The 72,089-nt window shown below is 39.9% G+C and overlaps 1 protein-coding gene across 1 annotated transcript; it reads left to right on the forward strand.

The window, feature by feature from the left end:
- The first annotated feature begins 29,705 nt into the window (after positions 1-29,705).
- Positions 29,706-48,603, forward strand: RGS21 (regulator of G protein signaling 21). The gene is made up of 5 exons (XM_054037996.1): positions 29,706-29,716; positions 35,281-35,357; positions 41,520-41,686; positions 47,415-47,623; positions 48,168-48,603. The coding sequence occupies exons 1-4, from the start codon at positions 29,706-29,708 to the stop codon at positions 47,616-47,618; spliced, it is 459 nt and encodes a 152-aa protein (XP_053893971.1). The 3' UTR covers positions 47,619-47,623; positions 48,168-48,603.
- The last annotated feature ends 23,486 nt before the right edge of the window (positions 48,604-72,089 follow it).

A 72,089-nucleotide genomic window follows, 5' to 3' on the forward strand; every position in this document is an offset into this window, starting at 1 on the left:
AGTTACACTGCTTAAGTATTTTTAATTCAAACCATGATCTAAATGCAGCATCTTAAACTGACTCACTGGAAAGACAGGCTCTGAAAACTTATATAAACTGTAGAGACCCTAGAAGTAACTATCTCCCTTCCAAAAGCTTATCATAGTCATATTAATGAACAGAAAACAGGCAATTTAGGACTCTGGTATGCAAGTGGACAGATTAAATAGGAGCACAGGATTCTAGATATTGACTCAGACTATTTCTCTATTAGTTTGTTATATTCCCAGCTTCTCACTATTGCTGGCATATCCAGCTATCTGATGCTTCCGGGGAAGATGACAAAAATCTGCATTTATACCCCCAGAATGTTGTATGCTGCTGTACATACTGGACGGAAAAAAATGTTTAGTCCTGACCCCTATGACGTCAACAACCTTATGCTTTGAAACATGAGTTTTGATTACCCAGTTATTTTCTTTTCCACAGATTTGGGAAATGTTTTCCATTTGCAACCCTCCTCCACTATTTTGCATCTGCATTACTTTGCATGTGATCCTACATTTTTATGTATACCTTATTTTTTGCCCATTGAGTGTTGAACTCTTTTACAGAGAATATACTGTATTACTGGATTTGTTTCTCTGATCCCAATCTCTGATGATAGCTAACAGCCACAAATTAAAATGTTATAAAAGGTGTAAAGCTATTACTTTCCCACATCAGCTGAGATTTTCCTATCAAAAGAGTTTCCACAGTTTTGAGTATCTAGGGCCATGCTGTCTTCTCTACTGTCTATGAAACATTTTAAGCCTTTCTTCCGCCCTGTGAAAGGACCTCCATAAGGGTTTCGCAGAGGAGGAGGAGGAGGCAGGGACAGCCACTCTCCATGGCACATCCTACCACCAAACCATAAACACTTCAGTGGGTAGGTTAATAATGTCCCTATCAGAATAATTCACCAGTACGACCTCTCTGCCCTGTGAATCCAACCCCTAGAGTTGTTTGAAATAAGTGACTGGTGGGAAAGCTCCTGGCCATATGACTTTGTAAGATCTGTATTCCCAAAGGGTCAGATGGGGATGGAGGAACTGGGCATTAGTTCAAGACATAGAGACTTCTGCACAGATAGCTCTGAGATCTGTGTAGACATCGAGGGGTGGCGTCAACAGGTCTTGGAGGAACAAAGCACACCCTTCAGTGGAAGAATGAAAAGAGAACTGAACACATGCAAACATACTGAATTTCTTGCTCCTGTTGTGAAGGTAGACGGGACCTTTAATATTTCGGAATTATTTAATCATGACAGCAAAGGTCCCAACTTACAGAGCTGATGGATTTTGAATTAGCATAAATTAGTTTGGACCTGGTGGCTTCAGTTTTAAGTCAGGTTGTTTTCTGAAGTACTCTTTCAGTAAGAGATCTAAAATAGAAAACCTATTGTAGGTATCTCAATAATGTTAATGATAATCTCTCACTTACTATCATATTCAATGACATAAGCTTCCACAAAAATCTTCAGAAAAGCTAATATGAGAACATTCTATTTGATTTCATATTTTAATGGATGGTGTGTCAAATTATCCTTTATTCTAAGAGGTCACATTCTGATTACATGAAACACTTTAATGACACAACTAAATAGGTCAAATCCTCCTGATCCACTTATTAGCTGAGTAGGGCCAAGGCCAAATATCTTAAGAAGAAGATCTTATTATTATTAATTATTAATAGCTTATTCGGCTCATTTAGACTTTTTTCTTCTTCATCATCTTGAAGAACATTTGAGTTGTGTTGCAAAATTGTGATTGGTAGAATAAGTCATATGATACTGTTTCTGTTTCCTGATTGTGGGTGACATCATGTCACTGATACACACGCTAACTACTACCTTCACAAGAGTGTGCTGAAACTTCTCACTGAGGAACTTTGTAGTGGAGAGGGGAGGAAGGCATGAAGGCTTCACCTTGAGATGCCTACAAGAAGGGAACAGCGTATTGAGGTTCTCCCACCAGCAGGTTAGGAAAATGTGGACAAACAATGCGTAAAGGATGCCTACTGAGCTGAGTCTATGTAGCTTCAGATACAATGATTATCTTGTAAAACAGGGCAGACACTTAAGTGATAACCTAATAGAGAATTAACAAATACCGTGCTGTACAATAATTAGATAGGAAAATTTCAATAAACATCTTAATAATCATCTGGGATTTGAATACTATCAGCCACATTGTCAACCCTTTACTCTCCCTGGTAAGTGCTTACTTATGTGAGTAAACTATTGACTTAACACACATAAGAAAGGGGTTCACAGTCTGGCCCTTTATGAACATTCAGCCAAACCTTTTATAAATGAAAGAAGGTATGTGTTTGTAAAGTACAAAATAATTCATAAATAATATTTGACAAATTCTTCTTGTAACCCTGTAAGTGATTTTTGTCATGGTGAAATGTGCTGGACTGACAGCAGTGGACAGTGAAGTCTACTGAATCAAAGAGCATCTTTAGCATGGATAGTATAAGCTTTTCCTATATCACCTTGCCAACACACTACACCCCTTCTCTGGGCAGTACATTCTCTAAGCACCATCAAGTCTTGGTCACTCTGTCTCTCTCTGGTGAGGCTGCCATCAATGGTTGCAAACCATGTGAAGTACAGTGGTGACCACCGTAATGCCCACACATTTACTCAAATTTAACCTCCAACTAACAGATACATGTATCTGGTTATGTGACTAGAACCCCTCAACTCAATATGTTTAATAATATATCTATATTTTATCCATTCAAGGATGAAATTCTCTATTGCTGAGGGCCCACACGGGGCCCCACATACTCCTTAAGCCTCATATGCAGCACATAAAGAGCAGTAGGGTCACTCATCACTGATGTGATTTCCCACTAATTAATCAACATACATAAATATTTCTTTATTGTCACCATAATTTCAGTGTTAGAATAATAAAAGCATAATATACTTTCTGGTACTGTAGCATAGAATGCTCTGAAGTACATTGTTTCATCAATGGCACTAAAAATGCACAACAGAACAGTGTTTTATCAATTATATTGAATATATTATTTGTCAGATATATGATGTGTCTGGATGAAGGATTAATTAAGAAATAGAGTGGAGTGGTGGGACGAGCTGACATACAAATGAAAGGCAAAATTAAAACTGATGGACTCCTTTGGACATGCAGCAGATTCACATACTACACCCCTGAAGAGAGAGAAAGAGAGAGAGGTTGCACATGGTCAGCATCTTCCTTTCTACAACACTAAAGAGATTAATTATGAAGTATTTAATTTGGGGAAATGCATATATCTTCTAAACTTTCCAGAATTTTGATCAGTGAGACTCTTTTAGACCACAAATGTCATAAATTACTGGCAGTACTTTAATAAAATGATATTGTTACAAATGCTTCTGAAGGTGACATTTGAGGGGAGAGGAATATTTTTCTGGAGCAGAAGGCAGCTTTTCTAGGAGCCATTTAACAAGATGAGCATTTGCTGCCGCAGTTTTTATTAGGTAGCCTGTCACTGACATCTATTGGCAAAATTCAGAGTCAGGAATTTTGTGTCAGGTTAAAATGAGTTAAAATAGAGCCAAACGTTTAGGCCCAGATCCTCAGATGATGTATATCAGCATAGCTCCATTTAATCAATTTACATCTGGTGAGCATCTGTCCCTCAGTCTCTTTATAAATATAAGTCATGGTCCTGCCAGTATTTACAGACTTAATGAGACTTCTTACATGAATAAAGCTCTAAATATGCATAATGTTGGGGTAACCTCAGAAACCTCTTCCACACAGTTCCTCAATAACTCAGTTTGAATCCAGTCTTGTCACTCAGGTTCCCTTATTGGCATACAGAAAAATTATGCTGAGTTGATCAGTCCTCAGACAGAGAGTGTGGGTACAAGATACTACACACACCTAAAGTTACAGAGAAAACCCCTTCTTTTATATACGTTTCCACATCACATTACATTCACTACACATTGCATCGCGTGTTTTGGGATTGGCTTGGTTACTTTGCAGGAACCAATCCCTGTACAGCATGCTCTGTCCATGCAGCATCTCCATGTTCCACTTTACTCTTTACCTAAATATTCCGTTTTCAGCCTGCTGATCTAGTTACCTCCCTAATCCGGTCTTCCAAGAAATGAAGCCTCCCCCATGTTTAATTACTTGTGGCAAGCCAGGCCTATATTCCACTGCCTTTCTTTTTCTTTTTCTTTATCTTTTTATATAATTGTTTTTATTTGCATTACATTTTTATTTTTGTGCTTTAAGTTTATTATATAGTAACACATTTTTAAGATTATAGTTGTTGTACTTATTTGAACTATTATAATTACTAGGCTAAAGTAGGAACTGAGGGGTGTAAACTTACTTTCTATGTTATAGCCCACCAGATTGTGATTTTACATTTTAAGCTTGCTTTGCCTTTAAAGCATTTTTTTTAATTTTAATTACATTACAAAAACTGGTACAAAATATTTTTCTTATTTATTACCACAGGGCGTTTAGTTGTGAAACAGAACACAGGCCAATTAAAATAACATTTTCTGGGTTTGTACAAAAAGTCAGGTGGGGAAAATTAATAGAGCCGGTAGTGAAAGGGGGACAGTCCCACAGGCAAGGGAGGGAGACAATCACCAAGAGATAATTGGTTTCTCGTCCTCCTCAGAGTCTCAGCATTCCTCAGCTCTCAGGATTTAGCCTAACACAGGGGCCATGTGGAGACCTTTTTGGCTCTTTCCACCATCCCAGCCTATTCACCCAAACTAGGAATGGGAACCCAGCCTGACAGGTACTGTGGGTCTAGATGATCACCTGTTTAAGGGGTCAGGAAGTTTTTTTTTTTTCCCATGGGCCAATTGGTGAAGGACCCGGTAGGTTTTTTGACTGCCTTGAAGCACCTTCGAGCCACAGAGGATTAAGTAGGAAAACACTTAGTACCTAACTGAGGTATTGCGGTGGAGTTGTTTATTCATCACAGCCAGTTTCCAATGCAGTTAAGAGAATAAACTGAATGGTTCTCTGAAGTAAAAGACTGGAATTTTGGTGATGGGCCTTGGGCTTAAGTGATAGTCCATGAAGGCCACAACCTCTCACCATGAGGTCAGACCTTGTGCTCCTCACAGGCTGAGGTTCCCTCCCCACTCCACCTTCTTGTCTCCCTCATGAGGAGAGAGTGTTAGGACTCTGAGAGAGCTAAGTCCGGGGTTGGGGGGGAGAGTAGCTGAGGAGAGCCTATCCCATGTTATGAGTTATATGGTAAAGAGCCCTGTAACCCGGGCGTGAGTTCTGGGTTATATGGTAAGGAACCCTATAACCTCCACACTGGTTAATATTGTGCAGTTCTTTAGCTGTTGCTTTATTACTGACAAAACTATCCAGGGTCTTTTACAACTATTCTGATTTTGGATACCCTTTTAGTCCCTGTTTTCATGTATTAATTTATATATAACATTTATAACAATTTTTTTTAAATGTTAAAATTTGTAAAAGCATTGAGATACCCAAGGGGTTAACTAACAAAATTAAATCTGCCAGGAAAACATTGGCTGCTTCTGGATGGATTTTTAGTAGCCTCCAAGATTACTATATAATCAAATTACACTTGAATTGATCACACTTAAACATAGGGGCTGGGTACAGGGTATACCACACATCCACAGTTACACAGAAACCCTCTTCCTTTATATACATTTACATGTCATATTACATTCACTATACAATGCATCTCATGTTTTGGGATTGGCTTGGTTCCTTTGCAGGAACCCATCTCTGTACAGCATGCTCTGTCTACACACTACAAATGCTGTACTTTACTCATTATCAAAACATTCTATTTTTCAGCCTTTTGATCTAGGTATCTCCCTAATCCTGTCTTCCAAAAAAATAAAGCCTCCCCCATGTTTAACTACCCATGTCAAACCAGGCCTACATATAAGTGTGTGCAGAGTTGTGCTCCCACTTCCAAGCTGCTCAGTTTAACAACCATGGAAATGAAAAGAAACAGGCACAAATTTAAACAGCTTCTTTCATTCAAATATTAATCTAGTTTGTTATATGTGGAGCATAATTGATTTGTTTTTAATTCCTGAAATTGTTGACAAAAACAAACACACAAAAATATTTTTGTCAACATTTTCCATGGAAAGCAGTTTTCCTGAAAAAAAATCATTTTGTCAAAAATCAAAAAATGTTTTAACTGAAAATTTTCAATCAGCCAGTCAGGTCTAAAATTCATAGAATAATTTAAAAAATAATTTGCTCTGAATATTTGCAGGTACTTATTTGTTTTAGGAAAAAAATAAAAGAAAAAAGAAACCCCTAAAGCTGGTATTGTGGTTTTTTGTTTCTTAGTTTTTTAAAAAGCTTTTGTAATAGCTTTCTGAAGATTTGTAGTTAAAGTATCTGGTCAAAGTCTTTGAATGACCGTCTCACAAATACAGTAATCTGCTCTAAAATAAACACCTTATTTAATTCCATTCTATATGATCAAGTCCTAAAATCCATAGCATCTGGGAAGGAATCTGCTCAGCTGGATATCCCAAAGGTTCAGCCCACAGTTTCATGAGCCCCTAGGTTTGCCTGCTATAAAACTGAGAGGTAAATAAATATATTAAATTACATATTGAAAGTCCTGTATAATGTTTATGTGCATGCAGTCTGTGGGAGTCTGCTATAGACCAGTGGTCTCCAAACTTTTTTGATCACGCACCCCATCAGTAAAAAAATTTTTGAGCACGAACCCCCTGCTCCCAGCTGAACGGTTGGGAAAAAAAAAAAAAGCCGCTCTGACTCCCAGCCGAACTGCCGGAAAAAAAGGGGGGCGGGGAAATCGGTGTTGCTCCGGCGGCGCTCCTCCTGCCGCGCACCCCGAAGGATCCTCTTGCGCACCCCACTTTGGAGACCACTGCAATAGACCACCAGACCAGGGGGATGAGGTGGACGACGCTGTCTTCCAGGAACTAACAGAAGTTACCAGATCACAGGCCCTGGTTCTCATGGGGCACTTCAATCACCCCAATATCTGCTGGGAGAGCAATACAGCGGTGCACAGACAATCCAGGAAGTCTTTGGAAAGTGTAGGGGGCAATTTCCTGGTGCAAGTGCTGGAGGAACCAACTAGGGGCAGAGCTCTTCTTGACCTGCTGCTCACAAACAGGGAAGAATTAGTAGGGGAAGCAAAAGTGGATGGGAACCTAGGAGGCAGTGACCATGAGATGGTCAAGTTCAGGATCCTGACACAAGGAAGAAAGGAGAGCAGCATAATACGGACCCTGGACTTCAGAAAAGCAGACTTTGACTCCCTCAGGGAACTGATGGGCAGGATCCCCTGGGAGAATAACATGAAGGGGAAAGGAGTCCAGGAGAGCTGGCTGTATTTTAAAGAATCCTTATTGAGGTTGCAGGAACAAACCATCCCAATGTGTAGAAAGAATAGTAAATATGGCAGGCGATCAGCTTGGCTTAACAGTGAAATCCTTGCTGATCTTAAATGCAAAAAAGAAGCTAACAAGAAGTGAAAGATTGGACAAGTGACCAGGGAGGAGTATAAAAATATTGCTCAGGCATGCAGGAGTGAAATCAGGAAGGCCAAATCATACTTGGAGTTGCAGCTATCAAGGGATGTTAAGAGTACCAAGAAGGGTTTCTTCAGGTATGTTAGCAACAAGAAGAAGGTCAAGGAAAGTGTGGGCCCCTTATTGAATGAGGGAGGCAACCTAGTGACAGAGGATGTGGAAAAAGCTAATGTACTCGATGCTTTTTTTGCCTCTGTCTTCACGAACAAGGTCAGCTCCCAGACTAATGCACTGGGCAGCATAGTATGGGGAGGAGGTGACCAGCCCTCTGTGGAGAAAGAAGTGGTTCAGGACTATTTAGAAAAGCTGGACAAGCACAAGTCCATGGGGCTGGATGCACTGCATCAGAGGGTGCTAAAGGAGTTGGCAGATGTGATTGCAGAGCCATTGGCCATTATCTTTGAAAACTCATGGCGATCGGGGGAGATCCCAGATGACTGGAAAAAGGGAAGAAGGAGGATCTGGGGAACTACAGGCCAGTCAGCCTCACCTTAGTCCCTGGAAAAATCATGGAGCAGGTCCTCAAGAAATCAATTCTGAGGCACTTAGAGGAGAGGAAAGTGATCAGGAACAGTCAGCATGGATTCACCAAGGGCAAGTCATGCCTGACTAACCTAATTGCCTTCTATGACGAACTAACTGGCTCTGTGGATGAGGGGAAAGCAATGGACGTGTTATTCCTTGACTTTAATAAAGCTTTTGATACGGTTTCCCACAGTATTCTTGCTGGCAAGTTAAAGAAGTATGGGCTGGATGAATGGACTATAAGGTGGATAGAAAGCTGGCTAGATCATCGGGCTTAACAGATAGTGATCAATGGCTCCATGTCTAGTTGGCAGCCGGTATCAAGAGGAGTGCCCCAAGGGTCGGTCCTGGGGCCGGTTTTGTTCAATATCTTCATTAATGATCTGGAGGGTGGCATGGACTGCACGCCAAGTTTGCAGATGACACTAAACTGGGAGGAGTGCTAGATACGCTGCAGGGTAGGGATAGCATACAGAGGGACCTAGACAAATTGGAGGATTGGGCCAAAAGAAATCAGATGAGGTTCAACAAGGACAAGTGCAGAGTCCTGCACTTAGGACTGAAGAATCCCATGCACTGTTACAACTGGGGACTGAGTGGGTAGGCAGCAGTTCTGCGGAAAAGGACCTAGGGATTACAGTGGACGAGAAGCTGGATATGAGTCAACAGTGTGCCCTTGTTGCCATGAAGGCTAATGGCATTTTGGGCTGTATAAGTAGGAGCATTGCCAGCAGATTGAGGGACATGATCATTCCCCTCTATTTGGCATTGATGAGGCCTCATCTGGAGTACTGTGTCCAGATTTGGGCCCCACACTACAAGAAGGATGTGGAAAAAATTGAAAGAGTCCAGCGGAGGGCAACAAAAATGATTAGGGGGCTGGAGCACATGATTTATGAGGAGAGGCTGAGGAAACTGGGATTATTTAGTCTGCAGAAGAGAAGAATGAGAGGCGATTTGATAGCTGCTTTCAACTACCTAACTACCTGAAAGGGGGTTCCAAAGAGGATGGATCTAGACTGTTCTCAGTGGTAGCAGATACCAGAACAAGGAGTAATGGTCTCAAGTTGCAGTGAAGCACTGGAATGGGTTACCTAGGGAGGTGGTGGAATCTCCTGCCTTAGAGGTTTTTAAGGTCAGGCTTGGAAGGGATGATTTAGTTGGGGGTTGGTCCTGCTTTGAGCAGGGGGTTGGACTAGATGACCTCCTGAGGTCCCTTCCAACCCTGACATTCTATGATTCTATGCGCACAGACACACACACACATAATTTTCACGCTTTGGACTCAACATTAATCCTGAAAAACTATATTTGTTCTGATTAAAATCTCTGTACACCGTGGGCGTCTAAATTATTTTATTAACCAACAGCACAGAATGTTTGAAGATTAATGGAATCTCATCCTGTGATAACCCAAGAACAAGACAGAGATCTCCATCTCCCATTAATAATGAAGGACTTTGATCATTTGAAATTTCCCAAAATCTTTACTGTGTACTGCCCATATATGCCCTTTCTCCAACTGCTCATGGCTGGATCACCTCACACCCACATGGTAAATCCCACAGGGGGATCTCAGTGGAGGAAAACTGTGTGGATGCTTTTACAGATTCTTCCTACTGGATAAGAATGGAATATAGGACACTCCCTGGAGACTATGCCATGGAAAATGCTCACAAACCCTGCAGATTCCTGAGGATGAGTGGGAAGTCAGGGCCATGAATGTAGAGGCCCTGTACCACAAAGAGCAACTCCCTTTTGCCAATTTAATGGGGATTCCCTGCTGTGAAGGGGGCTCCAAATAACAGGTAACACAGCCCCAGGCTGTAATAACTTTAGTTTGTGAGTAGTGCTGTGTTCAGTATTTCAGGGTGATGGAGGGTGGACCAGACCCTCCCCCACCCCCACCCTTCACTGATTCCTCCTCCTGCAGGGATATTCAGGTCACCACAGAGCCCCTGTGGGACTGAAAAAAGGGTGGATCAATAACGTACAGGTAGCTGATTCCACACAAGAAAAAAGTGATGGGGACACAGAATGACCCTCCATTGCATGGATCTGGGGGCGGGAGGAACATTCCCCAAAAATAAGAAGGGTAGCAAGTCTGCAGAAGCTGTGCTGTAGGAGCATGTAGAGAAACAAGTGGCCATGTGGGATGTTCCTACTCCCCCATGTCTTTGCATATCCACTTTCCCTCCCTCAACAAAACCATCTCTATGGGAGAGGCAAGAGGGGCCAGGAGGAGCTATGGAAAATCCATGCTAAGTGGCAGTTCCCTTCTCTCAGCAGGTAAAGTCTATGCAAAACTAATGCTGTCTGAGGCACTTTGCACTTAATGGTTGAGACTTCTTAGAATCACAAAGCTCTTCCATTAACTCATTTCCCTCTTCATGGTTTTATACAGTAGAGGAGCTCATTGGCCTACAGCTTATATTTCTGGAGTTTTCATTTTCTTTCATTTGAGTACTAAATATGTACTTCCATTGTATACAAAAATATAAAAGAAAAGGAAACTTCAACAGGCTAAGATTGTGCCTTTAGAACAGTTATGCTATAGATTAATTTGAACTACTCTGCCTGTTAAGAGCTGACGTAAAAAAAAAAATCTGAAATCTCCCTGGCCCTCTTTCCTCCTCACCTCTCCATCAAGGTTTGTACCTTCATTATTCTCCCTGAGGCTTACAACCCAAGAATCATATTTTCCTCTTATCATTCAGCCTCCAATCCCAGGCTCCCCCTACAATCTCCTTCCTTTCTATCCATCCCAATTGCTAATAGTCTGGTCCATACCTTGATTGACACTTGCCTTAGCTAATTATCTTCTCTTTTAGATTCTTTGCCTCTCATATCTCCAAACTATCCAAATGCCTTAACTAAAATAAAGAAATCACGCATCTCATGATGGTCTGTCTTGACTTCACTCTGAAAAAAGATGTGTTCTTAATTCAAGTTAACTAACATGAGGCAAAATTCTAGGGAAGACAGGGCAGGTTGTAGTTTTCACTTGAGTGAGCAGGTCAACATTAGAACACACCAAAGACAAAGCCTTTACAGTTTATTTTCAAAGATACACCTCTACCCCGATATAACGCAACCCGATATAACACGAATTCTGATATAACGTGGTAAAGCAGTGCTCCGGGGGGGCGGGGCTGCGCACTCCGGCGGATCAAAGCAATTTCGATATAACGCAGTTTCCCCTATAACGCGGTAAGATTTTTTGGCTCCCGAGGACAGTGTTATATCGAGGTTGAGGTGTACATGTAAAGGGACATGAGTAAGAACCCTCCCTCACCACACACACACCCTGCTTAGACTACTTGGTTCTGGGCCCACAAGAGAAGTCAGGAGTTATATACTCACTGTTCCTTGGCTCCGGAGCACATGGACGGGGAAGGGCAGGGAGTGGGTGGAACCTTGGCTTTGCTCTCCCATATATTAGCTACTACAGCCTGGCCTGTATAGACCATCTGCAAGGTACTACCCCTGGAGCAAGAGAGAAGCAGGGAAGGAATTGTGGCTCAGCAAGGTTTCTAGGGCACAATGCTTCCTACAGCTACGCCTGGGTTGGTGTAGTTTTCATCTTGCTCAGAACTGCACGTTCTGGTCCTAAATATTTGTATTGTGTTGAGGTTTCTGTGCAAATTGCATGTATTGTTAAATGACATCCTATATAAATAACAGGGTATATATCCTAGGCATGAGCTGTGCTAGCATTTTGATAGTTGAAACTCAATAAGAATTCTGAATGACATATGTTTTCCTGGGAAATTTTTCAAATTCTTTTTTAAAATGTGTTCGAAGAAAAGTATATTGAAACTGTTTATTTTATTTATACACAGAGAGAAAATGCTATGCTATTTTTTTGAAATATTTTACTTGAAACCAGAGTTCTTTTCATTTGGCTTTCAAAACATTTTACCTGAAGGACATGCATTACTTGAGTCCAAAATAAGCGCTCATTTTCCTATGCAAAAGTACTTTGTGACATACTGAAGACAGGCAAATTATGCCTATAGAAAAAAAAATAGTTTTCTAAGTTGACCTTGCTCTTCCCAATCTGTGCAGTGCAACTGCAACGTGGAGATTTGCATAGTGTTTTGACAAAAATGTATTTGAATGCCACATGGCAGGTGGCTCCACATTGCTAAGATGCTAACTGTGTCCTGAGCATCTAGTGCCACTTTACTTTTCAATGGCATAACAAAGGCAGTGAAGGTCTCATGGTTCACTTGATCAGTCTGGGCAAACAGAACATTTCCTTTAATGTGAATCATAGACAAAAACAAAAATCTAAACAACCCTGGGTATGGAATGGATTCAGCTCTGGTTAAATGAACTAGATGTTTATAAGAAGGCAAAGCTGACCTAGGCAAGAAGAGCACATTTGGACCCAAACCAAAAAAACAAAGTATACAGCAGCCTTGTAACCAGGTAAAGAATCAAAGCAAAGAGTAGAGAAGTGCAGATCCTGTCTCCAACATCTCATCTAGGTGAGTACAAAAGTATTTTTAGACATGCAATATAAATGCACTTGACTTAAAATGAAGATTTTTTAAAAGTAGTTGAATATTATACAGTAGTTGTTAAGTGGAGCAAGTTTAGAAAAGCTAAATATTTCATAAAACATAAGCCACCATGTTTTCAGAAAATAATGAATTATTGGTTGATATACTAATATCACTCTTTCTTTCCTAAGCTTGGGTTTTCCAAGGACATGAGACTCAAAGCAAAGAGAATCTCAAGCACACCTAGCAATGCTATAGAAAGTCTTCTAAATCTTACTTTCGTTTTAAAATATGATTGAGTTGGCATATTATAGATGGGCCTCACCTGAAAATTACTCCAAAGAACAGGGGTATTCAGAGCTGGGATTTGAATTCAACATATCTCTACTATTATATATTCATATTTTTATTTACCTTCTTTCTCATCTGACAGGCTTGGCGGGGTGGGGAGGTGCGGGAGGGGCGTTAAATCCTGATTGATCAAGCTATTAGCAAAGATAGTCAGGGACATGACCAAATGCTCCAGTATCCCTAAAAATCTGACTGCCAGAAGCTGGGACTGGATGACAGGGAATGGATCACTCAATAATCGCCTCTGTTCATTCCCTATGAAGCATCTAGCACTGGCCACTGTTGGAAGACAGGCTACCGGGATGGATGGACAATTAGTCTGACTCTGAATGGTCATTATTATGTTCTTATGAACTATTGCTTCATAAATGTAACTTTATGAAGATACTGTATATTATAAACAGGCATTATTCTCTTGCATTATTTCCATGCTATTCTACTAATAACAACAGTTGGGTTCTGCTTCATAAAGAATTTCAGTAAAGTCCTTTTCTGAAAAGTATTCATTAAACTCTGAATGGAGCAAATACATAACAAGGATTGTTAATGTTACTCTTCCAGGTTTTTGGATTCTAGATGTAAATAAATTTCATATTACTGATTACTTTTTCATGGGAGAAATTGATTAGAATTAACTTTGTCACTGTACACATAAGAGTTCTACTATAATAATGTAGCCATATTGTCTACTATGATATTTGTGACATATTAACTGATGCTCCATAGAGGAATCACAGGATCACCAAGAAAAGTAACTGAAAATATTCCACATTGCTATTTACCCTGAAATGTGATCAGATTTCTGCTTGTGGGTGTATTTCTAAAGCATAATCACATACTGTACTACATTTTATAAATAATGGGAACTTCTGATGACTGTTTGGCAGCCTATGTGAATTGAGACTAGGGTCCCAGTCCCAGTGGTGCTGGAACTGGGAGTGCTGCTGCACCCCCTCGCTTGAAGTACTAATAACAAACACGACTCCTGGGGGAATTCTGTGCCACTGCACATGCACAGAATTTATGTTCCCCAGAGATTTCTTTGTTTCCCCACAAAAAAATGACTTTCTGACAGGGAAGCAAAGGGAAGCCACAAAAGCAGTCATGCAATCCTCCCCATCAGTATGTTTTGGGTACCCAGGGCAGCCGGCAGAGAGGTAAATCACTGTGGGGCAAGGCTGGGACTGGGGAAGACCCAGCTGATGGTTCCTACACTGTACTGGGCTCAGTTGCTAGTTCCGGCTGGGGTGGGGAGTACGGGACTCCTCTTCCGCTGCATGGCATCCGGGGCTGTGTCAGACCCACCCCAGATTTCTCCCCCAGCTGTAGGATGCTCTGCAAACTCCCCCACCCCCAACGCTTCCTGCACCCATTGCTCCTCAACTGCAGGGGGAGGGATCACATACAGGGGGCTGCTCCCCCATCCGTCCAACCCCTGTGCATCCAGACCCCCTTATGCCCAGACCCTCCCACCAAGCCTCACCCAGAACCCCCCCCTCAACAAGCCCCACTCCCCCTGAACCTGGACCACCCTGACGAGTCACCCGCACCCGGATTCCCAGCCTACTGACACCCAACCAGCTGCACCTGGATCCCAACCCCACTGAGCTACACTCCCCCAGCATCTGGCTCCCCCTTTTGAGCCCCCCACACTCAGACCCCCACTGCTGAGCCCCAACCACCTTCTCCTGGACCCCCCTGCAGGGTCCCATTGTTATGCTCATACAAAGCACATGGGATCTTTATAGAGGAAGGCAAATATGCAGCATTTATTGAAAATACAACAGTTAGCATATACTTTTCAGTCACACACACATACACATACACATACACATACACATACACATACACACAGAGTCCTGCCAGTGATGTTTATAGTTACCAGTCTGTTGTAGTTCAAGTCAATCTAATGGCCAGTTAGATTGAGCATGAGTGTGGAGCTGGGCTCTTGTTGGTCGTGAGCCGATTCTCCGAGGCTTTGCAGACCTGAACCCAGAGTTCCATGGCAAAACACCTCAGCTTTATAGTTGTAAATTCGCATTTGAGTCCATGCATTTTGCAATGTCATCCTGTAATCATTAGTTCTTACGTGGTGTTATCATTTGATGGTTATTGTCAGGCTTCCCATCATTATCTTCTATTTGTTGTCTGACCTTCGGGGGTGCTTGCCTCACCTTGAGGTCATCAATGCTGCTAACATGTTTTGCATCTGATACAATGGATGTTTTCTGATTGTCTCCTGGTCTTTCCAAATCTCTTACTTTTCTTGACTATCTGGACATTTGTGATGGCTTTCACACCTTATCTTTTCCTGATGCATGCATTCCTCATTCACACAAACAATCTCTTACAGAAACCTTCAAAAGTATACAGAGAGCACTATTGTATATTCAGCAGAAAACATTATAAATCAAGCCTTGCTAAATTTTATAACTAAAACAATTCACATTGGGGCTTCAGGCCCTCAACATTCCTCTAATCTCCTTAACATAGATACAATGCAAGATCCTGTCTCTTACTTATTAAAACCTTAAAACAAAGAAATGTATATTTAACTAGGGTGCCTAATTTGTAATACGTATAGGAAACCATAGTAGACATTATAACTTATCCTAAAACAAAAAGGTGACCATAATCAGTCATAAGGATTGTTCTGGTCTGTCATTCCTTTCTGCTATTCAAAAAGGGTGGCTGACAGGATGAAATCAAATCATACATTAATTCTCATAGGACATTATAAAATCCTGCTCCTACACCATTACCGTTGCACCAAGAACCCCACAACAAGCCCCCGGGCATCTAGATTCCCCCCGCACTCAGATCCCCCCACACAGAACGCTCTCAACCCACACCTGGGTCCCCCCACACTAAGCCCCTCCACACTTGGATCCTGCCTGGTTGAGCCTCCCTGCCCATACCTGGTGCATCTGGTAGAGAGGGCGGGGCTCTGGAGTGTTTCTGGGCCAGGCCCAGTCCTTGCACTGTGTCAAGATTCGGTGCAGCCTCACCGCTGTGTCCATGTCCTGGGCGGGATGGGGAGCTGCACAGTGAACTTCCACCTCTGTGCAGCCAGTTTCCTGTGCTCCCCAATGCCATGCTGGAGCCTCCACATGTATTTCACAAATAAAATTTGCAGAATTTTGCAGAATTTTAAAATATTGCAGAATGTAATTTTTTGGCGCAGAACGTCCTCAGGAGTAAAACACTGAATGCATGGTTTCCATCATCAGCATCCCCACTATAAAAATTGTTCCAGCACCTCTGCCCAGTCCAGTTCCTGGTGGATTCGTACCTACTGCCCTAAACCACCACCACAAATGGTACTGTTGCTGACAATCAGAGCAGGGTCAAGGACTAATGGGCTATGGATTCTGAACTATTCTCTTCACACCAGAAATGTCCCTACACAATCAGGGCTGAGGCGCTTAGCACACTGGCAGATAAGATGGGGAGGCTTTCACTGTGCTGCCCCTGCTATATCTGTGGGGTGAATAAGTAAAGTACTTTACTCTCTAGAGCAGTCAGGAAGGCACCACTCACCAGCACTAAGTACACTATAAAATGTAACAGTAATTTGATTATATACAATGTTGCTAAATAACTAGTTGTACACTATACAAAGTGTTTGTGGTTATTAGCATCTCACCATGGCAGCTATGATGATTTGCTGTGCAATTAATTTCATTCACAGTGGAATAGCCTTAGTGATGCTTGGAAGGTTTAAAAACTATGCAAAATCATGTGATGAGAAAGAAACAAAATTAACATGTCTAAATGCTTTTAATTCCAAAATATCTGAAAAAAATCCATTGTAGGCATCTTGAATTATAAAGCCAGTATTTTAAATTGGGGTAGGTGATGTGGTGCATTTAAATCTTGCTACAATCCCAATAATCATTAAGACTGAGTTTGAGAATTTACATACTTTTAAAGACTATAAGTAATGCTTATATCTCTACCATTTTGGCTGTAAGATCTCTTTAGAAAAAAGACATTTATAGTGCTTGTGTCCATTTTCTTTAATTCTTCCAATTCTTTCAATTAAGCGTGTGTTCGCATTTCTTTTTTAAAAAAAAAGATAGGGGCAATTCCTGCAAATTCTTCCTCACATGAACAGCCTCTTTGAAGTCAACAGAAATACTCTCATGAGCTAAAACTATTTACATAAGCAACCATTTGCAAGATTAAGCCTGGCATAGCCTGTTTGAAAATTAAGCTCTCAGTTGTGCCTGCACTGGGATTGGGAAGAAGCACATTCACTGATTGCCAAAGGTATTGTGCCTTTCAGAGGCATAATACTTCTAGAAGCCTGGGGGGGTAGCAAGGGGAAGGATACCTCTTGCTACAATTGAACCACAGGTATAATCAGCCCTTCACCAATGCAGACATCCAGTGTGACCTAACTCAGAGGCCTCCCCTCTCTGGCCACTCAGAACTTAGGCTGTATATCTGTACCTTTGAATGCCACATTTTGGATCATAATAAATATCAACTGCACTAAATCTAAAAGATCACTATTAGTGCCAAAAGTTTTTCATTCCTCTTTATTTGAATTTCCATGTGTTTCCCACTCTTAAATGATAATTCATAAAGAATGTTCAATCTGTTACATTGTTATTTGAGATCAAATAATATGTCTAGATTTTGTAACAAAATACGAGATTTTGTTCACTGTCCATCAGCTATTGAAACCAGGTATAATACAGTGCACATCCTCAAAAACACCAAATTAATTAATTTATGGTGTTATTAAGACAGGTGAATAATAAACTCATAATGATTTGACACAGTGGCTGAAATTACATCCAAATGCATGGAGAGGTGTCTGAAGCAAGACCACAATTGGACTGTAATTTACATAGGCAAATTGGAATATACAAATACATAGGAATTTTGTTAATTTTTGCCTATTTCCACATAGGCTCTGTAAGACAAAATCTTGAAAATCAGTGCTTCCCATCTAAGCAAAAAGTTTTAGTTTCCTTTTGATTATGTTCCTTTTTTCTTTTCTTTTTTTATCTTGTGCCATCAACATAATAATGACTCTTTAAATTAAAAACCCTTCATTCTCCAAAATTTCTTCAAGTCCCAGAAATTTTGTAATAACCATTGCTACTCAGAGCAAAAATGTAAAACACAGATATTTTCAACAATAAAACCACTAATCATTGGTCTGAAGAATGACTATTGATTTTGGGTGCCTTTGTTTTTGGTGTTCAAATTGAGAGACCAAAAACAGGCCCAATTTTCACGAAGTATACAGCCTCTACCTTCTGGAAATCAGGGCCTTTTAAGATGCTGGACCTGGGTACCCAAAAACTAAATGATCCAAGATCATTCATAATTTGGAAAATATTAGCCAGGGAATTTGATTTGTTAGAACTCACAGGATAAAATTGATTATTTTTATGCATTTGGACAACTGCCTATGTATGCATGAAAATATTGTAGTCCTCACTGTGTCACAAATTCCAGCACAAAACAATTGTTTCACTGGAAGGATGTTATTTGTTAGTCACTATTTGCTATGCTCCTGTTCAGAATACTTCAGACATCTGACCAGGGAGCACAAATAATATCATGCATTTTAGAGTAAACAACCACATAAGACTAAGCAAACAATTTCAATGTGAGCAACTAGTGGATGATCTGCAGTCTGAACATTATTGATCCAAATTATTCAGCAATGAAGTTTATAAATTTGAATAAAATCAGGATCAGTTCACAAATGCGTCTAACCACACAAATCTAGAATTTTTAACAGATGTTATTTGTAAATAATAATAGGCTGGCAACCTCTAATAACCACTAAAACATCTCTGTCACTTTCCTTTAGTCATATATCTACAATAAAGGTACAGAAAATAATTAAATGGGAAAATAACATAAAAGCAAAAGACTTACTGTAACAGATCTAACCATTGTTCAACTTGTATGGCATCCTGCATACAGCAATGACCAATGCCTTATGCTTTATAGAAAGGCAAATGCAAAATAGGCCTTAAGTGAGCTCGTTTCTCACATTTCAGAAGGGTCGATGAAGCTTGTGACTTTATGGAGAAACTAGGCTAAAGTTATGTACTTAAATCCACAATGTGAACAGAGTTTCCGAGCACAGATCATTCTCCCAGTCATGGTGTGATCTCAGCATCTTTGGTAAAAACAAGCCAACTTTCATCTAAATACAATGGATCACATCCTCAGCTGATGCAAATCATCTTAGTTTGATTGAAGCCAATAGAGCTACATCAATTTATTCTAGCTGTGGATCTGGCCTAATGTTTTAGTTCTTGATTTGCAAAGTTAGTCCATCTTCTTCTACTCCCCACTCCCATCCCCTGACTAGATACACGTTGACAACACCACATACTCCAAGTATACATTAATAAGTATTGGCAGATTTAAAGCTTACTTTGAATCCTGAAAGCCTGATTAAAGACATCAATGCTGCAAGCTTTTTCATGCAAGCATAGAGAAACCTGTTCACCAGATCTTAAGTCTCTGGGGAACAAGCTACACGAGCTACTCTGGTTCGATTAATTTTACTTAAGATGACCTAATTTGGTGGAATGTGGATGTCCACTCACATTATTGGCCTGATTTTATTTCTTAAAATACATGTTAAAGTTAGACTGATAATTAACAGTGAGACAGCCTAGATTCAGTTAGAACATATAACAATGCATACTTAACATTGATGTGGCACACAATTAAGGGAAATGACCATAGTTTTTAAAAATGGTGAAATATACCCATTTACTGTCATCAGTAATAGCAGTAGCATCATAGTGCCAAGGAGCGCCCATCATGGATCAGGACCCCATTGTGGTAGGTGCCATACAAACACAGAAAATGAAAATTCCTGTCCCAAAAAACAATCTACTCATATGTTTCTGTCATCTAGCTGTGATATTCAAAATGAAGTGTATAAAAGGTGCCAGAAAACACTATTATATTAGGAATTATATAGCTTGCTCAGATATAAATAGCTGTTCTCTAGGTGAAATTCACCCACATTGGTCCTATGTACCATTTAAGACCTCAAAATAGGGCTTATATGGGATTTATATGGTACACAGGACATGTGCAGATCTTTTGAACTGGGATGAACATAAGAACGGCCATACTGGGTCAGACCTAAGGTCCATCAAGCCCAGTATCCTGTCCTCTGACAGTGGTCAATGGGAGGTGCCCCAAAGGGAATGAACAGACAGGTTATCATCAAGTGATCCATGCCCTGTCACCCAATCCCAGCTTCTGGCAAATAGAGGCTAGGGACATCATTCCTGCCCATCCTGGCTAATAGCCATTGATGGACCTATCTTTCATGAATCTATCTAGCTCCCTTTTGAACCCCATTATAGTATTGACCTTCACAACACCCTCTGTCAAGGAGTTCCAGAGGTTGACAGTGTGTTGTGTGAAAAAATACTTTCTTGTGTTTGTTTTAAACCTGCTACCTACTAATTTCATTTGGTGGTCCCTTGTTCTTGTATTATGAGAAGGAGTAAATAACACTTCCTTATTTACTTTCTCTATACCACTCATGATTTAATAGACCTCTATCATATCCCTCCTTAGGCGCCTCTTTTCCAAGCTGAAAAGTCCCAGTCTTATTAATCTCTTCTGATATGGAAGACATTCTATACCCCTAATCATTTTTGTTGCCCTTTTCTGAACCTTTTCCAATTCCAATATATCTTTTTTGAGATGGGGCAACCACATCTGCATGCTGTATTCATGGTGTGGGCATACCGTGGATTTATATAGAGGCAATATGATATGTTCTGTCTTATTATCTAACCCTTTCTTAATGATTCCCAATATTCTGTTCGCTCCTTTGACTGCCGCTGCACATTGAGTGGATGATTTCAGAGAACTATCCACAATAACTCCAGGATCTCTTTCTTGAGTGGTAACAGCGAATTTGGACCCCATAATTGTATATGTATAGTTAGGATTATGTTTTCCAATGTGCATTACTTTGCATTTATCAACATTAAATTTCATCTGCCATTTTGTTGCCCAGTCACCCAGTTTTGTAAGATCCTTTTGTAGCTCTTCGCAGTCTGCAGTTAAGTCTTTGCAGAACTTAACTATCATGAGTAGTTTTGTATCATCTGCAAATTTTGCCACCTCACTGTTTACCCCTTTTTCCAGATCGCTTATGAATATGTTAAATATGATTGGGCACAGTACAGATCCCTGGGGGACACCGCTATTTACCTCTCCATTCTGAAAACTGACCATTTATTCCTACCCTTTGTTTCCAATCTTTTAACCAGTTACCAATCCATGAGAGGACCTTCCCTCTTATTCCCATGACTGCTTATTTTGCTTAAGAACCTTTGGTGAGGGAAGTTGTCAAAGACTTTTTGAAAATCTAAATACACTATATCCACTGAATCTCCTTTGCCCGCATGCTTGTTGACCCCCTCAAAGAATTCTAATAGATTGGTGAGGCAGGATTTCCCTTTACAAAAACCATGTTGTCTATTTCCCAACAAATTATGTTCATCTATGTGTCTGACAATTTTGTTCTTTATTATAGTTTCAACCAGTTTTCCCAGTACTGATGTGAGGCTTACTGCCCTGCAGTTGCCAGGTCACCTCTGGAGCCCTTTTTAAAAATTGGCGTCACATTAACTATCCTCGAGTCATTTGGTACAGAAGCTGATTTAAATGATAGGTTACAGATGACAGTTAGTAGTCCTGCAATTTCACATTTGAGTTCCTTCAGAACCCTTGGGTGAATACCCTCAGGTCCTGGAGACTTATTACTGTTTAGTTTATCAATTTTTCCCAAAACCTCCTCTAATGACACCTCAATTTGGGACATTTCCTCAGATCTGTCACCCAAAAAGAATGGCTCAGGTTTGGGAATCTCCCTCACATCCTCAACAGTGAAGACCAATGCAAAGAATTCATTTCTCCACAATGGCCTTATTGTCTTTGAGTGCTCCTTTAGCATCTCGATAGTCCAGTGTCCCCACTGGGGACAGGCTTTCTGCTTCTGATGTACTTAAAAAATTTTTTGCTATTACTTTTGGAGTCTTTGGCTAGTTGTTCTTCAAATTTTTTTTGGCCTCTCTAATTATATTTTTACACTTCATTTGCCAAAGTGTATGCTCTTTTCTATTTTCCTCATTAGGATTTATCTTCCACTTTTTAAAGGATGCCTTTTTTCCTCTCACTGCTTCTTTTACTTTTGAATTTCACCTCATCTGACTTACCCATCAGCCATTTTTACTATGCCACCAGAATTATTTTTATTGATATAAATTTTCTGATTAGTGGAGTCATGACACCATTTTATTTTTCAAAAAAATAAAATAATAATAATCTATTTGGAAGACTCCCTACATTAAGTATACCTGCCATTGCATCTGGGCCACTGAATATCACTATTCATTAACATACGGCTCTGGATCAAACTTTTTCAGTTCACTGCTCGTGAGAAGGCATTCTTCAGGTGCTGTGCCATGCTACATGTAAATGCATTGAGAAAGTAATTATTTAATGCTTGAGCAGTTCTGTCATCCTGTATGACTTCATTTCACATCTCATCTTGTATAATGTTCTAGCTTCTTCCTTTTTTCTCTTGCATTTAAAGACCTAGAAAACTTCTGCAGTTGTATTCAACATCTTTTGCTTTATTTCAAAGGTATGGAGGGAAATTTTTAAAGTCACAAAACACATGTAGGTTCACAAGCCTCATTAGACATCAGTGGAAGATAGATGCCAACTCCTTTTTGTGCTTTTGAAAATCTCCCCTATGGTGTATATGTATTGCAAACACGTATGTGCCTAAGATTGTTCACACACATTTAGCACTTCAAAAGCGCACTCTGCCCTCCCTGAATTTAATAGCTTAATATCCAGACTATGACAAGCTAACCATTTAACATCTTTCCATGAAAAATATATTGATTGTTGGAAAGCTAATTGGTCAAAAATAAATACACGTACAGCTTTGCAGAGTTTCCTATTTGCAACCTGGAAAAGGCCGCTCAGGGATCACAAATCAGAAGATTAGAAAACCTAAAGTGGTCAACAAATGACAAAATCAATTGGAGGAGTTGTTACTGCCTGATTCAATGGAGTACTCTGACTTGATGACTTCCAGTCTTCTTTATAATGTTAAAAACAGTGAGCTATTCCGGCAGTAATTGACAAATTAAGAAAAAATCATGCTCATTCTGTCAGAAAATTAGATTTGTGACTATTTACAGGTGCCTAGCCAGAAACTGTATTCCATAAATGCTGTTAAGGGTTACTACCATATTATTTCTCCCTCTTTCACCGGAGCCTCAACCTGGAACTAGATCACCCAGGATTTAAAGTAAATGCAAATTTTAAGCCCTCCAATTGGGAATAGTTAAAGCTATTAGCATTGTCCGCATGTTCTTTGTACTTTAAATAAAAAAGAAAGCAAAGCTTTTGGTCCTCTGTGACTGGACATTGTAGCCGTTGGTTAATTACTGCCATATGGGGTGCCATTGATAAGAGGGGGGAAGATTAAGCAGAATAAGCACTACAAAATGAGATATCAGATCTTTTGTTCTGATTTGCCCCTTCTAGAAACAGAAATATGTATTTTTCATAGAGCACTGTAGGTCAGAAATACGTCAGTATTGTCAGGGAATGGACTATTTAGACTTAAAATCAAACTCTCTTCTCGGAGCAAGATTCTTTTAGATTTTGTTTCACAAATTATTTTTTTACTTAGCCGTACTTTGTTTTATATTTTCCACTTCACAACGTTGTTGTTGTGATGCTACTACTTCTGCCAGCTAACATAAAAAGGAAGCTTTAAATCAATACAAGCAATTTTACAAAGTATACTTTTCTTTCAAAAAGTCTTCTGTGCCAGTCCATAATCTACTGTGTGCTCTTTTTGAAGATCCTGCGAAGAGGATGCCTGGTAGGTTTCCTTTCAGATTTCTTCTGTTACTATTCCAAAGCCACATTTCTGCCTTTACACAAATTAATTCTGTCCTTTTCCTACAGAGTAGGGCTGAAGCTACTGTAATGAGAATTTATTTACAATGTAAAACAGGAATCAGATAATAAATAAAACATTAATTGTGACATGATTCTGAAACCCTGACAGTCACACTGAGCTTACTTACTTATTCACACAATTAGTCCCACTGAACTCAATAGAATTCAGACACACATCTGATAAAGGTTCAAGCTCCGAGGTCCTACATGGCAACCCAAACTGTGTGATTAGTCCCACTCAAAGTTAACAGGGTTGTTTGCCTACATAAGTATTCTTTAATGTGAATAAGGATTGTACAATTGCTTTTTTCCCATTCTGGTGCTCTGTTAATGATATTTTTAGCAATTGTATCTTTAGGAAAGAAACACAGCATACTTAGTATAAAGAAAGAGAAAAATAAACGTAAAGGAAAATAGTAATGCTTAGATGTAACAGAGATCATCAACATTTAGTTATCCACTATATGAATAAAATCAACCCATGCAGCAGTCCAGTACAAGGCCTATACACCATTTAATTACCCATTTACATACTAGTTGAGAATTTAAGTGGTACCCAGGCCTTATGTTAGCCATGTTGCCAGGGATTAATTTACCTATTAAGACTATATGAATGAAACATGAAACCCTGAACTTTGAAAATAGTTGTCACCAATATAATAATTACATGACTGGGGTCGCTCCATTAACATCATCATTATTGTGAAAATGTGCTGAAAATGTCCCTTGTGCTGACATATCTTTGTGACAAAGGAAGTGCTGCTCTGCAGAAGAATGACTGAGATAGGATGGGCTTAAAATGAAAACCCCTTTTGCAACAGTGAAACATTATGGGAAGCTGGGGAAATGTGCTCATTTTATATTTTTTTCCTTAATAATTTCCAGGGCAACATCTGTGCATGCTGTAAATATAATAATAATTTATTGAGCACCCCCAGTGTGGTTGAGTCTGAATAAACAAAAAGGAAAATACAGTCCCTCCCTAAACAGATTGCAATCCATATCAAACTCTACATTTTGTGATACACCTGATAAAGGTCCAGACTTGGGTCCCTGTCCTTCACATGAGAGCAAGGTATGAGAAGAAGGAGGAGATCTCAAGTGACAGTGTCATTTTTCTCCTATAAAACAGCTCACATTAAACCAATTATCACTTAGATTAAATCAACCTATCGTTAACAAAAATGTCATTCTAATAGACAATGAAACGCTCCAGACTGTAGTAATTCACCTGCTGGGCAACACTTCCCTTGTTAGAAACTATTGGGAAGAGTTCTTCTCTCTGATCCTTTTCTCCCAAGCACTTTTACTCCTACATTTACTCTTCATCATTGTTTAGCTGGATAGCTCTAGTTTCTCAACATCCTGTGTCAATTTCCCTTTGAGAATACCTTCAACGTATTTATTGTATTCATTTTAATTTTTTTCAAAGATTAACAATTCTAATTAATTTTGCTATGTAATGTTGCAGCTGTCTGCTTAATTATGGATCCTTTATTTAATTTTTCAAAAATGATTTAAACAACAATCATTAAGGACTTATACATTTTTGCAGATGAAGTGATTGTTTATTTTATTAAATGTTATTTTAAAAATGTTGGGGGTAATAATGCACTTTGCCTTTTGATTTATTTTCCAGTAACTTAACATTTACAGGGGGTATCCCCAAGTTTTGTGTAAGATCAGTAAGAGTTCCTGTAAAGGTCTCTATCATGTTCTATTAGCATTTACTGTAGTTACTGAGCAAAAAGATCATTAAGAAACAGTGCTATAATGTGAGCAGAAATCACTGGGCCAAAATCAGTTTCTCCACTTCAGTTGAGGCTCATGGATGTAAATGAGGAGAGAACCTGGGTTGAAGTGATTTTTTTAATCACAATGATACGCTTCTGGTATGAACTTTTCTGCTCAACAATTACATAAAAAATACATTGAACAAAATATAGACCTTTCTATTGTCTGTTTGACCTGATGAAAGCTTTTGAGATAGTTAGCTGGCCTTGTATTGGGAAGGACTTGGGTCCTGAGAAAATTTGGATGCCTGGATAAAATAGCCACCATTATCCAACAGCTGCATAATGGCAGCATTGGAGAAGACTGTACAGAGGGATTATTCTCCAATTCTTTTGACAATCTGAATGGTGTTAAAGAGGAGCGCTCATCTCATCACTATTTAGACTTTTCATTCGTGTCAATAGAATTATCTTATTATGTGCTCTCCATGCAGAGTATTATCACGTTGAAATGCACAAACAAAAGGAGACAGAACTCTTACTAGAGGGCTAGATCTTGATTCACTTGTATGATAAGATTGTCTAGCTTAACTGGCCAGTGCATAAGTGAAGACTTAGGTGGCATAGAGCTGACATAGTAGCTCCTACACCACTTACCAATCCTGGCCACCAGCACAGGATTCATGAATAAGAAAAGGAGACATGGTCGTGGAATCCCGGTGAGCCACTGATGCTATTGCCATACCAATAGCCAATGAATTTTATAGCAGCCCTTAGGCTGTTCTAATTTATGTTGGGATCTGTCCCAGGGCCCAGACAGCTCCAAGATCAGGAAGGAAAATCATCACACAGACCCTCCCTTCCCTCTCCCCCACCCCCCACACACAACCCAGCAGATTCCTGACAAGCACCCCTCAGAGAGATCAGACAATTGGAGGGCTAGTATGTGTGGAGGACTGTGCATTTGTATCTCATTCTGAAGAAGGCCTGCTGATAGTGAAATCTCATTCTATTTCCTCTGCAAACTTAGGTTTGAGAACTAGCATTTCAAACACTGCCATCTATCTCAGCCTGCACCTAAATGTACAATGAGCAAACATTAGGATTAATGGCCTAGTGCTAAATGAAGCGACAACATTTACTTGCAGTTCACTGGAACTGTTCTCCGCTGTAATGTGTTCAATAGATGGCTTTTGTAAGTCGTGCATATATAACGCTAGCTCTACATTTGGTCATGTACATATTGTGTATGGAAGAAGCAGAACATTTATGCTGGCACAAAAATCCCACCCTATCACAGAACGGTGGATGTGCTGCCAGTTTTACTTAAAATGTTAAACAGCTTCCACGAGAGATCTCCCATCATTCAAAGTGAAAAAGAAAGAACCAATTAAAGTACTAAAGCATATTGGCCTCCACAGAGTGCAGACTACAGGTAGATGAGCTGCAGCACAAGCTAAAGCATTGCACTGTGATTTCCCCATCTTGACATGCTACCGAGAAATCAATCTTTCCTAATGTACATTAATGTAGTCCTGTATGAAACAGGACTACAGTAATGTGAACTAGGTACCCTTTTATTTTCTGCTAGCAGGGTCTACATAGGGCAGTCACAGTGCAATCCTTTAGCGCGTGCACACTGCAATTCACATGCCTCTATTCTGCACTGTGGGGCCATGTAGACAAGCCCTTAGACTGTTAAAGTCCTAGAAATTCAGAAAAATGTTATAATAAAGCAAATCTATGAAAAACATAAAACTAACACAGGAATTGCTTTGAAGGTATTCTCAAAGGGAAAGTGCACTTCCGTAGCATTGACACAGGATGTTGAGAAACAAGCGCCACTATCTAACTAAACCAAGATGAACAATAAATGGAATAAAAAAAATTGGGGGGAGGGGCAGGGGAGGAAGCCATAAGTGTGATGATTGTGAAACAAAGTATCAATGACAACTGAAATAATCACATCAAGTATATTGGGCCATTTATATATAGGACTTAGAAAGCAAAAGAAAATCCTTGTTTATCAATATCATTTGAATACATTCCTTACAATTTTTGTTGTTTTCCCTAAATACAGACTCTCTTTTTCTTTATATATGTATAATAACACAAAGACATATTGAAATGATTTTTTTCTATTACACCAATAGCCTGTGGGAACCAAGCTACTTTTTTCAAACAAATGGGATACTTCAAAATACTCTTTAAGCTCACTAACGACCCACTACTTATATGATCTTGGACTGATAAAATTGCAAAGAATTTCTAAACAATGTTGAATATTTAGATTTTATAATTATTTTTAGATAAGATTTTGTTGGTGTGTGTGATACATTTGCATTTAACTAGCATTGCCATCAAAATGACAAGAATCTACATTTTCTTATCAACAAAAATATCTAATATCTTTGTGCTGAGGATCTTGTTAAGTATTGCTGAAGTACTTAATACAAATTAAATTAGCTAAAGTCATTTTTTAAATTTTGAGATCTTAAATTTTCTTTAATAAACAGACATTAAGAACTAATAACATTTTCAAAATATTGAAATACTTCTAAGGGGAATATTGAATCAAACTTCTCAAAATTCTAAACTAATCTCTGCCAGGGTAAGTTATTTAAGGCCATCCTACAGTTACCCTTTAAAAGCCAATACAATAAAACTTGTCTCAATTGATTTTCTAGGATACCAGCAAATATTGGTTGCCTAGCAGAATCTGTCTTTGAATAAAGGTCAACCAAAATTGTACTGGAAACTGAATAATATTACTTTGAAGTGGTCCCTAATGCAGGGAGTTACTTATTTAAGACAGTCCTTAGTGCAGGTCTCACTTGATTAAACATTGCCCAAAACAATATTAATTCATACAGCTCATATACCTAGGAAAACCTATCACTGAGCATTCAGCTGGGCAGAATGTGTAGAGGACAACACAGCAGAAGAACATGAGGAGAGAAGAGAAGGAAAGTAGTCTGCAGGCCAACATGTTCAGAGGAGTGGGGGAGAGAGAGAGACATGAAAGAGGACACAGAAACGTACAGGAGATGGAGGAGAATCAGGCTGTATGAAGCAAGTGCTGGGAAGGTCAGGGATAAATAACAGAGGGAAAGAAGAGAGAACATGAAAATCAGAAGGAGACAGTGCAATTAGTTTTCCCTGAAAGAAAATACACTTACAGCATTGAGCAGCATTGAAAATACATCAAGAGTTTATATCAAAAAGAGATGTATTCTGAAAGAATTGCTGTAGCTGCCACTGGGTTGTTGCATGATCACATTACTAATAGTAGAAGTAGTAGTAGTAGGACTAAATACTTATATTTATAGTATGCAAAGGCCCAGGGCCCCATTGTTCAAGTTGCTGTACAAACACACAAAAGGAACAATCCTGTCTTGGAGGGCTTACAATCGAAAGATACATATAGAAGGAGGACAGGAGTTGTAGATACAACATAAAAGTAAATGAATTCGGAAAAGAATTGGCACAGCTTTGTTAGTTGTATGCAGTGTAGGGTTTGTTTGTTTTTGTTTTGTTTATTGGGGAAAGAATTAGGTAGGCAGGAAGTAGGAAAAGGAAAGAGGAGCAAGAGGAACAGGCACTGCTTGCCGCCTTTCTCACCATGATTGTAACGCTAGTAACAACATGGGTTCAAGACCAGGAAGTGGCCCACAAGATGATGTCTCCTGAAGATGTTGCTCAGAGTATAAAGAAAGTTTGAGAGATGTTTCCATCTAAACCATGTTTAATTAAATAGCTATTCCTTGCACTGGGGGGGATTAAATTAGGCTGGCTATGATCAAAAACAAGCCATGTTTGTGAAACAGAAATAATTTGAAAGAAAGTGGTAAAAACAGAATGTCAATTTGCAACCCGCTGTTTGGTTATTTGCATACTAATTGTAATGTTCCTGCTGTCACATTACCTTCAGCTTGAAGATCAGTCAGAAAGAAAAATTCTGCATTACCTGTGACAGTCAGACAGTGGAACGAAAAATGCCAGTGAAGTGAGTTGTTGTTTATGGCTATTTTTATCTGAGAAGATGTATGGAATCGGACAGTTGATGTCTGATTAGCCTGGACAGTTTTTATTTCCTTCCTTGATTATAATTAATATGCTGATTTTGGTCCTTGGAGCAAATTCTGCTCACGATACTCATGAGAGTAATCCGATTGAAGTCAGTAAGATCACTCTGAGTGAAGCAAACAGCACTACTCTCATGAGGAAAGTACGCAGGATTAGGTCCATTCTTTCTGATTTGCCCTGGTCTGTCATTCTGCTTCCCCAGGAGATTTGAAAGCAGTTAAATATTCACTGAACTTCCCACTTATTTGTTATATATTTGATTAAAGGTGTTACATTTACTGGTCCAATTTCTCTGCTGGCATAACTCCACCAAAGGGAGCAGAGAGCTGACAGGCTCACAGATTGTCAGACAACTAACAATGTCACAATTTCATATAATATATGCTATGGTTTTATTTGTGTTTTAATATATATTGCCTTTATTTAGATTCCATTTATAGATATGCAATTTTATTAATTTTGTGTCTATAATTTTGCACAGTTATGATGCAAGTAAATTGACAGCTATTTCAAAATAATGCTTGCAATGTTATAGTATCAATGCACTAACCTTATAGAAATTCCTCTGAAAACAATGGCACTCCCATGATAACATATTAATGCTCCCATGTTGCATTTTGATAAATATACAATTAATGAATACGATTATTGTCTGTAACATACTTTCATAACTCTATGTGGAATATAACTCGCAGACTCCCCTGTGCAGCTCAGTAATAGCTGTGACAACCTCGCTCTCAGTGAATATTTAAGAATACCAAATATATTTATAGTACTCATGACTGAGTCAAAAATTTTAAAAAGCCCCTCAATATATTATTCAGAATGAAGAGTTTGACCAGTTTTAGCCATTACCAGTTGTTTAGTCTCTGGAAACACATCTTTTTAAGTCAGTATATATAGGAGCATCAGTCCCTGCTAGGGTCAACGACTGGCATAAAGAACATTCCTTAGATGATTTCAGGAACAGATTTGTCAGTCAGATAAAAGCATCATAAACTTCACATTAAAGGTTCCTATAAAATTCTCTGACAGATGTCCAGTCAACCCTGAAAGAATCTGCCCTTGCATTTCTACTCCACAGAAAGAAGCAGCACAGAATTGTTCATTGGGTTTTATGTAGCTGCAGAGGACAGAGATTCCTCCCCATTAAGAATTATGAATAGCCTCCATACCTGCTAGACACAGGAGGCTGGCAGTGCTTTGGTGAGACAACAATCACCAAGTCTAATTTTAGCTGGACTGAGCTCATGTCCTCATTAGAGGCCATAGCTTCATGGTCTAAGCATGAGGTAGGAAATAACTAGACTTGCATATTTGGAACCTAGCAGGGTCAATTTAGACCCTTCATTGTTCTGAATAAAATGAGTGATTTCCTTACCCAATTTACTCTGTGGGAGTCTTTCAGATGAGAACATTTTTACCAACAATCTCCTCCAACTCACATCTCCTCCTTGGTCTTTTGATTTCCCACCTAGGGTAAGTCTTCACTGCATAGTTAACCTAGGCTCCTACCGGGTTTTGCCCAAACTTCCTTACCATGCACACTGAAGAACCTCTGACCATGCACACAGAAAAACCTCTGACCAGGGTTTGGAGGTGCTTAAGCCCAGGCTAGCTTACCTGGGTATAGGTTAGAACTTGAGCCCCGGCTATACCTGGGGCTGGAAACTGCCCACTTTGCGGTAAGGACATAGGCTAAATCACTCAAGTGCTGATAGTCATACAATGCCCTTCCCACAGTTCTCTGGAAGGACATTTTGTGTCTCCCACAACTGATATAACTGACTGGGAAAGAATACGAGAGTATCACAGCACAAAGAACCGTGAGATATGTCCCCTGACACACACAGGCAAGTGCAGAAACAGTGAGAATATAGTAACATGGACAGTTTTCTACAGAGGTGCTCACACCCAGCCTAAGCTAACCTGGATGCTCAGAACTGGGTGCTAATCACGGTATTACCAACTTCAAGAGATCAAAAATCATGAGTCAGATGGCCAAAAAAACTTGAGGTTTTTTTCTAAAGATTATATTGTGGTTTAGGTTTTTTTAAATGTTTTTAATACACCTCCCCTCCTCCGAGTCCATACCCTGTGTATGTGTGACAGATTGTGTTGCCTGTTATCCCAGATATATCAGGTACAGTGAATTTTGCCCCTGCTGCATGAGCTTGCCGCATCTGCCCATCCCCTGCCCAGCAATTACTTCTGCCCCCAACCTCCAAGCCAAATCCTGTCACCCTGTCTCCTCCCCCCATCAATTCACCCCCACTCCTCCCAGGGTTTCTCTCTCACACACACACACACAGGCTTGCGGGAGCTAAAGCAGGGTCCCTTCCACCCATTCCAGGCATCAACACGGGATGAGTGTGGGGTGGACTCACTCTGCAATTCTTTCCCCAGGCCTCCCACCATCCTGGGGGCAGGACCCATCCCCACTTTAGCCACTTGAAGGGTTGGTAGGTGTGAGCATCCCAGGGTTGGGGGAGGTGCAGGGTGCTGTGCCATCCTTGTTGGTCCCAGGAGGGAGTGGGGATTAGACAGCAGAGCTACCTGGAGCTACTGGGTTCTTTAGCTCCCTGCTTCACCCTCTCCTCTATAAGAATGGCTTTCGGGACGGGGAAAAGAAAGGAGATCTTCGAATAGCTGCTCTGACTGGTTGCTCAGCCCGAGGAGATGGGCAAATGGGACATGCAGTGAATCAGATGGGGTTTTTCAGAGAGTTAGCAACTTTGAAATCATGCAGGTTAACTGTGCACTGAAAATATACTCCTAGTGTTTGCCAGCGGTAGCCTAGTATTAACACAATCTTTGGAATAAAATACTTCTGTCCAGACTGAGCCAGAGAAGGGTATAGGTTCAAGAAACTCATCACCCTTCAGCACCTTTCCTTAGAGATGAGGAGTACTCTTTTCTCCTGTGGACATGAAAGTGAAGTTACCCATACAACAATAATATTAAACAAATTTGTAAATAATTTTTACAAAAAAGGAGAGAAAATGGAATTAAAACAAGCTGTTTGCTTAACATACCTTGATTTACCCTTCTAATAAGCTACACCAAATATGGCCATCTCAGCTTAGCTACAGAGGTAAAAAATATTTTATCTGACTAAAGAGCAAGTTCCTGCTCTGACACCTCCTTGTCAGTGAGATCCTGCTGTTGTGTCCAGAGGGAGGCGAGTGACGCCCCACCTCACTCAGCCAGCTTATTAAACCCTGCATCTCGGTCAACTTGTATGTCCAACAAGCCCTCCTTGATCCAGAGCAGCTACCTCGGCTTTGCAAACCAGTAACCTACACAAACAAGAGAGTTTGGACACTCTACTTTCTCTAGGAGCCACTAAGGATACCAAAAACCTTTAACAATGCCAAATAATTGCTTTTGAAAGGCTTAAGAAACTAGCTTACATACTATACTTCACACACCAGACTGCACATGTCTGCCCCAGCCAGTTTCTGCACTGTCCTTTCAAATAGGCAGACTGGCATTTTGCTCAGTACAACACACCTCTCCCACTAATTTTTGGTTATGAACTATGAATTAGAGAATGAGGCCTAGATCCTCTCTCATAATTGCTAAAAATGGAGCCTTTACAAATGTCATGGAAGTTTTAGTGAGTTTTCTCTGGTGCATGTAACCAAACTCCCCCTCATGCCAATGTGATTCTGTGTGCTGGTGGTTTCTCTTCATCTTAGGGGTCATCTACTCCATGAGTTCACCAAGATTTTTACCTTGAACTTATTAACTCAGAACACTTCACACTTGAAAAGGCTCATACTGACACTCCCCTACTGTTTGTTTGTCATCGTTTACCTAGGCTGATCCCTTGGGCAAGCCACAAACATTTGCCATTCGCAATCAATTAACTAACAGAAAAATACTCTGAGGCTATGTCTACACTTAAAATGCTACAGATGCATGGCTGTAGGACTTCAGTGTAGACACTCACTACAGGGTTCTCCCACTGCCGTAGTTAATCCACTTCTCTGAGAGGCAATAGCTAGGGCGTTGGAAGAATTCTTCTGTTTACCTAGTGCTGTCTACACAGGGGATTGGGTCAGCAGAGCAATGTCTCTCAGGCATGTGTATTTTCACACCCCTCAGAGATGTAGCTATGTCAATGTAAGTTTTCAGTGTAGATCAGGCCTAATTTACACATATCCTCATCTTCACTACACATAGCGTGGTCTTCACTAGGGGGAAAATGGTGTATTTAAAACACGTTAAAATGCTATTTTAGACAAGGCAAATTGTAGTTTTAACATGTTAGCTGAATGAAGAAAACCCTAAGGACAACTAAAGTGTTAAATCTACAACTTGCCTTGTCTATGCTAGGATTATAACATTTTAGTTAACAATAAAAGTTTTTTCCTAGTGTAGACATGGCCTTAGTATAGACTTGGCTGTACATTTGACTGGCACAGTCATTCCACCCTGTATATCAATATGTAAAGCACATCTTGATGAAATGCTAAAATATAAGTGATAGGTGGTTAAAATTATCTAAACTAGACAAATTGTGCTATAAATATTGCTGTCCAGTAAAATCTTCAGAAACTGGACATTTTAAAAAAATGGAGCCAGCCTAATAAACAGAACATATAAACAAACAACCACTTGACTGCTCTGTATCGGATACCCCTTAGGGTGGAAGATTTACATAATAAGGGGTTTTATTCAATGGAGAGACAATGGATAACAGTTCAGATGTTCAGCAAGTCTGTTTTAGACCATATTGCACATGCATCAAGTCTGGAAGGAAGGAAGGAAAAAAGGAAGGAGCACTTAAAAGTATTAACTAGTTTGGAAAAGATCTTATTCTGCCCTGACAGGTTCCTAGATGTAGATACATCAGCCCAGAACTGAAAATGTCTTGAATAATTGTATTCTTGTGCTTTCTTGGGAGGGGGGAGTCTCCAACACCAGTGGGAAACAAAAAAGACAGATTATTACAGCTTTAACAAATACTTAATCAAAACCTTGTTAAGAAGCAAAACTATGAATGGATCCAGATTTTTATACTGTAGGAAACTGAGAAATAGCCCATTTATCACACCATTGCTAGTGTGATAACCTTTTAGATAATTTTAGTCATTGCAAGCAAAAAGTGTCATATAAATTAATGGTTAATCCATTCAAAGTTGAAAAGAAATCCAGCACTCCACTACAGAAAAGTGACTAATATCTCTCCTGCACCTTTATTATAGTTCAGACAATTGCAAACATTATTACTACTGTCTCTTAGATTAATAATCAAGTTGCCAGTGTCAAATTACATTCTATTTTGCAATACTCTATGGTTATCTGTATGCTAAAAAAAGTCAGACTTCCTTTTAACCTTTTTCTGTGATATATGGTGCAGTGCTGTAAGTAACTCATCTTGCTTTGTTAATGAGGTGATGATGACATGTTCCAAGCAACAGAAAAACTAACATAGACTGCAGAGGCAAAAGATCACAATGCTATTTTCAAGGGTAGATGTTGTTTCCACAGGTCAACCCCTAGGGAAACAATGGCATGGTCTGAGTCGGTGGATACACTACTAGCAAATAAAGGTAAGAAGTACCTGTAACTATAAAAACATATCTACTGACCCTGTTTACCTGAGGTCACTGAGAGCTTTGGCACCAACTTCAGTGGGAGCAGATTCAAGCCCAAAGATAACAAGGAGCACTTGTGGCACCTTAGAGACTAACATATTTATTTGGGCATAAGTTTTTGTGGGCTAAAACCCACTTCATCGGATGCATGCAGTGGAAAATACAGTAGGAAGATATATATACACACAGAGAACATGAAAAAATGGGGGTTGCCATACCAACACTAATGAGACTAATCAATTAAGGTGGGCTATTATCAGCAGGATAAAAAACTTTTGTATTGATAATTGGGAGGGCCCATTTCAAACAGTTGACAAGAAGGTGTGAGTAACAGTAGGGAAAAAATTTGCATGGGGAAATAGTTTTTAGTTTGTGTAATGACCCATTCACTCCCAGTCTTTATTCAAGCCTAATTTAATGGTGTCCAGTTTGCAAATTAATTCCAGTTCTGCAATTTCTCGTTGGAGTCTGTTTTTGAAGTTTTTTTGTTGAAGAATTGCCACTTTCAGGTCTGTAATTGAGTGTCCAGGGAGGTTGAAATGTTCTCCGACTGGTTTTTGAATGTTATAATTCTTGACATCTAATTTGTGTCCATTTATTCTTTTGCATAGAGACTGTCTGGTTTGGCCAATGTACATGGCAGAGGGGCATTGCTGGCACATGATGGCATATATCACATTGGTAGATGTGCACGTGAACAAGCCCCTGATGGTGTGGCTTATGTGATTAGGTCCTATGATGGTGTACCCTGAATAGATATGTGGACAGAGTTGGCAATGGGCTTTGTTGCAAGGATAGGTTCCTGGGTTAGTGTGCTTGTTGTATGGTGTGTGATTGCTGGTGAGTATTTGCTTCAGGTTGGGGGACTGTGTGTAAGTGAGGCCTGGCCTGTCTTCCAAGATCTGTGTGAGTGAGGGATCGTCCTTCAGGATAGGTTGTAGATCCTTGATGATGCGCTGGAGAGGTTTTAATTGGGGACTGAAGGTGAAGGCTAGTGGCATTCTGTTACTTTCTTTGTTGGGCCTGTCCTGTAGTAGGTGACTTCTGGGTACTCTTCTGGCTCTGTCAATCTGTTTCTTCACTTCAGCAGGTGGGTATTGTAGTTTTAAGAATGCTTGATAGAACTCCTGTAGGTGTTTGTCTCTGTCTGAGGGATTGGAGCAAATGCAATTATATCTTAGAGCTTGGCCCTAGACAATGGATCGTTTGATGTGGTCTGGATGAAAGCTGGAGGCATGTAGGTAAGTATAGCGGTCAGTAGGTTTCTGGTAAAGGGCGGTGTTTATGTGACCATCACTTATTAGCACTGTAGTGTCCAGGAAGTGGATCTCTTGTGTGGACTGGTCCAGGCTGACGTTGATGGTGGGATGGAAATTGTTGAAATCCTGGTGGAATTCCTCAAGGGCTTCTTTTCCATGGGTCCAGGTGATGATGTCATCAATGTAGCGCAAGTAGGGTAGGGGCATTTGGGGATGAGAACTGAGGAAGCGTTGTTCTAAGTGAGCCATAAAAAATGTTGGCATACTGTGGGGTTATGCGAGTACCCATAGCAGAGGATGGTACAATTTGGCCAACTTTTTCTAAAGTGTCCTCCACTTGGACTCCAGTTTTCCTATCCAAGGAAGTGGGAGTTTTCTGAAATTACAGTCTCACACCTGAGTACAGAAGAGTTTCTCTACATTTACAGGATTAGAATAATGCAATTGATAAGTAGTCTGTTGCTGTCCATTCACATGTGCAAAAAATATTTTAAACAATGGCACCTTGAAGATTTGGGACTAAATTCTCTGGAGATGTAATTGGTGAGTCATGTTCCATATTAACTGCAGGGGTCTGATCCAGGAAACAGTTATTCACATACATTGTCTACAGGTGAATAAAGGCTACTCACATGAGTAAGAATTTACAGTGTCAGGCATTAAGTTGGTCAGAAAGATGGTGTAAGTGCAGTGGTTAAAGAAGATTCAGATTGGGTGGGGTGCCATCCTGGAGCACTCCAGCAAGCCAGGGAGAGGAGAGGGGTTTTTCCTCTGATTTTAGCAGAAGCGGGAGCTATGCTACCCTCATTCACCTCCCCTACACACACGCACACACACTCAGACTCCCTGTGTAAGTTTTAAAGTAGCCTAATTTCTGCCAGCTTGGAACTTTGCAATTATGCAAAATAAATATGTCTCCATTCAGATGCCCAGAAGTTAAAAGACGAGTTGGGAAAAGAGGTGAGGCTGGTCATAAAGGGACAGGTCAAGGGGAAAGTCCCACTAAGGTGTGTAGTCAGTGATTCATGTGGCCAAAAGATGACTAGCATTAAAGCACCCAGATAAAGCAGCCTTCCCCAACACTCACACATTAACTTACATCTGCACCATAGGTATAATTCGATGATCACATAATATGAGGTAATACCACATCATTTTTTGCTCTCTACAAACTTAGCTATTCCTGTGGAATTCTTGGTTTTGCTCTCTGGGAGGTATTGTGGTTTGTTTAGGCCTTTCTGACAATGAAAATATTGTAGAGAACAGCGTGTCTTTGTCATAGGGCCTGATTCTCATTCGCACAGTGTGACAGTTCTATGGGTACCCAGGACTGAGAGTCACCTTGTTACTCTCCTGCCTCCAAAGAGTGGGAGACTTGCTTGTGCTTAACTGGGTGTTGACTCCCTGACACCACCAGCCTACTAGCTATCCAAAATCTCCTCTGGGCTATGCCAGCCATCACTCTGCCTTGCAGGATAACAATAGGTGCACCCCAATCCCCAAGTCCCTTTGAAGCATTCCTCTGTAGTGTACAGTCCCTTATCCACTGAATGCCTCACTGAAATACCAGGTCTTCTGTCCCCAAGGGAAGAGTGTACAGACCAGCTGCTCTGTTGACTTGGTATGTAGATATGTAACCATTGTGTTAGCTTACCCTGCTTAACATGCTGGCACAGAGATAGGTCAATAAACATCTTTTGTGTGACAGAAAGCCTGTTTGTCAACTCTGCCTTGATACAGACTTCCAAACACATTTTCATTATACATACATAACTCCTTACATAGTACCTGTACATACATTTCACAATATTAACAACCAGTGTGACCCTGGCTTTCATTTAAGACTTTACATTATAGTCTTTGGTGAACCAGAATGTACATACCAGGATCAGGATATTCTTGTAACTCCCTTGCTAGATGGCACAGAGCAGTTTATAGGTCACAGGATCCTTTACATAGCCAAAATGATGTAAATTTAAGGACTTTTGTAGAACTGAGATTTAAGCTGTTAAACTGTTAATGTGATATATTCTGTTTTCCTAAGGTCTTCTTTGTAATACAATGCTTAATGTGCAGTAAGCAGCTATATACTATTCATTTTCTTTTCAACCACCCTTCCTCAGGTACCATTGAAAGAACAAGGCAGTTATATCACAAAGACAACTTAGGCCCTGATCTTGCGAGCACACGAGCTTCAATTTATACACTTCAGTAAGACTACTTGCATGCTCAAAGTCAGGGCCGGCTCTACAGTTTTTGCAGCGCCAAGCAGCGCGCCAAATTGCCGCCGCGGACGGCGGGGGCAGTCCATGTGCCATTAGGGTGGCACGTGAGTTTCCGCAGCGGTGGCAATTCGGCGGCAGCTTCTGTCTTCAGCCGGAAGACAGAAGCCGCCGAATTGCTGCCACGGGCAGCTGAACATAGAAGCTGCCGCCGAATTGCCGCCGCCGCGGAAACGTGCGTACCATCCTAATGGCACACAGACTGCCCCCGTCGTCCGCAGCGGCAATTCGATGTGCTGCTTGGGGCGGCAAAAACACACGGACTGCCTCCCCTTGCAGATTGCCGCCCCAAGTACCTGCTTGGAATGCTGGTGCCTGGAGCCGGCCCTGCTCAAAGTTAACCATATAAGTTAACTTTGGATTGGAGCTTTCCAAGATAATTAAGCTGGCCTAAATAGACCAACTAATTTTTCCTGTTACTGTTATTTCTAAACTGGGCTCCTAAAGTAGCCATGCATGCACAGAGAATCTTTTCTTAACTGCTCACTTTACAAGCTAAGTGGAAGAAATCTGTGCATGCTCAGTGCATTGATATGCACTGGTAACTCCAACCAAACCAATTATCTTTGGAACAAGCAAAGGCACTTTTCCTCTGACAGGGCTATTTCCACATCAACTTTAAACCCCAAGCCATTGTGACTGTTGAGCCATTCAAAAATTGCTTGCAAGTTGTTGTTTTATAAACAAGAAAGGATGTTTTCAACTCTCCTTGCCCATCCTCCATTGCAGCTGAACTGATTTTACTCAAATCTCCCTTCCAACCATACCCCCCACACACACACAGTTCATCTTCATGCAGAGATAGAACAAAACCAAAACATTCAGCCAAAAAGGTGAAAATTTAGGGAAGTTATCAGTGACTGAAAGAAAGAGGATAGGCTGGAAACAGTTAACTATAGGGGTTGCGCTGTCACTCCTGCTACATTTCACCCATATGTTGACCTATGTTGTTCCTGGGTTGTGTGTTTTTTCATGGGGCTCCTTTGTTTGGTGGCTTCTTTGTATGTCAGGTGGAACAGGTTTTTGTTTTTTGTTGGGGTTTTTTTGCCTTAGTTCCTCAGGATTTAACTGAATGCCTCAAGTGGTACATGCTGTGTCAAGCAGCAGCTTTCCAATTGGCCTCTGCAATTCAGATCATACACCATTCATAACTTATCAGTCATTGTTTCTGGCCATCCTCTCCCTTGGCCCAGGACATACACCTGATTTAGTCCAGATAATGAGAAGTGCTATGTGCTATCTACACAGAGTAAAAGACAGTTCTTGCCCCCAAGACCTGCCCTTTTTGTACCTTCCTGGCCCTTCCACTGTTTGTGGCCTAGCAGAGGGTTTTATTTTGCTCTCATTGAAGTTAATTGTAAAAGTCACATTGACCTCAGTGGGAGCAGGATCAGTCTAGAGTTCTGTAACAAGGAAACTACTGATAGACAAAATTCCCATCATCATTCCCATCTCAATGCCAATTTCAATACAAATCCTGTACAGCTTTCAAGAACATAATGAATTTCTCTGCATTTAAAGTACAGTTGCCAGATGGAGTTTTCAATTGAAAGGCATAAAGTCTTAAAACTTGAATTTAAATTGCATTCTTAAATATTCCCTTTTCATTTACATGGGCTTTAGATAAAATTATAGTTTCACTTTCCCAAAATAAGTTTTAAATTTCCACAGACTGTCTCAGGATCAGTCTGAAATGGATTTCCTGAATGGGAGAAAATTGTTTTAAAATGACAAGATGTGGAGTACAGGATTATTACTTCTTATCTGTATTACCTACCAGTACCTAGAGGCCCCAACCAAGATTAAAACTCCACGGCAGCTGGCACTGTAGAAACACAAAGAAAGAGAGACTCCCAACCCTGGAGTTCTTATTATCTAAATAGACAAGATTAACTGGATTTCCTGGATATCCCCGGTCTACTATTGGGGAATAGAGGCAAAGAGAGATTAAGCGAGTTCATAAGGCCACACTGGAATTCTGTGGCAGAGCCAGGAACTGAACGGGCATCTCCCAGGTCCCAACATAGTGCTTAAATCCCAAAACCTTTTCTGATGGTGTATAATTTTCATATGAACTACAGTAATACTGTAAATAGTGGAAAGTTAAGATTTTTCATTAAATAGTCAGTCTTTCTAATATGAGTAAATATCTTCCCATTAAAATTACTTTTCACATGTCAAATTCTGCAGTTCTGAGTTGGAAAAAAACTCTTTTTGATGACTTCGAATATTTGAAGGGAAGCGGGGCGGAAACTAACAGAAACCAACTATCTTTCTTCAATGGGAGTTTGTCTGAGTGATCAACCCCCAAATGTTAACATTTGGTTATGCTGATATAGCGAAATCCTGTGGTCCTTCTCAGACAAAGTTCCAAAATCAGCCCTCTATTATACTTGTACAATTTCATTGAAATGAAAGAGGTTTTGTTTGAGTCTAACAAAAGGCTGAATTTGTCCTAAGGGTTTGTAGACTGAATAAGAACAGAAGAATTGAGATTTTGGACCCTAACATGATTTATCCTCTGGACTGCTACATAGGTTAGATATGTCTTCTAATTTATTTTTCTATTTCTGCAGATGGCTTGGCTGCCTTTAGAACTTTCCTGAAGTCCGAGTTCAGTGAGGAGAACATTGACTTCTGGATGGCCTGTGAGGACTTCAAGAAAACTAAGTCTTCTGCTAAAATTGCCTCAAAAGCCCAAAAGATTTATTCAGAATTTATCCAAGCTGATGCTCCAAGGGAGGTAAAACAGTCATTTTTACTTTCTTCAAATAGTTTCCAGGGATAGTCCTCAAGTTGTAAAGCTCAGATCCAGAATGTCATGATATTCAAGATCAGTGTGTGTCTACAACAGGACGCATTTATGAAAGACAAATAACTACAACTACAAATAACCAAACAGGCTTCCAAACAGCTTGAGTTCCAGCTTTGCTTTCCTCATTTACTAGGGAATACACCCTTTTTTAGAACTCTTAAAAGCACACAGAGACATCTAGTGTCTGAATATACACTTCAAGTAAACATTACACAGGGTTTGGGTTCAGTGCTATCTCTTAATGCATGCATTCTCATTTTGATGCATGGAGAAGTATGCATTATTGCCAACTCTCAATTTTATCATGGCTCTAGCAATTCTGGGGCTTTTTTTACCTGTCTCATGAGGTTAGCCTTTCATCATGTTAACTCCTGATTTTTCCCTTACTCAGAATGACTGTCATTTCCCATTACTCTCAAGGGGGTTGAAAAGAGTATGATCGCAATTTCCCAGAAGTCTATCTGCTTGTGGAAGGGAGGCTGCCTTTAATAAATGTGGCTGCCACCTCCCACAGGCAAAACGGCTCCCACTCTAGATTGGGCTCTCGACAAGACAGTTAGGAAACAGACTGTGAGGAGCATCGGAGACCCTGTAAAAGGTGCATGTGCAGAATGTAGGAGGAGCATGTGCAGAAGGGGAGAAGCAGACTTCCTCTGCAATTCTAATGGAGGGTAAAGGGAGGCTGAAGAAGGTGGAGTGATAGTGATGGGGTAGGAGAGAGATTAGATGGCAGCTCCCTCATCTTAGGGGTGGAGGAGGATAAGAGGAGCCCCCTCCGAGTAATCACGGGAAGGACACATTTTTGCACGTGTAGCTGAGGCTGAATTTTGACCCTTAAAAGCTCTCACACACTTTGGGGGCAGGTAGAATCCCCCTAAAGCTTCAAAAACCCATAAGGCACATAAAAACCCTCACAAATTTATTAGTTTATGCATCTCATGATTATTAAGACAATCTCATGATTTTTGAATGGTTGGGGTTGGCAATAGTGGCTGTACATTTACTTTCCTTGGCTTTTCATTGACTATATCCTTCTTTATGGTACGATAAACTATATTCCGTCCACAAAGTAAATTAAAGTGTGCTACTGGCTAGTATTTGTTCATTTCCTTTAACACAGATATTTTTGATGTGATGAATATTGAAACATTCCCTTAGAAATACTCCTTCACAATGTTCAATTTGATCACGAAAGAAAAGGTTTTGTGTGAATGAAGAAATATGTAAATTAACTACCTTATGATGTGTGCTCCCTCAGTGGCCTTTGCACTGATCCCTCTGCTTTTGATAGTAACAGTGTTTTGAATGTCCTGATGTCTTATGATTGATCAAAGCTCTTTTACATTAATTATTATTATTATTACTACAAACAAAATTACAAAAATTAAAGGCCAACTCCTATAATTTTTGTCTTGCTGAAGTCAATGGGAGTTGCAGGTACTCAATGCCTCTGGATTTGAAGCATGTAAAACATGAGTGAAATTATCTACCTGAAACTGCAGATGATAGCAAAAAGGATATTATTATAATTAAATGCTGGTAGCACCAAGTAGGAGTAACTAAATGGGAGGGACTCTAGTTTAGTACTTATCTGCTCATGAATCCCCCTTTTTAAAAATTATTTTATGACATGTCGTTTCTTCTGCATTAGGTAAAGTAACACTCAGACTTTATTTTTTTAAGCAAAACAAAACATTAAAATGTCCTTAAGACTACATTATATATAAGGCCCTTCATTTTCATTTTTTACCAATTTTCCCTGAAAATTTCCTGGGTTTAAAAAAAATTATTTGACTTTTACTAATTTTCACCCAAATTTTGGACATGCCAGAAGTCCCTGGACCCAACTCCTCACTCTGGAAGGGGAGATGGTGGCTTGGTCCCTCCATGCAGAGTCCCTGCTAGATGGCACAGTGTGCCGCTGCAGAGGACAGATATTCTGGTCGGTGGTACCTGCTCTGCAGTGAGTAAGCAAAATGAGCAGAGAGCTGGGTCCTGGCAGCAAAGACCATCTGACCTGACCTTTGCAGCAACAGGTCCATAAGGAACAGAAGGCTTCCTTAACTGCTGAATTGTGGTGAGTAACAGGCACCTCTTCTCTGATGCGCACCTTGAGTGCTGGGCACCCCTTCAGTACCCTCTCTCATCTGTTTGCTGCCCCTTGTGAGTCCCAGGTACTCCCCTCCCCTTTGAGGCACCCCTCTCCTCTCACCCACTATCCCCGGGCACCCCACCACCTTATGCCCCTTATGAATACAGGGTACCCCTTCCTCCTCCGGGTACCCCACAGTCCCTGCCCACTGGCTCTCCTGAGTACCTAGCACACTGTCCCCCTCCAGACACTCCCCTACCACCTGCCCCCTGCCTCCCATGAATACAGGGCACCTACCCCCTCTGAGCAGCCCCTGCTTGCTGCCCCACTTGATTGCCAGGTGTAACAGAATGCTAAACTGTATTATACTGTTCACTAGGAGGTGCATGTGTAACATACCTTCATTAAGCTCACAACAGTCATCCTTCCTAGCAGTGCAATAGAGCATCTTATAGTGAACACATCTCTGGTGTGTCTCTCTAAGAAGGAAACTCTGTAGCCAGTCCATATCTGTTACAAGTGTCTGACATTCTAGTAGCAGCCCTGCAGACTACTCAGTACAAGAAGCACATGACATTGTGTCAGAAGTAAAGGTAGTCTAACTAGTGCCAGAGGAGAGTACAAATAGAAGAAAAATAGCAACAAAGGTTCCAAACAGAAAGAACAAAGCAACAAATATTGCAGGATCAATTTAATCAACAAGCCACTCTTCAGTGCCCCTGAGAACTTCCGTTTTCAAGACCTTTAGAATGGACAGACTGGAAGAAGTATTTTGCAAGATTTTGAACTGCTACAAAACTCCACCAGGAAACTGAAGATATTCAGATATCTTTGTTAAGTTATGCTATGGGGAAGCAGGCTAACACATATCTTTAAATCTTTTGCCTTTACTGAAGATTGTCACAAAGATTATTATGAAAGCGCTCTGTATCTGTTTGATTTCATACTTTATACCTCAGAGAAATGTGGCTTATGAAAGAGCACGTTTTCACCAGAGAATTCAAGAATGAGGAGAAAATGTTGACTCTTTTATAAGAATTCTGCATGCATTGGCTGAAAACTCTGATTTTGGGACTGCAAAACATGAAAATATCAGAGACAGTCTAATCATTGAGCCTAGAGATAAAACCATTTCACAGGAACAACAATTAAAGACAAATTTAAATCTACAAGCTGCTACCCCATTAGCAAAGCAGTCTGAACTAGAACAGAAGAAGAGGCAGGAGCAACTTGAAAAACCTGAAACGAGCTTAGAAGCTGTAAACAGACACACCATGAGAGCTAAAAGTCATTAATATAGAAGCCCTGAGGCTATGAAGGAGTCCCAGGCTACAAAGAATTTCAGAGTAAATGCAAAGGATTTGGAAAAATTCATAGCTTAAGACATTTGTCATGCTAAACATGAAATATGTAATAAATGCACAAAATATGGACATTTTTCAGCTGTTTGCCATACCAAGGCAGTCAGGGAGTTGACTAATATTTCAGACAATCAAGAGCCATTTTTTCTGGGATCTATCACATGTGGTGACACATAGCCTGCCTGGAGAGTGAAACTGAATATTCCTGGGAAGACTACTAACTTTAAAATGACTAAGTATCAGATGCGACAATCCTCTCAAAAGGGACTTACAATCACCTATAATCTCTCCCAGAGCCAAAATTACCTGATATCTCTTTAACTAGCTCTGGAGGTAATCTGAACTGCATGTGTCAGTTCACCAGAGAAACAATTTACAAAGACAAAAGTTTTGTATTCAAAATTTACATGATCAAAGGATCAAAGACCAACAATCTTCTCAGACATCTCATGGCAGTTGATATATGTTTGAGTTGTGTAATTAGGAAACCAGTATGATTCACAGATACTTAACAGACTGATCTACTGAACTCTAAAGATAGCGTGATTTTGTAAAATAGTAGAAATATAAAACTTAAAGGAGAGATCTAATAGAATGTTAGATTGTGTTTTATTAGGTGGCACTGTGTGTAACATACATTAAGACTTAAGTTCACAACAGCCATTACTGACAGTGCAATAAAGAATTGTATAGTGAATATATCTCTCTAAGAAGGAAGTGCTGGAGCCAGTCCATATCTGATACAGAATCTGACCTGTTAGTAGCAACCCTGCAAACTACAAGTAGTGCATGACACCAGGCACCCTTCCTCCCCCTCCATACCCACTGCACCCTATGAGTTTTGGCCCCCATGATAACCCCCTCTGAGTAGCTGGGTCTTTCAGCACAGCCCTGGCTAGATGATACTACCCAGACAGGAGTCCCAGAACACAGAGGCCAATGCACTTCCCCTACTGGACAGAGGCCCTGGCACTCTCCTGACTCCCAGCCCCTGTGTCCCACCTCTGTAACAGGAGAGATGATTATTTGGGGAGGGGGTTCTGGTCAAGTAATATTGGTTGTCTAGTCTCTCCAGTGGCTGTCAGGTGATAGTGACCCATTCTGAGTGAGGGAGGAGTGTAAGTCACCAACAATAAACTGTTTTAAAAAGAAAAGTTTTATTCCTGTAATGGAAATTAGAAATAATAGTTTCATAAATATTTGAAGAAAAATACCTGCCTGATGATAAAAGTATCAATAAATCTTCACACTGATAAATACAAGAAATGCATAAAATTGTGATAAAATACATGCTTTCATAAACAGAAAAACAGTTTATCAGTCCACATTCAGAAGCATATCGATTATTCAGCTAGTGTGTACTTCAACTACAGTCTGGTTCCTGGCCTATCAAGCATTCAGCAGATAATAAAGCCAATCTATTGTATTGGCCTAATTTTACATTTCTGTGGGTATAATGGTGCAATAACTATGAACTAGACAGGGACTTGGACTATGTGCTCACACAGAATGAGCACCCCCTCAAACGCCATACAACTCTGAGCAGACCGTTTGGATCTTGGTCCAGGTGCACAGTAGTAAATGTTGCTGAACACCACATTACACCCTACCCAGAGCCACTCCTGTGTGATCATCCTACTCTCATGTACCACAACTTTATTATTATTGTTAATAATTAGCCAATTAAAGAACAAGTAGAAAGTCTATTTTCACCTCAAAAGACACTTATTACTTCCCTTATGATTAATAAGTTACACATTTGCAATTCATCGGGAGAACAGAATTCCCTTTAGTTAATAGTTAACATTCAAATAGCCCTAGAATGGCTGGAGAATTAAGGTATCTCGGTTGATAGAGTTGTATGTTTTATAGAATATCTTTTGCAAAGGGTAGGTCTCTGAAAGGAAATGCAAATACTTTCCTTTCTGTATTATAAAGAGTTAGAATTTCCTGCCTTGATCTATACTTAGATAATCAAAGGCATTTTTTATCTTCTTTCTGTGATACCATCTCTTTAATCCCAGGGAGCCAAAATAAACTAATATTCAATATGCTAGAAAATAAAGGCATTAACTATGTGCTAGTTTGCATCAGACAGCATATTCTGAGAAAAAATTCAAATAGTATTTGCATCATGCACGAATACAAACTTCAACTCTCCAGTAAAATTTAAACTAATTTTATTACACCTTACTTTCCCCAGATTAATATTGACTTCACTACCAGAGACCACATCTCTCAGAATATCTCGGAACCAACCCTGAAATGTTTTGATGATGCTCAGAGACTAATCTATAGTCTCATGGCCAAGGACTCTTTCCCTAGGTTTCTAAGGTCAGAAGTTTATAAGGAACTGGTACATAAGCAACAGAATGGAAACCAGAAAAGATGGCTCACATTTTTGTGAATAAGGTAAATATCAAAGACACAAGGATTATGAATCTACTTTATACCTTCCATTGCAACTTAGAATAATATATTATTAAAGTAGTTATGCACACTACATGTAAGAATTCCCATTTGCTTTTGAAATACAAAATGCAGTATACTAAAATTTATAACAATATTACTAAGAGTTGTTTGGGAATTTTTCAATGAAATGTTTTGCATCAAAAATGCTGATTGATCAAAACAAACTTTTCATGGGAAAGTTTCTCAACTCTTTTTTTTTTTTTTTTTTTTTTTTTTTTGAAAAGGTACAAAATTGTCAAAATGAAAAATTCCAGTTTTCCAGTTTGAAATGACTTTTCATTTTGAATTGTATACTAAAAATAGCTTAGTAAGACACAAATAGAAAAATGGTTGAAATCAAAATAAACCAAATATTTTTGGTCAGTTTTGATTGACCCAAACCAAAATTTGGGGGATATTTGGATCAGGAAAATTTTCAATATTTTGACTTTTCATCTCAACTTGAAGACAGGAAAATATTTTGAAATCTCAAATTTTTTTGCAGGATTGAAAAATGTTTCCTGGCCAGCTCTAATTTATTATTTTACTCCAAAAAGTTTAAAAATCTAGTAAAATATGTAAGTTCACTAAACCCTCTCAATTCATCAACATTCTGTATGAGGTCGCACCCAGATCTGAAGAGGACTACTTGCACAACACTGGGAGCAACCTGGATAGAAATTGGCTGGGGAAGGAGGTACAGATGGAACTGTATAAAAACAGCCAACATATTATATATAATTAAGAGCTTGGGTAAATCATGATTTCATGGACTGCATAGAAATTGTAAAATTAGCTCAATACTGCAACTTTTTCAAGCTGTAAGCAAGCATCCCTGCTTCCTCCTCCCTGATGAGGCCACAGGGGCTCATGAGGTGGTTAGCAGAGTAGTTACAGAAGGAAGATGGGCATGGGACAGGTCAGACTTATCCCGGGAGTAGGTGTGCATGGACCAATCCTATCCTGGTGTGATCCATGCTCAGCTCCAGTCCACGTCCCCACTGCTGCTTTCTGTCCAGCTGGCAGGAAGAAGGGGGTGGTGCTGACAATGCAGTGACTAGGAACCCCAGCCCACGCCACAGGCCCAGGGGCAGACACCAGAGTGCTGGCTGGCAAGGAGCTGAGCCCAGGATCCACCCCCACTGCTGTAGCCTGCACAATAGCCAGACCTGCTGCTGTTTGAAACAGGAGCAGGTGTGTGAGGGGGGCCCTGCCCTACTGGGGGATGGATACTGGGCTCAGCTCCTTGATAGCTGGTGGGCCTGTGGGGACTGCTGTGAGGCAGGGCAAACCGGGTTTCTGAATCACCAGGTTGTCAGCACCATCCTCTCTCCCCACCAGCTGGACAGGAAGCAGCAATGGTGGCTTGGGCTGGAGCTAAGCATGCAGTGAGTCAGGCCCAAATTCCTATCCCGGGCCAGACCGGTCAGAGCCACATGGTTCATCTGCATACTGAGATGCCTCTGCCTGTTCATCCAGGTGGTGTTTGTCATCCTGGCCGTTGGTGTCTCACACCCCAGCCCATCCTCCTTCCTGGGACAGGACTGGCCACCACTTCCCCACCCCCTCCAGGATGGAACCAGACTCCTAACTGCCCAAGAGCAGCTGTGGCCTTCCTGCTGTTGGGAAAATTGAAGCAGTTTGGAGGGAGGGGGACTCAGCAGTCATGCATACCCTGTGAAATACAAACATTTACCCATAAGGCTGCCATGACTTTAAAAATAAAAATCAGCAATTTTCTGAGGGCCTTATCTATAATTAGCGATCCAGATCCTCAGTCCTGTTAAGTCTGCTTTGTGCCAAAAATAGTCACGCAATATGTTTAAACAAAAATAATTGTATGTGTTTCAAAATACAGCATGTCACTAGAGTGTATATGTAAAACAATGCGAATCCTTGTGATATGTTATCCAAATGATTTCCATAAATGGTTGTTTGCCTTACGATAACATATTCTGATATTATCATTACTGGCAACAATTCTCCTATCAGCTTCCTCTTACTGAATACATCCACACATTCACCCACATGATCTTCAATGCTAAAATGAGGTCACGCGCCACTGGAGGAAAGGAAGGCAGTGACATTACAATTATGAGCAATGCTATAAAGGCTGAACCCTGAGCTCATCCCAAATAGTAAAGCTGGAAGCTGGCAGGTGCTTAAGTAGCAGAAAAGCTGCAGAGAGGCTGCAGAATCATTCTGCAGTAGCTACTGCACTCGACTAGCCTTCATGACCGTCTACATGAACCCTATCCTCCCCCCCCACACACACCCCCGAATGGTGTGTACCCTTTTTGTGGCCTAAATCCCTGTCCCTTTGGTACAGAGGTCATCAATTCTGCTACAAGGACACCTTCTATGATGTATTCCTAAATTAGCATTAACTCTATTATCCCAATAAAACAATGGTCAGAACAGTTTTAGAGTCCTGAGTTTTAGAGTAAGAATACACATCTGACACTGTTATACCAAAGAGAATATTATTAAAATAGGGACATACCAGTGGAATACTGGATAGTTATTTCAGCTCTTATGTTCCCTTCCCACAAAAATGAAACAGTCAAAAAGCACCACAGCTTTTGAATTACAGAGCTTCCTACCTTATTAGGAGAATTTGTCTATCATCATCACACTGCAAGAACCCATAGAAATGCAGACAGCAGAAGCTAGTGATTCCACAAGAAATCATTGCCACAGCCCCAAAGATAAACATTAAGTGCACAGAAGGTCTGTGATATGTCATAACATATACCAAATAACTTAATGGTCAACCTTGAAAGTACATGAAATATGTGCACTACAAAATTATGTTTGAACCCAGAATATTCTCTGCATTTTGTTTGGTAAGAAACAACAATTAACCATCCTATAATGATTATTACTTCGGCATCATCAATCCAGCTGGGATTTCTGTCACACATTATTGCTGTTTATAGTACAGATTTGAAAAACTACACATCAATACTTGAATAATATATGAGCAAACATACCTGAATGTTTCCAAGCAGAGCAGATGGTGAAAAAGTGCTTAAACAGAACATAGAGAAGGTGGCATTAATTTTGTGCGGGAGTATGTACTGTAATGGATTTTATTTCCTGGGTTTTTTTTCCAAGAGGTAAAAATGAGATTGAATGTACTCACAGCAAACATGCTCACTGATAGTTTAGCAAGTCTGTTGTTTTAGCACCTGTATATTTAATGTCCTGCACTATATCTAGATTAAAATCATCTGCATCTGCCGACCAGGAACAGTCCTCTTGCTATTCCCATTTTTTTTTCCAGTAATGATTGTTTAATTAAATGTGCTTGTACTTTTCACATTTCAAAAAAGAGACAATTTCAATCATTTATATACTTTACAAATAAGAATGTTTTGACGTTGTTGAATTAATGTCATCAAAACCTTTATGAATTATTTTCTCTCATCTTTTTATTGTTTTTGTACATTTAGAAAAGAAGTATATAAATGGTGGATAATATATATTGTAAATGATAATGAGTTATGGATAATATTTAATAAATAGCTGCTCTCTAACAACTTTGTATTAAGAACAAATGAAAGTTTAATTATATGCTTGTCTAATGTTCTCTATTTCATTTACATTTTTCACTGAACTATCTCACTAGTTTATTAATTGTTTGGGTGTTTGGGGAAAAAAGGAAATAATTGTGTGTGCCGTTTCTATTAGTTATTAATTTCTCTTCTCCTTTCCAACCATTTCATGTGTATTGTGCACCTATAATCAAAAGTCACCCTGCCAATTTTCACTAATTCTTGTGATAATGTGGAGAATGCAGACAGGGGGAAAAGTATACATTCTATTTCATCACGAAAATGGGTTTTTAAAACGTAACAGTTTAAATATGGATTTGTTACTATATGAACGTATATGGGCTGGAGTCGCCAGTGTATAATTTCATTCTCATGGTGAAAGGAATAGGAGGAAGCATGTGAGGGCAAGTTTGGGGGTAATGTACAGTAGAGGCAAGGACATAGAAGGGAAAGCTTCATTACACCTGATCCCATACTGACATAAAACCCATTATGGCCTGATCAGGGGTAGTGGAAGTTGGAGCAGAGCAACAAGGAACCTGACATCCACTGGGGCCAAACAACCAGGGAGCAGAGAGTCAGAGCTAGTTCCTAACAGCCACCACTGCCCACTACATCCTAGCACAGCTTGGATGTAATGGAGAATGTGGACAATACATGTTCATAGGAGCACGGAGACAAGGTAGGTGAGACAACATCTTATATTGGACCAACTTCTGTTGGTGGAATGTACAAGTTTTCAAGTTACACAGAGCTCTTCTTCAGATCTGCTAAGGAAGCAGAGCACAGACTGATTTAGGAAATTGTTAAAAATGCCTGATCCTCCTGCTATGTACCTTTAGGTCATTATTTAACAAGGCATCTAAGCATCTGCTTAACCATAAGCATCTGAGTAGCCCCATTAACTTTAAAAGTTTGTGGAGCAGGGATTGTTTGGGTAACAACAAACAGCTTCAAAAGGAAAAAGTAGACTGTTAGCCATAATTTGGGTACATGTTTGCTTGGGTTTGCCTGGTCATCAACTAATCTATATTTTCCTCTTTGTAGTTTGAAATATTTGAGACACATAGACAAATCTTGTTGGACATCTTCAGACAAGTAATCCAACTATCATCAACAGGGCTACTTGTGTTGTTAAGACCAGTTGGATTTGTCCCACAATGTTTTCATCCACAATATTGAAAATGCATTAAGCCACACAGGGATATGCATAGGGTGTTTGTGCAATCCTGAGGTGACTACAGACATACACATACTGATGCAATTTATTACTATTATTGTATGACTAACTCATTTTTTTCTGAAAATAAGTTCTAATTTTGGGGGTGTTGAAGAAACATGCAAAGTGTTCTTTCACTATGAAAAACAGTTCATAGTTGACAAGACAAGGGTAAAGTTTTAAATACCATTTGTTTTGAACATATTTAATGTAACATGATTTTTAATGCTTGTTTATTTTATTTGAGGTTACATAAACTATTTGAACCCCTACTTCTTTCTCCCACCACCCACCATGTCCTCTGGTGCACCATCAGCAAGACTGTGACCCAAAGAGCCATTTCCTATTTATAAAATTAAATTAGGGGTCCCATTTAGTTTTAACAATAGGAAGAGACACTGAAGTAGCCTGAAGGCCACATTGAGCTACCCAAAGAGTAGCCTGGGTTGGGGTAGAAGGTACAATTTAAAACTGACTTCCCTGCTGTTCTTCCCTCTACCCTATTGCCCCCATCTGTTTTCCTCTTTTGCCTTATCCCCCCTTCTTTCACAGTGAAGTTTAACTGAAAAGCAACCCGGCCACTGATGTTGGAGTTCAAGGAAGAAGTGGTGGTTTCTCTTTGAAGTCCCATAGCTAGTGATCCTTCTGCAATGATACTCCAAAAGGAAACTGCAGCTTCCACCTGTAGCTCAACACTGATGCTGAGCAGTCTCCAAGGCATTGTCTACACCAGGGATTTGCCCTGATAGCAGCCATTAGGAGTCAGCAATCAGCATAACTGCACTGAAGCAAGCAAAGCTGCTATTTGCTCTAGAGGGGCTTATCCAGGGGGTAGTTACATGATTTTTCTGTTCTGGCTCTGATCCTGAAACTCATTACTCAGAAAGTAGAACTTCCACTGGCTTGAGTAGGAGTTTTATCTAAGTATAGGATTGCAGGATCAACTCCCCATTCTTATCAGGAAGAGTGGGAAATTGAGAGATTTTGCTATATGATGTCAGGGGCTTCAAGACAGAAACAGAAGACAAGAGAAAGATGTACAAGATTGGGGGTTAAAATGTGGCACAATACAAAATTAGCACATAATAGGCTTGAGATTTAATTATAATTGCTACAATATAGTGAGAACTTTTTCAATGGAAGTCCACAACCAACACACATACCATGATCAACAGTATAAGTATCATCAAAGGACTAGATCATTCTTAGACCTTCATTTTAAACTATTAAATGTACACAAGAAAGAATCAGTAACGGGTCTAACTGAATTCAAATACATTCATAATGTTTTACCTGAAATATAGAACGATTACAATTTGAATGGTGATTACTGAACTCACATGTAATATAATAATACTAATTTGTCTATAATCCCTTAATTAAAAATATATTCCACTGAAGGCCCATGTTATGAATTTGGTGTTGAACGGGCCTTGCAACAATTTTACAAATTAATCTTTTTCAAGTCCATCATATGGGGTGGAAACCTGCACGTTTAAATAAATGAATCATTACAAATTCATGTGTAACAATAATAACTGGGTCTCACAATTAATTCATTGTAAAAACACTAAAACAATATCTGGCTATATAATATGCAATTAAACACAAGTATCTAACACATATTAAAGCGCTTCCAAGTTCTGAAAATTCTCATATGTATATAACTTATGCATCATTAAAGATAGGAATCCTAGAGGCAAGGGAATGTCTGGCAGAATATTATCAGACCTTAATCCTAATTTATGAGGAAAGTGTTTGAAAATAGCTAAGCGTGAAATCTGCATTAATTTACAGACATTATTTTGCTGTCAACAGATAAAACTTTAGGAGTATAGTTCTACCATCCTATTCAGGCAGATCACCCATTGACTTCAAAATGTTCCTAAAACATTTTTTATGTTGTTTTATATGCAATTTGCAAAGCAAATCATTTTTATAATAATCAGTAAATCACTACTTATACAGACAGTTTTCAGATAAGAGGCAAAATCAAAGGGAGTTTTATTTAATTAAGGACTGCATAATTTGGCCAAAGTCTAATATGTTGCTACATTTCTGCCCTGGCTATAGTGGGACACATAATGAAAGAATAAACTAAAATGGAAAGAAATGCATATATATTTTCAGATATTCTTTAAAATATAAAACTGCAGCTTTACACTTTTACAGCATTAGCTCATCAACAAAAATCATAAAAAACACAAAGTCAAATAAGTTCCTCGCTCACTAAGATATGATAAATTAATTGGCATAGCAAAAGTCTGTAGCGGAAGGGACAAGCACTGGATTGCAACTCAGGAGATTTGGGTTTAAACCACAGCTTTGCCATAGACTTCATGTGATTTTGGACAGTTGTTTAATCTCTCTATGCCTTATTTCCCTATCTATAAAATGGGGTGATTACCTCTTTACTTCACAGAGGTTCTGTAAGCAGAGATTCACTCATATTTGTGAGGCCCCCTAATACTACAGTGAAGGTCATATAGGCAGGTTGTAGAAGACTACTCAGCTATGGTATCCCTGTTCCACTATTCAGATTAAACATCCTCATTGTCAAGGACAATGAAGGTTTGAAAACTCTTTGGGGAAAGGATCAAATCTACCTACACATTTGTACAGCATCTAGTCCAAAGGATAATCCACATTTTGGAAACACGGCAACAGCTACTGCACCCCAATCCATGTCCATTTTCTATTGCAGAAACAAGGACATTTTTCTCCATGCTCATCATGATGCTAAAAATCACATTTGCATACACAGACAGAGAGAGCTTTGGGAGAGTCTTGTAAAATCTTGTTTCAAAATGTGCCAGCATCAGAGCAAAAAACTCCAGAACACTGAACAATCTGCGCTCTGCTTCTTTGCTTCCCTCAGTCCTAGATATTTTCGACTAGTGGCACTTCCTGAAACCTTCAATTCAATAATGTGACTGATTGAGGGAACATTCTCTCAGGAATCAGATGCCTGCAGCCACTTCAGCTTCTCAAACTCTCTCTCAAAGAAGCTCTTACTGTCCAAATAAGACTAACGGCAAGATTGGTAGGATTGAAAATATCAAATAAATGTTTTCCTTCTCTAATGCCAAGCAGACAACTACTGGAATTTCTGGATACCTAGGGGTTTAAACTTGCTTAAAAAAACGCTTCATGTAATGAATTTTCTTCCTTGTCCACCCATACATACAGAGGCTTATATTCTCTGCTGAATATATTTGTTGCCATTTTAATTAATGTGGATTTTCAATTAGTATTTCCCTGTTCATTTCAGTATGATCTTTACATGAGCTAATGCTTTGCTGATTTGGTTAGAGAAAACATTTTGAGTGAAACTAACCAATGAAAAGGTCTATAAAAGATTTAAGAATAACTCAGATTAATGCGAACAATACTGGTATGGATGTCAAAGGAAACAAATAAACCAAATAATCAGCTGTGAACATGTAGGATAAATCCCAATAAGGACAACACACATAGTTCATTATGACTCAATTATACTCCATGTCTGTCGATATGCTCTGTCTAGCACACTTCTACAGGAACCTCCAAATTGTAAGTGTTTTTTGTGTACACTAGTAGACCTCATCCAATGCCTGCTGAAGTCATTGGAAAAGCTGACATTAACTTATACAGGCCCTAGATCAGGCTGTAGGTGCATGATGTATAATCCAATGTCTGTCAGAACAATTAAATAAAATTACTATTATATATATAATTTGTCTGCCTGAATTTTTTAAAATTAATTACTTCCTATGACTCCTTGTCAACAGGATACTATTTCTCTGACCTGGGGGGGGGGGGGGGAAACCTTCTTTACCTTGCTCAAGTTTAGTCATTTGCATTTAAAATGAATAATGCTGAATTTTTCCTCCCACTCCAGGCCTGTTTGCATTTAGGTTTGCATGCAAGTTATATTTAGTTCTATGAATAACTTCCACATTTTGCATGACAGTGCTAGAAACAAGGAAGCTACAATTTTTATAAAATGAAAAAAATCCCCAGGGAAACAATTTTTGCTAATGCACTGATTATTGCTTTTAGCGACACCAATATCTTCATCCCCTTCTAGAAACACAGGATCATAAAGAGGCTACAACAGCTACTTTCTATTAAACAATTTCAAACAATTGGACCAAGTGTTATGCACAGTATTGCCAATTCCAGTAATTTGATCATGAATCTCATGAGATTTGGTGTTTTTATTAAAACCTGAGCATCCAGAAGCAATAGACTACATAAAAACAAAAAAACAAAAACAAAAAGTCAGATTTTCAAGTGTCTAGCCCCAATAATTGGAAAGAAGGACCTGAGAACATTTTCTCCCAAATATGGAATTTCCACCTAAAATTACACTTGTTTGAATTGCAGTATGGGCAACATGTAACCATGGTCCACCACGAAACTTAAGTTCCATTATCCTATAACCATTCAGGGTGGGGTAGAAATGGGAACTTTATGTCACTGGAGTGGAGAAATTTCCAACCACCTAATTGGGAACACAGGATTTGCTTTTAATCCTAGAAATACTGGACATTAAAATCACAGATTTATTCATGGAACAACATGGGTCAAAATTTTAGAGGGTAATAATATATTACCATTTTCATTTCCAAAGCCAAAAACTGCAATCTTGTTACCAAACTGGCTTACCTTTTCCAACAGAGGGTTATGAAAAATAGTAATAACAAAACTTAGTTTTCTAGAAAAAAAAATCTGTAAAAGATATGCTATATTAAGATTATATGATGGTGTAGCACACCATAAAAGTTGTGAAGCTAATTTCAGATGACCTGCCTAACTCATATATGTAAAAAGCAACAGAGGGTCCTGTGGCACCTTTAAGACTAACAGAAGTATTGGGAGCATAAGCTTTCGTGGGTAAGAACCTCACTTCTTGCACTGAAGAAGTGAGGTTCTTACCCACGAAAGCTTATGCTCCCAATACTTCTGTTAGTCTTAAAGGTGCCACAGGACCCTCTGTTGCTTTTTACAGATTCAGACTAACACGGCTACCCCTCTGATACTTAACTCATATATGGTTTCACCAGTCAAGAGTAATGTGATCATCCCAAACAAATGCTAATTAAACCTTCATAGCACCCAAACTATCATTCCATATTTGTGCAGTTTTCTTTAATTCATAGGTCATCTCCATAGTAACTGTCCAGAATAACAGAGATATGGACACAATTGGAATTCAAGAGAAAAACTAACATACTCAAAAGAACTTTGTTTGCTCCACATTTTATGAACTAGTAGATATCACCTGAATGTAATAATCAGTCAAGATCAACAATTCAATATTTAAAAATACATGAAGTCTATTAAAAACAAACAAGACACAAGTAAAAGTTCTGTTAGCTGCAAATATGACTTTTTAAATGGGTCTCTGACATTGCTTCTTTTCTGCTTGTTTTAAGTTTTACCGTTGTTATAACTAGTTTTGTAATATCAACTCTGGAAAAGCGGTTCTCAAACTGTAGCTCAAAGAGCACTTGCTAGCCACAAGGTGCTGGGTCTTCCTTAACCCCCATTAATAGCAGTGCTTAGTGTGTGCAGAGGGGAGTGTCACTCACACCCCCACAAGCTTGAGGGGGATCGCTGTGGAGAGCAGAGCATCTGCCAGAGGGCATGGGCCCATTAGCAGCCATTCCCTATTCACTGGCCTTTTTGCCTGTCTGTTGCACCCAGAGGTGTCTTGTGTCCTGGAGGAAGGGAGTGGAGCTACCTCTGCAGCTTCCGGGGGGCGGGGAGGGAGAGGGAATGTGCAACGGAGCCTAGAAGCTGTGGAGGGGATGGGGTAAGCTGCAGGGGATATTGACCCTCCTCCACCAACTGCCCAGCACGGTGTAGGGACAGGATCACTGCCAGGCCAGCAGGGAGGAATGGGATAGAGTGGGGAGTAGCAGCAACAGAGGTGGGGAACAGTTGGGGCAGAAGGGCAGAGGCAGCACCCCCGGCAAAGGCCCCACAGATTCAGAGAGAACCCTGGATTCCCATTGTCCCCGCACCCCCATTCCCAGAGAGACTCTCAAGCTCACTGACTATCACTTCACCCAGCCACAAAGTTCCCCATCCCCAATGACTGTCACTTTACCCCCATACCCAGAGAGGCCCAAGCCCCACCAAATCTCACTTCACTTCCCAGCCTCCAATCCCAGAAAGCCCCAACCTCACTGAATCTCCCTGAACCCCCAGCCCTATATCTCCAGATAAACCCTCTAAATCCCAGAGATCCCCCAAACTGCAATGAATCTCACCCTACACCCAGACCCTTAACACTAGAGATTCCAAACTCCAGTGAATCTCACTGAACCACAGTGCCCAGAAAGACCTGCAACCCCACTGAATGTCCCTGCACTCTCAAACACCCCCAAAAGACCCAACAGCCCACTGAAACTCATTGAAGCCCCAGGCCGCTGTCCCAGAGACCCCCCAAATGCACCATATGTCACTACACCCCCCAGCCCCAGAGACCCTCCCCACCCCACTGAATCTCACTGTACCCCAACCCCAGCCCCAGAGAGATCCATGCAAATCTGAGAAGCCCATTGGACCCCAATCCCACATAATCTCAATGTACCCCTAGCCTGTACCCCATAGAGATCCTCCAAGTCTCACAGAATCTCACTGCACTCCCCATAGCCCTATCTCCCAAACTCACAGGATGTATTTTAATATTTGCATGAGGTCTGTTGCCTCATTTTTAAAAAAACAGCATAAATATAAATAGGTTTCTGAAACTAAAAATTACTACATATATTACAGAAATGCATTTGAAGAAAATTTGCATTGTGTGTATCAAGTGCATAAACATTTACTTGGACTGTGGTTATGACAGACCTCCCATTTTTTTTTCAGACCACTTCAAGCACTGATTACAAGGCGTGTTTTTCCATGTAAGCAATTGCTGTAGTGTGTATAGGGTGTCATACAATCTTGAATGGGATAGGAGGTTGGTTATGGGGCACTCTGTTAAGGCATGGTCCATGCTATGAAAAGTTCCAAAAGCCCCTGTTTCACATATAATTTCTTAACCACAAGGCGCCCAATCCTGCATTTCTGCACTCTTTAACTCTCATTCTTTCAGTGGAAGATCTGGGGGCATACTAGAGGCAGAATTGTATCCTCTGGCTGAAATTCTGGCTGCATCGAAGCCTATGACAAAACTGCCATTGACTTTAATGGGACCAGAATTTCACACAATGTACCATTCATTTTAGTTAAACACGTTAAGATAGGGGAGGTGATGAACTTAATAATTAAGACTGATCAAAAAAGTCCATCAAAAATATTTTTCAAAAGAAAATTGCATTTGACTTCAACTAAACAAACTATTTTTTCCCACAAAAGGTGATTGCTTTCCCCAGAACATTTTGAGTTTTCATCAAAAAACATTTTAGCAGAAAACTAAGGGTCTTTTCTCCCCCTAGAAAAAAATCAACATTTTCTACAAAAACATTTTTCAACCAGTTCTCTAATAATCCATCTTGAAGAAATGTGAATGCACCACACAAAAAAAAATGTAGTCATAAGAAAGCTTATTCCTTAGGTAACATACTAAGGCAAGCTACTATGAATAGTTGAGCTAATTTGCTATTTAAAACATTATATTCCATACAGAAGATGTATAGTCAAATGCAGAATGACTAGACTGACATCCGGAAATCTCTAAATTGCTTGATTTTATAAAATGATACTACTTACACTGGAGGATGACAAAAGCAATGACACTGATTGATACAAGGATTGTAATGCTTTTAGGGCTAAGATTTTTCAAAATTTGATGCTTTCTCTATGTATGTAGGCTTTTATATTGCTCTCATCACTGTAAAAGAACTTTTCTTCCTGCAAGTTCATTGAAAATCTGTGCTGCATTATCACTTGCCTTGAAGTATTAGCCACTATACTATCTGTACAGTTTAAAATTTGTTTGAATTTAATTTTTAGAACACATGGACTGGACTTTGATCTAACTACAATCATTTTGCCTGTTAGAATGAGATAAAATGGCAACTATGAAACACCTTGCATTTACTGAATTTCTTAACATAGCTGAGCCCTTTAATGGAAAAAAACGATGTATGTTGTTATTAAACAACATATAGAGGTTTTTGTGGCATGATATATTTATCTCTTCATTTTAAAGGATAAGCACAACATTTTTGGACTAGGCAAACTCATTAATCCTGGGACCTTTTATATTCCCATATATATTTTACCCTTCAGAGTGAATAAATATCACCTGTACTGTGTTCTGATGGAGGAGTCAGCATAAACTCTTGGCTCAAACTCAGCATTTTCTGCTATTTGTGTTTCTTTTCAATTATCTCTTACTCTAGAGTTTAAGTACAGCTCTGGTCACTCTGTGCAGTGATGTTTAAGACCCAAATCTGGAGTCATCCATTAACTTTGCTAATTTAAACTAAATTGTAGCCTAAATTCTGGAATGACTGAGTATTTGAAAAACAAATGGATGCTTTCTGGTTGCAATCACTTCTTGTCGGTAACATTTCAAGATAGGACTGTCAATTTAAAAAAATAAAGATTCATTAAAGCAGAAAAAAATACCCATCAATATGTTTGGGGTCATCCCCATACATACACACAAACTATTAGGAAATAGATTCTAACATAAAATAAATAAAGGAGATTCATGCAAAGGGTAACACAGTTGTTACAGATCATATTGGAGGAATTTTAAAAAGTGCTCAGCATTGGCCGAATGCTGCTTCCATTGAAATCAATGGTAAAACTCCTATTGACTTCGATGGGAAGAAAGTTAGGCCAATACACAGCATTTTTTGAAAATCTCTCCCGGGTCCACTAATAGACTAAATAGTAGAACAGAGTAAAGGACAGATTTTCCAAAGAGCTCAGCACCCAACCCAGTTGGGATTGTTGGATTCGGAGTACTGTTGTAAATCTGGGTACTTCATTAAAGTGCCTAAATATGTGGTGGACTCTGAAAATCTGGCCCCAGATGTGGGTACTGAGCACTTTTGAAGGTCTAGCCCTAAGACTTTAATATCCATTTTGCTATTTTATTCTCTAAGATGGATATCCACATTTGGAAAATATGACATTAATTTCCATGTACATCAGGTTCCTCTGCTTTACACACACACAATCCTCTCTAAAATCTACAATAGTTGCTTCCTTCACATCATCATTCCTAACAGTCAAGCTTCATGAACATTTCTAGATCATATTTGTTTATTTTATTGTTGTATTTTTTAAGGAATGATTGAAGTTGTGCTAGATATTTATATTCTTCTCTTGGACTGGTTATAAAAGGACGTCTTTTATCTGAAAATACAGCTGTAATAAAATAATGTGTATCATGTTACTAATAATTCTCTTTATTGATTGCTTTGACCTCTTCCTCCTCCTGCATATTTTATATATACGTATTCAGAAGTATTCAGACAAAAACATACAAATGTAAAAGGAAAGATCATAAATAGAAACGAAGGCTTCAAAAAGTTGCCCTTTCCACACACATATCCAAAGATAGAAATTAGCCATGTTGATTACTTTAAATGAAAAAATATTTTTAGGGTGGCATGTTCTCCCACATTTATACTCCAGTCATTTAGTTCAAGATTCTACTGTTTTCCATAAAACTGGCACATAAGAGAAAATGTTAGACTAGGTGCAGAATCAGAGAAGGATAATATACCAAACTGTGCCCTTTTTGAAAGCAAAAACTGTAGTAAATGTGACACACACAAACACGCTCAAGAGCAACTGTACTTTATTACCTGGCCCCAATCACCTGACACAGATTATGTTACAAAAGGTTAATACCCTATCATGTTGCAAGGGTCAGCATCCACAGACTCCAGTGGCTATTGTTACGCCTGTGTGCCGACCCCCAGCAACACAAATCGTATTTAATTAGTCTGGAAGCCAGAAAACCATGTCTGTGTCTAGTAACCTCAGCAAAATCTCTCCTTTGTGTTCATTATAAACAACCCCGTCTCTCCTTCACCATGAGGATCACTAAGCTCTCTTCAAATTCTGCCCAGTGCAGGCTGAAAGACTGTTAATCCCAAAGCTAAAATAATGTGCATTGCATTCATGTTGCAGCTAGCCCTTGGAATGCTGCAAGACTCCATTCCACCTCAATGTCCAATATGTGATGACAATTAAAAAAGAGTTAAGGGGACTGTGTGTGCAAATGCTTCTAAGTATTAAATTCACAGTAAGGCGAGAGAAAAATGTTGGATGGGGGAGTGGGAAAATGTTCCCCAATCCTCTTGGTGACTGAGCCTATCCTCTCACACGCACCTACACAAAAATAAAATTTTCTCATCATCATTTTATTGAGCATCTTGCATGAGGTGGGGATTTTGTTGATGTTGTTGCTCATGATCTTTTGCAGCAATTTTGTGAAATTTTGCCATCATTCAGAATGGTCACCATCTCCCATTAAAGAGTGAAAGAAGGCTGTCCTCAGCTAAGGGGGCTGCCATTTCCCAATCCACCCTTTAATGTGGGACTAATGTTTCTCCTATTAAAGATGGTCACCATCTCCCATTGTTTCCAAAGTGAGTGAAGCCCACTCACTCACTGTTCTCAGGGAAAATAGCTCTTTGGTTTGGAAATGGGACTGGAAACTTTGAGAGGACAAGAGAATGTTGCTTGGGTGCAGGTAGGAGCCTGAAGGGAGGTACCAGGAGACCATGGAATGCAGGAGGGAGTCTGCATGAATAGGGGAATGGGGGGTGTAAGAGAGACTGAAGGGATGCATTAGCAAGGCTGAGTGGCAAAAAAAGAGGGGGAAAGGAACAGAGAAAATGTAGTGAAAAAGAGACTGCAAGGAGCACAAATTAATGTAGACTTGCAAGTGGGGAGCAGAAAACTGAGATGAAGGAGGCGTGAGAGTACAGTGAGGTAGCTAAGAAGAGAATGAGGTAAGAAAACAGAGGACGGACACAATGGCAACTCCTAGTTCAGTGATTAGGAGAGGTTAAACAAATTTTCTTCCAGCAGGCTGCAGAGAGGCCACATTTTTTATGGATGCATTTACCACTGATTTTTTTGAACCTGAAATACTCCAATGATGTCACCCCTCTCCCTTTTATCCACAGTATCACACTTTTAGCTGCTTTTCCTAAAGCCCCAGCTGCAGAATCAGGAGATTTCATATGGATATTTGCTTTCATTTAAAAAATAAAGTTTCTAGCCTTCGTATTTACAAAATAAAGCTTGAACTCATGAAACAAGTGGACCTTAAAGGCTCAGAAACCAGAAGAAAAATAATGTCAACCCCCAAAACTCGTTATTTTTAATCTCATAATTTTAAAGCCAATCTCACGGTTTTTTGAGGTCTGAGTCATGATTTTTGGACATTTGGGGTTGGCAGTACTGTTAATCACACATCAATTGGGAGTTGGTGGCTTCCTACTAAAGGCTAAATATCAGAAGGCAAGTGAAAAATCATGCAATTCATTCTTTTATTTTTTCAGTGTTGTTCAAAGTCTCATATGAATTTGAATAACTGGGGTAGGCAACGCTGGGGTAGAGATATGCAAGGCAGGCATATCACAGAGGATTTTTGTCCTAACATCTGCCCTGGTGTAGGAAAGAGAGGTGGATGAAGCAGTCACACCAGACAGCATTAGGCCCTTACACTGGTCCTGCAGCAGGATAGAGGTGGATGAGGCCAGCATTTCAGAGGACTATGAGGTGAAGTGAGTGAGGAAGGCACCTCACAGCAGCTTTGCCCCTGCAGCAAGTTAGATATAGGTGAAGCCAGCACATCATAGATAGAGAGTATATCTACATAGCCTCCATCTTCCAAACTGGGTTGATGGACTCAGGATTGCAGGGCTCACACTAGTGTTCTAAAAATAGCTGCGTAAATAGCTCTTTGAAGTTGCGGCTCAAGCTAGGGCTTGGACCCTGACATCCACCCTCCTTCCTAGCTAGAACCTGAGCTCCAGCCTGAACTGCAGTTTTTAGTGTGGTAGCATAAATCCAGTGAGCCTGACTCTGTCAACCCTGGCAGGAGGCTCACTGCCACAGGCTGTGTGGACATACCCTGTGTGTTCTGTGACCAGCCCCATTCCAGCATAGAGGTCATGAAGTCATTCCTGGTCTGTTGCAGAAGAAGCTGAGGGATGTACCCAAAAGAGGTTTGTGATTAGCCTTACAGCAGGATAGTTATAAGTGCATTCCACAAAATGACCATGCTTTGACATCAGCTCTGGTCCAGCATTCCAGCAATTCCACAGAGCCTTTCCCTCTGAGGTAGTGAAATCAAAGCTGTTTTGTTACTGAAACTTGCTTTGGCTTGTGACTAGAATGTTTTGGAGAAATTAATTGTTCTCCTTTTCTTAACAAACAGGATTTGTTGTATGTATGAAACTTTTCACACACCTCCATTACATACAGTATATGGATTTATAGACAGTATTTGAGTACTGTAGAAACAGTCACAGCAACACAAATTCACTTAGGATTTTGAATAATAGTATTAATTCACCGTATAATCATTTGGATGTCACATTTATTATCATAGGTGTTCAGCTGTAATTTAACATTAGCTAGTGACCACTTGAAAAAAGAGTAAGGAGTCTGGTGGCACCTTAAAGACTAACAGATTTATTTGGGCATTAGCTTTTGTGGGTAAAAAACCCACTTCTTCAGATGTATCACAAAAGCTTATGCCCAAATAAATCTGTTAATCTTTAAGGTGCCACGTTTTTTGTTGTTGTTGTTGTTGTTTTCGTGGATATAGACTAACATGGCTTCCCCCCTGATGCTTGAAAAGAGTGTTATCCTTATTTCTGAAGCTAGCCTGCAGTTAAGATTCCCTCACTGCCTCTAAATCAGCATAGTTATGTGCAAAATTTGTTCTTCTTCTGCATTTTAAATATATATATATATATATATAAATCATTTCTCCCCTCCCCCATGTCATGTTATGCAAATTTGCAGACATATCGACAGCACATAACTATTTGAGAGAGTCTAATATAAACTAGGAACTTACCAGTTATGACTTACATCTGAAAGAAAGGTACAAAGGGGTTCATTAGTGAAACAGTTAAAGCTGTACCCCATTGTGCCTAGGTAGACATGAGCAACTGAGAATTTCCCTTTTTGTTAGCTTTCTCACAGCCTAAACTGCCTATGTTCTTTCTGTATGTGTTGCATTAGTGAATTTCCACTGCTGTTCTAATGTACTCCTCCTATGTCAAAGGCCTGCAAACTGTAATGAGTCATGGCTTGCTTGCTTTTATTGCACAGTGCTCTTCCCTGGCCATCCCTGTGAGAAGATTTGCAATGTGATTGTTCTTGGCTCATCAGGTATTGGTACACTCCTTGTTTAGTATGTACTTTACTGAATTTTAAATATAATAACTGCACCAATTACAATCTTTAAAATTCAGTATTCTTTTCTGAAAATGCATACTAATTTAAATAAATTGGCAAAAGTAGTGTCCTGGTGAAGACAGACAATGTGATGAAGTGAAGAAAATGGCCAGGGGGGGAAGATATGAAAATGGTGGACCGCAAGTGCTTCCAGGGTAATGGTGTATACAAGGAAAATCAAAAGGTATAATTTGGTTAATGGGGAGGCTGTGATAATATAGAAGCACCATGACTATGGCACAAAATGCAGAAGAACCTTCATCCAAATATAAGGAGGTCACCTCCAGCATGGAACTGCATTAAGAGACCATTTGGGCTGAGGACTACGTGCTCTGGTCTCCCAACTTCTGAAACACAGGCTGTAGGAGGCTAGCTAGCCAAAAGACAAGTGCTCCAGTTCGAACAAAGAAGTAAGAAGAGAGAGATGGAGAGGTTGAAGAAGGGTTTGGAAAAAATTATGGAGGGGGGCTGAGAGAAAGGATGCCAATACATTTAGGGCTAGGCACGTTCACTAAAGAAACTAACCTTTTTATTTCAATCTTCATCATGCTGTAGATAAAGGAATTTTCTTCATTCTCTACTAAAAAATTGGGTGGGATAGCTCAGTGGTTTGAGCATTAGCCTACTAAACCCCAGGTTGTGAGTTCAATCCTTAGGGGGCCCTCTTAGGGATCTGGGGCAAAATCCGTACTTGGTCCTGCTAGTGAAGGTGGGGGGCTGGACATAATGACCTTTCAGGGTCCCCTCCAGCTCTATGAGACAGGTATATCACTCTGAACCTGAATACACTCCCACTAAGAAAACAATTTTACATGTTTGTAGCAAAAACTATGCCCTTTTCTGTTTGGTCCTAAAATCATCTAGGCTTGTAACCAGAGGTGCCATCTGGTCACCACACTGGAGACCATGACATGCGCTGAAAACAAGAAAGCATCTCTGATTGCATTAGTTATGAATGCTAGAGCCATTAAGATCTCCTTTAACTCTGAACCTAACTTCAATGATTTCTTAGCCTTTTTTCAAGTATCAGGGGGTAGCCGTGTTAGTCTGTATCTACAAAAACAACAAAGAGTCTGGTGGCACCTTAAAGACTAACAGATTTATTTGGGCATAAGCTTTCGTGAGTATAAACCTCACTTCTTCGGATGCAGGAAGTGAGGTTTATACTCACGAAAGCTTATGCCCAAATAAATCTGTTAGTCTTTAAGGTGCCACCAGACTCTTTGTTGTTTTAGCCTTTTTTGACAATCTGGCTGCCAAATTGTCAGTCCACATTAGTACTGGTCTTGCAAAACACCTTCCTCTGAGGGCTTCTGGTGCAGTGAAGAAGCAGCCTCAAAAACATTAAGCTCAGTGATATTGCCATTGGTTTCTTTCAGGAGAAAGTCCCTTTCCAGTGGGATAGCAGAATCTGACTAGTGATGAAACTGCCCTGTCCACTTTGGGAAGAGACACAAAATCTACTTTGCTATGGTATATGTTGTAGAATTTTTTGGAAAATCCGGACAATCTCATAGACTTTGCTGGAGTTTCCCATTTGGTCTTAATTATTTTTTCCAGAGAGACAAAGACAATGTTTTAATGAATTAAATGATGAGGAAGATGAAGAACCAGCAGACATAATTCTATTCCTTTTATTATGCTTTTTTATTTCCACGTATGAAAACCTTGTGAGCAGAGCCTTTACCTCTGGCACCCTCTGGGGACAAGTCAGATGAACTTTTGGGGAAAGCATAGGGCAGTCTTTTTCCTACATTTCCAAAGTAATTTCTTGAACCCTTTTAAAAATTGTACTCCTATGGGGAGAGGGGGATTGGGAACCAGAGTCAGATGAGGTGTCCTGCGAATCTCTTCTGCTAACAGTTATCTCTTTATCTTTGCCCCTTTGGGAATGGATAGAATGCCTCTGAGCTGCTGCCTATAACTCACAAGACAGTAGCCTCCCAGATAAAGGTGGTTTTCATGCCAAATCCAAGAGCTCCCTAGCCCAAGAGGGACTTTATTCCCAAAGGGAGATTCCCTTCTTCTCCCCTCCATGCAGAATTCCTGACTTCCGCTGGGGCTCAGAGAAACAATTGCCCAGTGTGAGGGAAGGAAGGAGGGAGGGGCAAGATGATGAGACCTGTGTTGCAGGAGGGCACACACCCAAAACGGTCTCACCAGCTGCTCTTTACTATGCCTTTGGTGGATTTAGTCGCTGCCATTTATGGCTTCCCCATGCCAAGCCACTGCCCCTTGATGTAACCACCTATCACAGCTGAAGGGCTCTCTTCATTTTCCTGCCATTCTTCGAGACATTCGCAGCCTGTCAGATTGCCCATTGGTGGAGAACTCCTGGGGAACCAGCTCCTGTGTCAGAGTGAGGTGGCCAAAGTGAAGCCCTTCCAATCCAGTAGTATTGGCAGCTGCAGTGCATAGGGAACAAACCTCTCCTTCTGCACCCTCTGGCTAGGTGGGCCAGGCCAGATGCCCATGGTCTGCGGCAATGTCAGCACCACCTGACCCATCTTGCAGGGATACAAAGTGGGCGCTGGGGCAGGCACAGTGGCAATTCCGGGCAGGAGACAAACCGCCTCTGCAGGGTTGGGTTATTTATTTAGAATCCTCTCTCTTGCAGCACGTGCTGGATTCCACCACTCTGCCTGCAGCACAGAACAAAACTGAGAGGGTCACTGGAAGGTGAGCCCTGAGAGAGAATTTCCCATTTCTTCTATTATCCTGCCCACAGTAATCCAGACGGTAGCCATTTATTCTTTGAAATACCAGTGCAAGCAATACTTCCACAATAGATATGTATTTCATGAAGACTCAAGCATAGGCAAAGAGACCTATATTGAACTGATGCTCATCAGTTCCAATGCCGAATTTAAGGAATTTCTTGTGTGAATCTTGAATAGGAAAAGAAAATTACTTAGCTAGTGATCTAGATGCATATTATCTCTTATTGGTTAAAAGTCAGATATTTAATATAGGCTGAAATCACCTGTTCTGGGGAAGCCCATTTTGTCTTTGACAGATCATGTGGAAATTAAGATGCAGATAACTAAGAGAATCTTCTACTGATTGACATAGAAGTGTGATATTTACTAGTCAAGTTAGAAGTTTACTTTCCATTCTAAATTGGTTGCTACTGACCACAGTTCATCCATCATCCCAGGACAGAGTAAGCTTTAGAGATGTTCATGCCTATATCTGTACTACTATTTGCTAATAAAATAAAAATGGAAATGTATATCAAGCAACCTGTGCATGATTGACTGAGTTTTGTACCACAAGATTTATTTATGCTTATCCAACCTATCCAGGTTGCTTCCCAGCAGGTTTAAATATAATTCCAGTATTCTCTCTGACTATTCTGACTATTGCCACGTTAAACCTGGAGTCAGTGACATGAACTGATCCAAATTGTCTATGTGTAAGAAGCCACACACTGATGGAATGCAAATACGCTTACTGAAAATCTAAGATGCCAGAAATACAGTTAGGTATTTGACTTAAATGTCCACTTAGATAATAACCATTCTACCTATGAATTATCAAAAAGTCTGAGGGTACGTGGTGGTTTCATGATCCTCAGTAAGATTAGATGTCTGAAAATGTCATGTCCTTGCCTGGGGACTCTTAAGTGCATCAGTTCACATTTTAGCCCTTTGTCTAGTGAAATGAATTTGTTCTCTTGGAAGCTGAGGACATCAATCATGAAGGTCTCAAAAATGGCAAGTAAATATTAAAGCCGCTATTCTCCTCTTTCCCACTTTGCTGATATGTCAGGCCTTGGCTACACTGGCGCTGTACAGCGCTGCAACTTGCTGCGCTCAGGGGTGTGAAAATACCCCTCCCCCAAGCGCAGCGAGTACAGCGCTGTAAAGCACCAGTGTAATCAGCGCCTGCAGTGCTGCAAACTCGCTCGCAGCGCTGCAAGCTACTCCCCTGGGAGAATGGCAGCGCTGTGAATTCTCAAGTGTAGCCAAGGCCTAAGAGGTGGAAGAAAGTTACCGAGCAACAGAGCCCTCTCTGGCCAACTTCACAAGCACAACCACACCTATGTACATAACTGTAAGCTGAGGATAGATAACTTCCCTTCCGTTTCACCTAGAAGAAAAAAGTTTCTTTGTAAGACTTTATGGAAATTGTCTGCTTTTGCTACTTTGCTACCTGTAAATACAAGGTTCCATGCCTCTATCAAGGGAAATTCTTCTAGTGGAAGGGGAATAGTGTTTCATTTCAAGGGGTCTTAAGCATGATACTATCTACAAAGTGGCCTATTCCTCTGACATCATTAGTCGTCTTGAGAAAGATGCCATGGAGCTGATCTAGAATAACTTCATGTCCAAAAAAGAAAATTGATTTCAAAGCTAAACTAAGCTAGGCTATGGGGTTTAGTTCATTGGCAAGCTCCCAAAAACATATCCTACATAGTTGGAGTTGCAAAGCACACAACAGCAAACCAGTTCAAATAAATATTCAGAAGGTGCAGAGAAGATTTTCAGTGGAAGCATTTTACCTTTATATAATTTAAATAAGAAAGCTAATTTATTAAGCAAAATGTTATCGGAATGGTTGTAGAGGAATTTATTTTAGCCCAACTTCCCCAGTTGGGAACTTAATCAGCGGGCTGAATAACTGGAAACATTAAATCTTCAGGGGGAAATTTTCAATGGTATAAATAGGACTTAGGCAGGCAACTTCCATTGACCTTCAATAAGATTTGGGTGTCTGTACTACCCTTTGTGCCTTTGAGAATCTCCCCTCACCCAGTGTAAGAACAAGCCACCTCAGATTCTCTTACCATGCCTACTTTATTTACCAAAAGAATATGGCTTATTTTAAAAGATATGACCAGGTTTCTAGGATGGAAAGAGTGTGAAAACTGGGGGAGATGGGGTATAGACCAGAGTCTGCAGGCTTTGTTCCAGGAGTAGTATTGGTAAAGTGCTATATTTCCCTCCCCCTCCCCGCCTTCCTTTCACCAGTTTTTGAAATCTCAAATCATAATTCTTACATAGTAAAAGTACCATGACTAAGCTTTTCCCAACCATATGGAATTGAAGCCAATTACCACAAATTGTTAAATATTGTTTTAACTCAGATTGCAGCATTACTTCCCACCTCTCCAAAACAAAATATATTTTTACTAGAGCTGTCGATTAATTGCAGTTAACTCATGTGATTAATACAAAAAAATTAATTGTGATTTAAAAAATTAATTATGATTAATCACAATTTTAATTTCACTGTTAAACAATAGAATACCAATTGAAATTTATTAAATATTTTGGATTTTTTCTACATTTTCAAATACATTGATTTCAGATGCAACACAGAATACAAAGTGTGCACTGCTTACTTTCTATTATTTTTATTACAAATATTTGCACTGTAAAAATTATAAAAGAAACAGTATTTTTCAATTCTCCTCATACAAGTGTACTGCAATCTCTTTATCATGAAAGTGCAACTTACAAATGTAGATTTTTTTTTGTTACATAACTACACTCAAAAACAAAACAATGCAAAACTTTAGAGCCGACAAGTCAAAGAATCATAAAATATCAGGGTTGAAAGGGACCTCAGGAGGTCATCTAGTCCAACCCCCTGCTCAAAGCAGGACCAACCCCAACTAAATCATCCCAGCCAGGGCTTTGTCAACTCAGTCCACTCAGTCCTACTTCTCATTCAGCCAATCACTAAGACAACCAAGTTTGTTTACATTTACGGGAGATAATGCTTCCCACTTCTTATTTACAATGTCATCAGAAAGTAAGAAGAGGCATTCGCATGGAACTTTGTAGCTGGCATTGGAAGGTATCTACATGCCAGATATGCTAAACATCCGTGTGCCACCATTGCTTCAGCCACAATTCTAGAGGACATGCTTCCATGCTGATGACACTCATTAAAAAAATGTGATAATTAAATTTGTGACTCAACAACTTGGGGGAGAATTCTATGTCTCCGGCTCTATTTTACCCACATTCTGCCATATTTTTCATGTTATAGCAGTCTCGGGTGATGACTCAGCAAACGTTCATTTTAAGAAAACTTTCGCTACAGATTTGACAAAACACAAAGAAGGTACCAATGTGAGATTTCTAAAGATAGCTACAGCACTTGACCCAAAGTTTAAGAATCTGAAGTGCCTTCCAAAATCTAAGAGGGACGAGGTGGTACATGTTTTCAGAAATCTTAAAAGAGCAATACTCTGATGCAGAAACTGCAGAACCCAAACCAGCAAAAAAGGAAAATCAACCTTCTGCTGATGGCA

The sequence above is a fragment of the Malaclemys terrapin genome, chromosome 8, assembly GCF_027887155.1.
Source record: "Malaclemys terrapin pileata isolate rMalTer1 chromosome 8, rMalTer1.hap1, whole genome shotgun sequence".
NCBI classification, from domain to species: Eukaryota; Metazoa; Chordata; order Testudines; family Emydidae; genus Malaclemys; species Malaclemys terrapin.

Excerpts from the sequence above, each read along its gene's own strand:
- RGS21 (XM_054037996.1), top strand. Across the intron at positions 35,358-41,519 it reads TACACTACTAGCAAATAAAG|ATGGCTTGGCTGCCTTTAGA; the intron begins GTAAGAAGTACC and ends CTATTTCTGCAG. Across the intron at positions 41,687-47,414 it reads AAGCTGATGCTCCAAGGGAG|ATTAATATTGACTTCACTAC; the intron begins GTAAAACAGTCA and ends TACTTTCCCCAG.